Here is a 72,089-nt window from a genome sequence, read left to right as displayed (position 1 = left end):
CTAGATACCGTATGATTTTGTAGTATCAGTGCCTGATCATCCTCACAGCAAAGAATTTCTTACTCATGTCAGTCTGGTTATAAGTTTTAATTACTAAGTACATAAAAGCTTTGGATGGAAGCAGGCATTCTTAAAACTCTACAAATGAGCACTTGTTAACGATTTAGCAGCTATCTGAACAGAAGATGATCTCCATGGTATCATGTGGTGGCTTATTACCATGGGAGCACATTCTGGAAAGCAGTGATGTCTTCTTCCCAGGAGCATCACACACAATCTGTGTGCTGTGGGCTGAGCAGAGCCAGTGAAGGGTGGCTGATGGGGAGCCAACAACTTAACCATGTGTTGTCACATGATGCCCAAACCACATCTCCTGCGGTGTGTCGCAGTGAGCGATCAAAGTGTCTGCCACTGGTAGCAAGCAAGTTTTCCCTGCTACCTTCCCCCTAGCTGCAGCTGCAGTGTGCCACAGTGCACCTCAAACAGCAGGACCACAGCTGCCCAATTCCTGATGTCCATGAACCTGTCAACAGTATTGGAGGCATTGTCTTGGTCAGTCCCTCCACAATGCTCAGACTCCACCAGATTGAGACTGAGACCTGTTTTAAAGGGGAAATACTCTGAATTCTGCTAATCTGACCTTGCATAATGTCAAGGAAAGGAAAAGAGCCTTTATAGAAAGTAGTTGCGCCAAATTTATTTCCAAACCCAGTATTTTAGTGGAAGGGGAGAGAAATTTTCAGCTTTTTAACAAGGGCCAATTGCAATAGGAAAAGGGGTAATGAGTTTAAATTTAAAAAGGGTGAATTTATAATCTGTATTAGGGAAAATTCTTGACTGTGAGGTGGTGAGGCACTGGAACAGATTTCCTATAGAAGTTGTGGATGCCTCATGTCTGAAAAGCGTTCAAGACCAGGTCAGACAGGTTTTGGAGGAACCTGGTCAAGTGGAAGATGCTCCTGCCCATGGCACACATTTGAAACTAAATCTCCCTTACCACCCAAACTCGTCTATAAATCTGTGATTCTATTTTTTGGTGCTGCTGTATACAGGTCCAGTAGAAAATGCTTGTCATTGTGTTCAGTTGCTGTTTTGCTGAAAATTACATCAATTTTACAAAAGTTCTAGCTTCCTTAAAGCCAACAGAAACCTCTGGCATGATAATAGAAGAGTCTGTAGCAACCAAAATCAGGACATGAAAGGTAAATGTCATGGTTGAGTGCAGGGTGCCCTGAGTGACTGAAGCTTTGGAGGAAAAGAGAAGTAGTCCTTCATGCTTGGGCTGTCCAAGCCAACGAGATGATGCTGGTGTTTGCTGTTGATGGCTGTGCAGAGTTGTTGTAGCTACTGTTGGGGGATGTGATGGGGGTCATGCAGCACAACGCAAGTGCAGAGAGGATGCTCAGACGTGAGCTGCGTTGTGGTCCAACCCCAGTAACTAACAGGAGCAGGAAGAAAAACATCTCATTTCCCTCCCTGGAGCAATGCATTTAAACATTAAAAGGAAACTTCTGCAGTATCATGTGAACCTGAATCCTTGAGTGAGGAGACCCTGCCTCTGCATCTTGCTTCTCTGGGGTTTGAGCCACAGGCCAGCTGCAGCGAGGCGTATGTGGCCAAAGTCCGGCTAGCTGATGGGTAAAGGCCGACACCTCAGCTGCATGGAATGCCAGCCCCCCTTGGCGTCTTGGCCTCCGGCTGGGCTGGATCACGGACCGGACTCGCAACGCTGGCGGGATGAGAGGAAGGAGTCGGACACTTGCTGGGGGGTGAAGGTCGGTTTATTGATGTCTTGGGGGCACCAACCAAAGGAAGGCACCAACCAGCAAATGGCCAGGAGCAGCGGGAGAGGCAGGGTTTTAAAGACAGTGGGTGGATAAGGGAGGGATTCACAGAGAACCAATGGGAAAAGGTACTGGGAGGAACTTAACATAACTGACACACAAAGGTATCCAATAAATACAAAGTAAAGGAGGGGCCCCGGGACCACAGCCAACCACAACCCCAGAGAGAAGAAGGTTCTCGAAAACTAGGAGGAGTGGGGGGTGATTGACTGGGCCCAGGGAGGAGAAAAGGTTTGCTTATAAGGAGAAATAAGGGAGGGGAAATTACATAACTTACTTGACTGACAAAGCAAGGGGCAGGGGTAACCATAGAAACGTAACTGTCAAAAGGGCTGTGGCGGGAAAACTGGGGAGGGCAGAACCATTTTACATAGAGAAAGGGGGAAACAATGCATAAAATGGGGGAGCAAAACAAGAAACTTAAGAACACAACAGCCAGCACCAGCCTATGACATGGGAGGGGAGGCTCAAGTCACAGTTTGAGACACATAGTTTCTGAGGTTTGTCTCTGAATATGAATAACCATATTCAGTGTTCCATCCCTTGATACAAAATGGATCAGGAACAGATCTTAAACCCTTGCTGTTCACACACCCTTTCACTCAGTGACCCAGCAAGCCGCTCTGGGAGGGGCACCCTATCCTCTAAAATGCTATGGAGCAAGTCCATACCTGTCCTATAGCTGGGAAAAAGGTTCCTTGGTGCTCAGATTGTGTGCTCTGTTCATCTGTGGTGACGAATCCTGGTCCAGTCACACTGCTGTGATTACAGTGAACCTGATGGATGGGGCAGCCCGGACATACTGGAGAGATCACAGTTAGTGCAGGTGTTAGGGGTTGGGATTTTTCTTTCCTTTTCTTCCCTTGTTACTTGTGGAATCTTTTCCCACTGAGTTGCTAAAAAACACTGATGACTGGGTGCGGCAGGGAGGGGGAACTCCTCTGGTTTTTGGGAGTTTTCTCTCAGGGGGTGGGCGTGGGACAGAGATACGGACACCATGAGAATAGAGGCAGGTAAAAGATGAGAGCTGGGCAGCTGGGGACTTTCGCTCTTTGGCATCGGAGAAGGATGGCCAGGCTGTTGCTTACTACGCAGAGAATTCAGTGGCACCGCTGGGGCTCAGCCCTGAGGGACCCATCACCACCAGCTCGTGTGCCCCGGGAATCCCAAACTTTGCCTCTCCCTGCCCTGCTCAGAGCCAGGCCGCTGCTGCCCTGGCCCCACTCTTTCTTCGGCTCTACTCTGGTTTCCTCCCTGCTGTAGCCAGCACCATGGAATTTCTGATACATTTCATCCACCACCCCCGGATTTTTGCTCATTCCTGCTGGCTGTGATGGTAATTGCACCAAAGGGGAAAGTGCCAGGGATTGAGAAGGGTTTATTAGGTCCCTGGTTCTGTTTGTTGTTAATGCCATAATTATTGTTTGCCTAGCCTTGTTATACATACTAGTGAAGAACTGTTATCCCTATTGTCATATCTTTGCTTGAGAACCCCTTCATTTCAAAATTATAATAATTCAGAGGGAGAGGGGTTTACATTCTCCATTCCAGGGGCGGCTCCTGCCTTCCTTAGCAGATGCCTGTCTTTCAAACCAAGACAGCAGGTTGCTGCAGTTGTTCTCCTGGGATGCTGGTGGGAAAAGGCCAATGTCTTGCAGTGGACAGGGACGTTGAGCCAATTGCTTCAAGGGGACAAAATCTAGGATCAACACTGGGGCCGCCAGCCCCTACAGCATCTCTCTGCTCTGGTTCCCAAGCCACCTCTGTTCCCCATCTCCCTCCTGGTCCAACTTCAGATCAGAGACAGTAGCAGTGACCCTCTCTCATTCCAAAATATGAAGTGGGGATCCCGAGCACCTCAGGCTCATGCCAAGACTCCCAGTTGTCTGGCATGGTTGTCTGGCATGGATGTTCCATGCTGGGAAGCTGTCGGCCTCCAGGGAGCCCCCTTACCGCCTGCTGGCCTGGCACTTTTATCATGCACAGTAAGAGGAGACATAATCAATTCCCCAGTTGGCACTTTGCACTGAATACACACTTTTTCAGTCTGATAGTAGGACTAAATTAGTTATTTAGCAATGAGACCCTAATTTAAAGTGAGCAACTGCCCTGACAAGGATCATTGTTCAAGTCTGTCCCCTCTTTGCTTTCAGATGAGAGGCCCACCAATCCATGGAACGGGATAAATAGACAATTAGAAAATAGATATATTTTGTTAGTTCTACAAAGCTCCCTGGTGCTGTCAGGCTCACAATAAAGGGGGCTCTGGTAAATTGGTGGGCAATGAAAGCCAGCTGTACAGTCATCACTCCTACAGACACAAAGCCATATGTGGCCATTTACAGAACATCCCTGAAAATAGATGGAGCCAATAAGACCGGGGGGAACTAAAAATACTTGACAAAGTTGGCTACTCTTCATTTAACAAGAATAAAATATCTAATGGTGTGTAATAGAAGCCATCCATCATTCTTGAGTAAAGAACAGGTTTAATACTCTACTTTTAACTATTAATGCAAGCTTTTATTAATCGGTAATAAGTCAGCAATTAGTATCTACTGTGTGCAGCACGGTGATGTTGTGCAAGGGCTCACAAAAGACATGGGCCCACCAACACAGCTGCAAAGATATCCAGGCTCAAACACGGCAGGGGTGGGAGACACAAACATGATAAAGGAAGAGGCCCAAAGGTGAGAAACTGCCTCTTCAAATATAATGAGATATCTGCAAGCACTTCCTAGTGAATATTCCATTTAGGCTTGCAAGCAAGATGACATCTCCTCTTCTTACTTCTTTACTTTTACTCTTTCTAGGCAAGGACACTGCTCAGTCCTCACAGCTATTCTGAGAAATTACTTCTTCACATAAGCAATCAGCCAACCAAATACCAAGTTTCATCAAAATAAACTCAAATGATTTTGCCTTATGTTACCACTGCTATAAAACAGGCCAAAGCTGCTACAATGCTTGGAAACTGGTATTTAATAACAATGGAGCCATGGCCCCCTTATGAGATAAAAAACATGCATCAGCAAGTCAAATAGTACTGGTTGTGCCCATGAGCGCTCAGACTCCACCCTGTAATGTTGGGGTCTTTCCTGCACTTAGAGATGGCATATGCTGCAAAGTAACTGTCTACTCTCTTGCCTATTTTTAGTTGCTTCCACAGGACAAGAATTGTAATTTTTTTTGCAGAATAGCAAATGTCACATCCTATGAGTACACTGTTGTACAAAATGTGATATAGTAACCGGAGAAAAGTGACCTTCCATAATGGAAGTGTCCTATAGAACTAATAGAAAATTATAACCAATAGCTTTCACCAGATAATTATATCCCTCTTCTAGAATAGTTTTAAAAGCCAAGGACATCTCTATCCGTAACACTGTGCACTTCAGGCTTGTTAGGTGTGTGTCTTTTTTTCCCTCTCTTTCTATTCCTTTACAGCCAAATTAATTTAATCTCTGCCAAAAAAAAAAAAAAAAAAAAATCGCATTGGTATTGTCAGGGATTCAGACACAAGGCTTAACCTTTTGACCATGATTGACCAGCTCCTCCTTTCTGCATGCACCCCAAGCTTAGAAGATTCCAGTCTTCCAAACCTAGCTTAATTGATCCTAAATCTATAATGGTTTCTTTTCATGGGGGTTGCTGACTGAGCAACTGTAGTGGTTTTGTTTCACTAATTTAAGATTTCTTTAATTCTGAGATTTCCTAACCAATGTACTGATGAGTGTGGTGGGTTTCAGTGCTGGCTAATCACCCCTGTACTCACTTCCTGCTGTGAGACAGGATTAGGAGAAGGCAAAGCAGGCTCAAAACTTTAAAAGGGTATAAAGAAAATTTTATTATCAGTAACTAAAAGGGAAAAAGTAGTAAGAATCAAAACAAACCCCTCAGACCACTTCTCCTGCCCTCACAACCTTTTCTTTCCTACTGATAATGTAAAGAAACAAAACCTTAAATTTCCAGTTAGTTTACCACTTCTAAAATAGTTTTTCTTCAGTTTACTTGGGGAGATAAGTTCCTCTTGTTAAGGTTATGGAGACTTTTCCACAAGAGGAAAAAACCAGTTCTCTTATGGCTCTCTCACAGCTAGCAGCCACCCACAGGAAAATCTGCTATTGTGAAGGCCCCTCTATTTTCCACAAGCCTTCTCACAGCTTGGATTATGTTGACTTATGGAGTACTGAAGATGAGCTGTTCAAAAGCAAAAGTTCTCATTATCTCAAAAATCATCTTCATCCCTGAGAACAGAGATCTTCTTCTTCTTCTCCTGGGGTACAGGACTACTCTTTTTTTCTGTTCGAACTTCTTGTGAAAATTACAGCTACTTTAACATCTGTTTGCTTTAGTATGGAGACTTTTACTTGATATCTATATCTTGAACACTTTCATCTCCCCATAGTTTCATGCGTTGTAGGGAAAAAGAATCTTTTCTCCATAGTTTACAAGAGGATTTCAGCCCCAAGATCAAGGCATCTCCTCATTCCCTCCCATCTGGGACTTCTTTCTTACTGACCCCGAGGTCTCCATGTTGTTTCTTTATATGCTTGCATCTTGTTCCTTTCTTTCACTCGAGGGAGGATTTAAGTACTGAAAGAGTTAACATCTTGCTTGGGCGCTTCACATGGTCAGACTGGTTTCATTGGGTGGTCTTTGTGCTCAATCCCAGCCGCAGGGCCGCTCTGCAGGGGCTGCAGGGCCCTCCGGCCTCAGCCGCGCTGCGGGGAGGGCACCTGACGGCGGCGACATCTTCACAGCCGCGGCCAGCCCTGCTCCGGCCAGGGCTCCGCAGCCTCCCCCCATTCCTGCCCGGCAGCTGCCGGGGCCGGCCCGGCCACAACGGGGCCGATGAGGCCTGGGGAGGGCGAAGGGGCCCGGCCCGGCCACAACGGGGCCGATGGGGCCTGGGGAGGGCGAAGGGGCCCGGCCCACGGCAGGACCGCCCGGCCCGCGGCCTGACCGAGACGGGGGCCGAGGCTTGTTACCTCTTTGCCCGCTGAAAAGAGAAAGTTCCCGGGGTTTTTCGTCTTTAACGTGTTTTTCACAGAGGCATGATCAGTTTCTCAGTGGTTCGACAGACTGTCAGTTACCCAAAAAGCTTTTGCCTCACTTCCCCGAATTCTTCCCATGTTAAACTATGACCGTAACAAATACAGAATTTTTTATATATGCCTACAGCCACACATGAATGCAAATTTGATATGTCCTCTACCAGTGTAGGGTGCTATCCTGAAATGAAGCCTCTTTGGTAAGGGCTTTTTAGTTTGCTTTTGAAGGATTTGAGCAGCTGCATGTGGTAATGGTAGTAGCTGAAGTGCACACCTCCTGATGCATAGTTATCTGTGTCAGAACAGAATAATAATTTCGTTTCTGAGAACCTACAGAATACTTCCTGGAAAAAAACCCATGGCTTAGGACATATCCACTGTTCAGTAACAATATAGCTAACTGAAACAGAAAACAAGCTTCAATTTCAATGAGCTCATTCATAGCATTGGGAAGAAATGGGCATTCTTGCTGTGGCAAGCTCAGCCAGAGGATAGAAACCATTTTACACCTACACCTCCCTGAAAATGTTAGAACAGTCTCTAAATAAGGGCTAGAATAATAATACACAACTCAGCTCAGCAATCCCAGTTTTCCAACATAAATATCTTTGTGCCCAGGAATACCAGACATGGAGGAGCATGGGTTCTGTCCCAGATTTTAATGTTTTTCATGATTGTTAGTAATACTTTGAGAGGGAAAAAACACTGATTTCATAGAGCTACCAAATATTGCTCACATATACTTTTTGTCAGCTACCTACGTCTGCCTCAGGGCCTTTCCATTGCCTTAGAAATCTCTCATGCTTACTTCTCTGGCAGAAAAAAGCGAAAGTTTCTATGAATGGATCTTCCCATAAACATTTAGGACAGGATCTCAGAATGCTGGGGGTCGGAAGGGACTCTGGAGATCATCCACTCCACTTACTTGCTCAAGCAGGGCCACCAGGACTGGGCCAAATTGGGTTTCAGACATCTCCAAAGATGGAAACTCCACTGGGATGATGCTCAGTCACCTTCACAAAGAAGGGTTTGCTGATATTCACAAGGAATGTCCTGTGCCTATATCAGTGCCTGTGGTCTCTGCTCTTGTTTCTGGGCACATCTGAAGAGAGCCTGGCTTCCTCAGCATCATTCCTTCCATCCTCCTGAGCCTGCTATTCTCCAGCCTGAATAGTCCCAGCTCTCTCAGCCTGTCCACCTAGAAGAAATGCTTCAATCCCTTCATCGCCTTTGTGGTTGTGGGAGCCCACAATACTGAACACAGTACTCCAGATGTGTCTTGCCAGCAGTGAGTATAAAGGAAGGCCCACCTCCCTCAGCCTTCTGGAGACACTCTTGCCCAGGATGCCATTGCCTTCTTTGCTGATTCATAGTCAACTTTGTGTTCACCAGGACACCTAATGTTATTTGTACCATCTGCATTCCAGCTGGGTTGTGGGGTCATCCCTCCCCATGGGCAGTACTTGGCTTTTTACTTTTTTGAACTTTGCACAGTTCTTCTCTGGCTTACTGGATCTAGTCAGAGCAAAAAAACCCCAAAAACTTCCTAAGAGAAGGATTTAATAACTGGAGTTGCATTTATATTAGTCAGCTAAACAGAGATGGTCTTACCAGAGGTGTGACACTATGAGGATGGAACAAGAAGTCTCAATTAGCACATTTAGAAAAGCACACACTGAACGTGTCTGGACAGCAGTTCAGTGCAGCCCCTTGCTGGGCTCATTGTGATATATGGTCTGTGTGTATGTGCCCTGTCTTCCATTGGTGGCAAACAATAGCTGTAATGAGAAGCATTTTTCAATCCTAAGACACCCAGAAGGGTTCCAGGTCTTTGTCTTTCCCAACCATTGACATGTCCGGAGAGGTGGGTATCCCAAACAAACCTTATCTTATCCCCCTATCAATCAATAGATAGGAGCTCAGATCCTCTCTGCCCTGCACAGACCTCCAAGAACAAAAAAGACCATTGCAAACCATTTTCATGGACACAAACAGCAACAACATCTCTCACACCCTGGAGGCAGTGTAAGTCAACTGGTCAGGAGTAGAGAGAGCATGTAAAGATGCTTGTTTTCCTGTGTTAAATGCTGAAAACCTCAGGGAAAATGCAAATCCTTCATAACTTCAAAAGGGGCAAGAGCTTGGCTGAGTCCCTTCAGCAGAGGGCTTGATGCTGATGTTGGAGGAGTTGCATCCAAAGTGATATTCAGAGCTCTGGTTGCAGAAAATAGAACACAGTGCTTGCAATCCATGGGGACAGGTTTGGCACATTGCTGTTAAATGGAGTCCTACTAATTATTTACAAGGTGTATCCTTAAAGATCCTTTCTATGAGTATCATAAAATGTTTTAATACATAAAAATCACCAAAGAGGATGTATTTGCAAGGGATTTTTTTTGTTTACATTTGATAGGACAAATAAAGAGTAATTGCTTTTCAGGATGAGCTTGTGCTCATTTGTATGATTATGACTTTTTGATTAACCTTTTTCTTCCTTTCTGTTCTGTACATAGTAAGCAGGATCATCTCCTCTTGTAACTTCATCATTTTAATAAACCTTGCCATGCCAGCAGCAACCCAGAGACCATTGTGACCTGCCCATGACCACCTGAGCCCTACTTGTTTTTATAAATTTACCTTACACAATCCTTGAAAACAAGTTTAATCAAATCCGTTCGATACACCAAAAACTCAATGGACACTCTTGTTACATCTTGGTGGAGGAAGTGAGTGTATGTGTGTTTGTGTGTATGTGTGTTTGTGTGTGTGCGTGTGTGCGTGCTAATGTCCTGGGGTGACTTTATGATGCTTGTATCCCTTTTGTCTGTTTAGCCTAGAAATAAGTTCTGCACCTTTAAGAGGGGGAGAGAAGAAGCACAGTTTGTTTTCAGAAACTGCACTCGCTCCCCGCATCATTCTCCTAGACTATATTGTCTGTAGACAGACAGCAGAGAGAGTTCTCCTTTGTTGTTTAGTTAGGGTTTAGCTAGCTAAAGAAGTGAAGGTTCCCAGACTATAGTTTTTCTTTTTCTTAGAACTGTTCAAACCTGCTCTAGACTGAGGACTCAGAAGAGCACTGAGAGCTCACACCTCTTTCACACCTACAGCCTAGCCTTAGCCACGGCATTTTTCCAACACCAAAAAGAGTGATAACAGACTGAGTGAGCCAAGCTGCAGCCCACAAAGAAGATTTTTTGAGTTTGTCATCCCTTCAGAGTGGCAAGAAGATTTATCATTTAATATTTTTCATTTTTTGTGCTAGTTAAATAAACAGGTTGCGGATATTTTTGCCTGTTAAAGAAACAGGTTTTTTCCACTTTTCTGCAAAGAAATCTTCTGCCAAATCTTTTTTCCCCCAAACCTCTTTTTGGGGGAGGAGACACTTTGATTTGCTTTCTAAAGAGACCCCAATTCAGAATTTTTCTCCAAAATTTGCCCTAAACCAAGGCACTTGTAAAAGTTCCCTGCTTTGTCTTTTTAAGAAGAAATTAGCTTTTTCTCTATGACCTCTGCTAAGTGAAGAAGATTAACTTCTCTCAAAAAAAAGCAAAACAGTAAGAGCAGCCATACAAGTCTCTTCAGTCCATCTGACTGTGATCATCCCAGTATGGAATGTCCATAGAGGAGTATAGTAAGATAGCTATTACTTTACTAAGGTTTTAATTAAATAATCTCCCACTGTAAATGTAAATAATTAATGATTTACAGTTTGTGAGTGTCAGCGTCTCATTTATGGCAAGATTTCCAACTCAGAAACATGAAAGAGGGGCATAAGTACCATACCACTCCTTCAGTTTATAAAGTAGTTGCAAAAAAAATCACAGGAAAAAAGATGAAAAAGGAAGAGTTGACTGTACAGTTTATAAACCGGTCAAAATTGCAAAGCCACGGCATATTGATAAAAGCTACACAAAGAGTGACACACAGCTCGAAAGCAAGCCAAGTGACTGAGACACCATCCCCAGCAGGTTGTGATATGCTGGCACCTGTCACAGCGGCACCTCCAAGAGGGGGAACTGCTGCCCACTGCACCCTCATCAAAGCCATCTCCAGAGTTGACATAGGCCACAAGGCTGCAGAGTGGGCTTCCTTTAAATGTTATGGTGATATTACTTTTTTTTCATCACCCCCCGTAATTACATTGAAATGACCTCTCCCCTTCTGCTAATGCAAGATCTCCTTTCTAAGGGAGATCTCTGGAAGTCAAGATATGTGTTTTGCTTCAGGTTGAACAAAACATCTGCCCTGACCCTGAAAACAAAGTCAAGGAGAATGATTTGTGGTGATGACTCTTGGCTGGATTCTGATGGGGAAAGGAGATCAGCAAACCAAGCACCCAGACCAGGTGTACGGAGAAGCTCATTACATGGGCAGGACAGGCGTTGTCCCTAAGAGGGCACAGGGAAAACCCCTGCCGAGGAGTGAGTGCTTCACACCAGAGGAATATAGAGACATGTACAGCCTTTTATCACAGCTTGCCATGTTGCTTGGTCACTTCCCCTCCCACTGAAGGCCCAGCAATGAGCATGCAGGGAATGCTCACCATTCCCTGACTCATCAAAACCAAGGTAATCAAAGGTAAACCAAGGTCAATCAAAGAATCACAGGATGGTTTGTGTTGAAAGGAACATTAAAGATCATTTTATTCCAATGTTCCCCTCAGGGGCAGGGACAACTTCTATTAAACCAGCTTGCTCCTAGCTCCACGCAACCTGGTCTTTACCACTTCCAGGGATGGGTTATCCATGAGCCTGAGCCCTGGTCCCAAAGCCTTATGGAAACTCAGCTGGTTGCAGCCTATGCCATTAATGTAGTTGGGTGGCTGTGGACTCACAGTATTAGGAAACAAGGATTTTGGGGTTTGGAGTACAGAAATCAGCCACTCTCCACCTTAAGTGCATTTGTAGTTCTCTTCTCCAGACTTAAAATTCACACATCCATAAAGCCCTTGCAACTTGGATGAGTGGCTTTGTGATCAGGTTGGCCCAAAGCACGGTCACTGCCAGAGGGGCTGCTGGCCCCTTTGCAGTGCTCTGCTTCAGGGTCAGTTACCTCTGCAGCTTCTCCCTAGTCTCAGGTACTTTCCCCACCAAGGTTGTCCCCAGCACAAGGCATTTCCTTGCAAGCTGGTGCCAGCCAAGGGAGAGAGAGCAGAGGATCGTGCATGAACAGAAAAGCAGGAGCTTTCTCTCAGCTGCAGCACACTGACTTCTTCTCCTGTCTTTCCCAAAACACTTGCCAGACTCTGAGGGAGGAGAAAGCCCCCAACACCCCCTTCTATACCAGGAGCTCCCAGGAGGGCACAGGAGGAATGTCCCTACTACTGCCCCTGGGTCTAGCATCCTACTCTGGATCTGTGCCTCACTGCTGCCCTTTGGGGTTCTGCATCAGACATTGTTCATCTGACTCCTGTGCTGCAGTAGGCTGGCATTCCCCAGCATCCTGTCAGGTCCCCTCTTAGTGCAATGTCCTTTCCTTTCTAACCACACACAGCCAAAATCACCTGTCATAGAACTATTTCTGTAAAACTGAGTATGTAGTGGTGCTATGGCTGAGCAGCTGAGGGAAGGCTCTCAGCCATGAATGAGAAGTGGGACACAATTTGGGGATAATTATGATTAAATTTATTGCAGCAAAGTATCTAAGTATTGCTGATATCTACATAAAACTATCTAAAAAAAGTATGTAAATAACAACTCATAAGAATTGTAACTCATCTATTGCAATGGATTACAGTATCGTTGAGTCAGTCTCTCCTATTGAGTCACAAGCCTTGGCGAGACCCCCTCTTTGAGCTTTCCCGAGAAGTCTAGGTCTACTTAGTCTCAGATCTGGTCACAGTCTGTCTCTGAAGGATTATGATACAAGCAGGTTCAACTAGAAACATACAGGTTTACAGTTGGCCTTTCAGAATTCACATGTCACAAGTTGGTTTTTGCCTTTTTTTTTCCTGTAAATGTGTACTGAACAGGATTTTATCTAAGCAGCCCAGATCTCATTGTTAAAACTCTCTTTTATCCCACAAGTTAAACAAAATAGAAAAACTATTACTATGCAATTAATTAAAAATGGATGAGTTCCTAGAGGCTGAGCTTTTAATTAATAGAAAACCTGTATTATCCTGATCATTTGCATGAGGAGGCTGTAAAGTATTGTTGCACAGTGATATAGAAAGAGTTTAGAAAATTTGAGTGCAGATCACTGTTATGGTTTTGGCCTGGTAAAGCCAGAGCCCTCATGAGTACACCTTCTCCCCGGTGTCTGCTGTGAGATGTGACCAGGAATAAGCAAAGCAGGCTCCAACTTAAACATAAAGAAAAGTTTATTAACTAAGCTACACACAAACAATTACTAAACTACACACAAAAGAAGAAAGAAAGAAAGAAAAAAAAAAAAAACCAAAAAAAACCCACGAGGAAAATGAAAACCTCACAAAAAACCACTCTCCCCCTCCTCCCCCCTAAATTCCCAATACAATACATCCTCCAAAATCACCAGTTCTGGGTCCAACACCACCCTTTAGATTGCTCAAACTTTCAGTTCCTCAAGAGGAGAGGGAGTCCTTCCATGTGTCGTGGTGGCCTCTTCCGTCCTTGTTCCGGTGCTCTCACCACCCAACAGGGATCAGGGCTGCTTCCAGGGTTGTCTTTTTAAGGATGCTTTGTCCAGTTCCAGAAAAGCACAGTATCTCACCTTCTCACCTTTGGGACATCCGTCCCCCCCATATTTTATATACCCCCTGGGGCCGAGGGGTACCCACACTGAATCTTCTTTGGCACTGGGACATTTCTCCCCCTGGACTCACTCTCTGTATCACACGGAAACATGGCTCTGTCCATGGCTACACAAAAGAGTCCAGCATAAAATGCCACTCCATCTTCTCCATTCTTTCAACATCTCTCACTCTCTCTCTCTCTGGTCCAGACCTCCATCACTGGTTCATTTCCTTCGTCCTCCTCCACTGTTATCACTTGTCTAGGAAGGATTAATGTTCTGTAGGGTTTTCATTGTCCAAAGGGGGTTAAAAACTCCTCCAGGCGGCTGGACTCCTGGCTGCACCCCCCCCCCCCCCCCCCCGCCATCTCCTCAGCTGGGCTGCCTGGTGCCAGCACATATTTACTGAATTTCAAGGTCACGACACAGGCTGCGCTCTCTCTCTCTCTCTCTGTCTGTCTCCAAGGCGGGGGGGGGAAGGCTGTCCGATGTCTCTTGGGGCTCCTCCACCCTTCCATCCTCCAGGGCCTCCTCACTCCCATGTCTGTCCAGGCCCAGGCCTACCGCATGGCTGCCCCTCTCAGCCCAGCAGCAGCAGCTGGACGGGGGAGAGCTCCGACCTCGGTCCCTCGAAGTCCCAAGAGAGCCTTCCAGAGCTGAAGCTCTGCTTTTAACCCCTGGGTGTTCTCGGAGGTGTGTCCTAAAACCCACTGGCTACCCCAGGTGCCAATATCAAAATCCAAGCACCCATTGGTTTGACCACAGCATCCCAGAATTCCCACTTCTTCCTGGTCAAACCACCACAATCACCATGTTTCAAAATGAAGATGTTGCTACCAACAGCAGGAAGGCACTTTACTGTTTCCCATTTGGGATCTCTGCTTTATCCTAGCTAAATTTCTCTTTGCCAGCACTCGAGGTCAGTACATCAGCAACTCAGTTACATTTTCCCAGCTGGCTTGTGAAGCCAGGTGGGAGCAAGACTAAATATTTTCCTGTGCTTCCTCCTTTCTCAGATATCTATGGGTTTTCAAGACAACGGGGTCTAATGGGGAATTTCAAATTGCAAACAAAAACTGGATTTTCACCATTGTTAGCACCATTTTATAAGGTAAATCTGAATAATTTATCTTCTTGGGAAAATGTTTATTGCTTTTTCGTCTTAGGGCCAAATTTACTGAATTATGTCAGTTTCAGAGCTTGCTTCCTATACTGCTCGTCAGCCTCATGAAAACCCCTTAAAACTTCCCTGGTGTTTCCTGAGCACCATGAGTGTACTGTCTGATGCTGATGGGGACCTTCTCTGAGTTCAAACATGGGGAATCCTTTCTCTGGCCAGACCTTTATGGGGACATCCAGTAACTGCACTCCAGGAGAAGGCCTGGTTGAGATCAAGAGAAGTTCCAGTTCTGGAGGTCCCAAACCTGCTACTGGTATCTCAGCTTGTGAATACCACTGGCATTCATAAAATCATAGAATCACAGGAACAGTTTGAGCTGAAGGAATATTAAAGGCTACTTTGTCCAAATCCTCTGAAATTAACACCTCCTCTTCCACATATATGAGTAAGCTGCCTCCTGATGTGGGATAGACAGGTGTTCACACATGACTTTATGAGCATGGTGGTACATATCACAAAGCTTTAGAATATGGTCTTGCTCATTGCAGGGGGGTTGGACTAGATGGCCATTAAAGGTCCCTTCTTACCTGAATTTTTTTAATTCTATGAATATTGCTTGGCATCAGCAATGTGACAGGGGAATTGTCTCCTGTAGGATTTCTTAGGGTATTTGGTTTTCTTTATAGAGTTTTTATGACTCATAGTTCTTCCTTGGGATTGTGATGTATTCTGAAGGTTTAAGCCTCATCTTGCTGTTGAAGCCAACAGTTTGTCCAAGACAGATTTTTCTCCTTTTACCAGTAGATAAAAGGGAGAATTTTGTCCTAGAAAGGATAGTGATTAACTGACTTTTTTTGTACTCTCTTCAAGAAAAGTGGCAATCACTTCAGAAAACTCAAGCCTGGATGAGGAAAGTGGACAGGAAGGAGGGACTGAGAAAACTGTAATCCATGAGAAGCAGCCAAGGATCTAGAGAGATTTTGGGATGTAATGAGCCCTTGAGGAAGGCAGGGTAAGAGCATCCTTCATGGGAAGGCTTTGAGTGGGAGACAAAGGATCTAAGAGCTGTCATGAACTGAGAAGGTACAAGAGTTCTGGAAGAAAAAAAGAACTGGTGAAATCGGCAGGGAGGAGATAGAGATAAGAGCAAGGCTGTGAGGCAGGTTCAGTGGAAGGAAAATTTGCCATTGTAAAAGAGTAGTACTGAGAGTGCAGAAAGACCACAGTCTGCATCTCTCAGTTTGTGATCAATTATGATAGTGAACACCCCAAGAGCTAATGCCAAGGATAGGGCTTGGCAGCTGTGTGTCTTGGATGGACTTTGGAAGATGAGCTAAGACTTTGTGACAGTTTTCTGTGAAGGCCTTGGACTTGGACAGCTGCCAGCTCCCAGGAAGTAAGAGCTACCCCTGGTTCTACCCAGCCCAAAACAAATCAGAATGTTGTTGATGCAACATATAAACTCAATTTATTTTTGAGGAGATGTTGGGTAAGGGGTTGTTTTCTTGTGATGATGACTCAAGGCAGTAGGAAGGGCTAAAGAAGAACTGCTCATTATGATTATAGCTTCTCTGCTGCAGAAACACAATGAATTCTGCCCATTACTCCCAGTAGAAAATTTTCCCCCTTCCCTTTCCTTCCTTGAAGAGAAGATCCTTAAATTATTGCCATCTCAAGATTCAAACACAGTTTATTTTCACAACACTTGATTAGGCATATTATTTCCACCTTTTATATTTAACATTTAAGTTTAATCATGAAGTTGTTAACCATCAAAAACTATTAAATGAATATAGTACATTCAAAAAAATTAGTATTTCAAAATGAGCACTTAAAAAGAAAATTTGTGCATAGAAACAATGGAGAATTACAATTAAGAGCTCTAGGGACTGGAAGGTGATTTGTCCAGCCATTACACAGTCATTTCAATTTAAATTAAAATTGCAACTATTTCCTAGTCTACTAAAAATATGCGGTGTCACATTAAGAGTTTTAATGGACCTTTCTCTAGGGAATGTAGCAAAGCTAGTTAGTAGCACATAAATAACTAAGTATTGGAAACTGAATAAATTCTTTGCCAAAACACTACTATGATAAAACCAAAAAGGGGCAGTAGATGAGTATATTTTCTCTAGTGAAGTGCAGCACCCATATTAAACCAAAGAAACAGCTCACAAGGTGTCCAAGTCTACAGGGTTTAATCAGAGTTGACTGATAAAAATAAATAAAAGTCTGCCAGATATATTTTTCTAACCTCACAGGTGCCCGTGTGAATAATGCTGCATACTTTGTTAACAAAATACAACAGTGCTATCAAAATGTACAGCTATCCCTCATTCACCTAGAATATGCAAAATAAGCCACTGTGGTCTATCCAATATCCCTGATATAGGGAAAGTTGGCTTACTTTTTATGTTTTCCGATTTTAGCTTAGTGATTGAGCTTTAAGTTTTAACCACTGCAAAACATGTTTTCAGAAATAGAGGTTTTTACTGAGTTGCTTTATTCAAGTCTATTTTAAGATTTGAGTGATCAAAATGTACTTATTCACTAAGCCAAAGAAAGCCTTCAGGTGAGCCTGGATGACTTTTACAATTCAGAGGGTAAACACTTCGGATCTGGGAGCACCAGCTGCTGTGCCAGGTGTCCTAGACAGTTTTCATAGAGATCAGGACAATGTGTTTTGCCTGTTTCACTCACCACCTCTGTACCTGGATTCCAGAGAAACACTAAGAACTTGCAGCTCACCCATTCTGACTCCCAGTGCTGCAGGTAGGATGTCAGGGGATGCTGCAGGATGCTGTGGGGGAAATACTGTCCCTTCACCTGATGCTCTGAGCAGTGCAGCTACCTTCATGCCTACAGGGAAGAATTTCCTTCCTGCTCCTGTGCTCAGAAATGAAAAGGAGCACATCCTGTAAGTGCCTTCATACCTCTCAGGCCCAGCTAGAGACTTGTCAGTGGGGTGTTTCTTCTTGCACCATCATTAGCAGATCAGTGTGCTGTGCAGTTCCACACAATGCCTGCACCTGCAGAAGGGTGGGATGTGCCATGTGGGATGGATGGCAACTGTCAGATGTGAATGTAAAGATGTGTTCTGAGGTCATGGGAAACATCTCCAAAACATCCAGCAGACTTTAGGAACAGAAGAGTTTAATGCAAAACTTTTTTGAAGCCTGTTTGCTATTATAGCTCTCAAATACCCGGAACTTAAAGCTTTAGGGACCAGCAGCTACTACCAAATACATTATAATGAAACAACTAAAATTTTGTTATCCATCTCTCCCAACAAAAAATTGGCTGCATTTAGACATTGGAAGAACTTTCCATGTGGCATTCCCAGTTGTTTTTTCAACTGGCTGTTTTCATAAATTTCATATATAGTATTGTAATTCCCTTAGTTAGTATATTGACTTTAAACAAAAGGCAAGCCATCAGACTAATAGCCTCAACCCTGACCAAGCCTGGATAGCATAGTCTGTGTGGTTTTCCTTTGCATTGCATCTACACCAAAACTCACTCTATGAGCTCAATAATTACCTTGACTTCAATATGCAAATATATTTTGATTCTCCCCTTTCAGAATTTAATTCTTTGTCTACTCAGATTACGCAGATGTTTCTATCTTTAAGTGAACCAACTGCAATTTCTCATTTGAGTTCCTGTGACCCTTGGACCTGAGCTATCTACCCATCTACTCTTCTGAAAAGCCATCCTGTTAGACAAGATCTGAGGGAAAGAGACAAAAAAGCAACAAGAGTGACAATCTCTATGAAATATCTTCCTTGTTATAATTTTAAAGCATAATTTTAAAGTTTTTAAAAAGGATCTGCATGTCAAGCTTTGAATGGAAAAAAAATTTACAAATGTGAACTGGTGAGCTGTAGGGGTAAAACAGGAAGGGTTCCCTGTTGTCTGCTCCTCAAAATAAAATCAACATATCACAGTTTAAGATATCAAAATTACTCCAGTCCTGCTTCAAGAACTGGTTTTCTTAGTAATCTGTTACAAAAGGGCAAAAAGCACTTCATACTGCAATAGATAGTAAACGCGATTGGCAGAAGGACAGAGGTTACTCCATGAATTACTGAGATAAGGGAGTAAAAAAGATTAAAGATCATCTGCTGAAGAGGGTAGAACTTCTGGTAGGCTCTTCAATAATTGGTCTGGGACTACACTTTCTAAGTATATTTATTAATGGCCTAGACACAAACTGTAGGAGGCACTACACAAATTTGCATAGCAAGTAAGAGATCACAGAATTACACAACCATTAAGGCTGGAAAAGACCTCTAAGATCAAATACATAAAAGGGTTAATGCAGCACCACAACTAACCCATGTCCCCAGGTGCCATATCCGCACACCTTTGAAACACTTGCAGGGATGGCGACTTCACGACTGTCCTGGACAGCCTGTGCCAAGGCTTGACTTGTTACAGTGAAGGACAAGGGTGTTGGCCAACCAAATATCTCCCAGTGCTGCAGCCCCCTCACTGGCCAGGACCTGAAGGGGCATGGGATTCAAACCAGTGAGAACACCCAGAGTGGGTCTTTCAAATGTCTCATATAAAGGAGGCTAGGGAAATAAAGCTCTCAGTGCCATATGAATCTCTGGGGTGAGTGGCCTCTGTCTCCTGCCCCTCCCCCACCCCTGTGTGACCTAACACCACTTCAATGAAAAAAATTTCTCTAATACCTGTCCAAAACTCCCCTGTTGCCACTTGAGGCCATTTCCTCTGATCCTGCAGTTAGTTGACTGGGAGAAGAGTCCAATCCCCATCTTGCTATAACCTTCTGTCTGGGAGTTGTAGAAAACAAAAAGGTCAAACCCCTTTTTCTCCAGGGGAGAAAAACCCCTCCAGCTCCCTCAGCTGCTCCTATTAGATTTCTACTCCAGACTTCTCCCCAGCTCCATTGCCCTTTTCTGAACACAATCCCGCAGATCTATAGAACATTCCAAGTTGGAAGGAACCCACTAGAATGATCAAAGTCCAACTCCTAGCCCTGCACAGGACAGTCCCAAGAATCACACCATGTGCCTGAGTGTTGTCCAAATGCGTCTTGAACGCTGTCAAGCTTGGTGCTATGACTGCTTTCCTGGAGAGCCTGTAACTGAATCATCTGCAAACTTATTTTCCATCCCTTTGAGTCCTGCATCCAAGATGTTTATGAAGATGTTGAAGAGAAATGGGCCAGGATGGAACCCTGCCGAACCACATTAGTGGCCTGTTGCCAGCCTGATGTCGCACCAGTCACACTGTGACCCACAAGCCAGCTGCTCACCCATTGCATGGTGTGCTTATCCAGCTGTGGACTGAGTTGTCTAGAAGGACCCTGTGAGAGGCAATATAATGCCATCTGATTATCAGAGGGAGATGCCTCTACCCAAATTAAGGTGCAAACAACACCCGTCAATAGTATGGATTTTATTTAACAATAAATGTGAGGTAGAGAGAGATTAAAAAAAATAGAAAGGAGAGCAGGGAGGAGAGAAAGAGACAGGTGAAGTAGAAAGATAGCCACTATCCCTGTGGATCCAGACAACATCCCTCTTCACCCTGGGCTTCTTAGTGGTAGGGGTCCTGAGGTTGCTCAAAACTCACCTTTTATACATTTTAGCAACAAAGAAATTAATGCTCATTGACTACACATTTCTCGTATTCTATTGGTTAAATGATTCTTTCTCTTCTAATGCTACTTAGTCCCATGTTCAGTCTTTCTCTTCTTTTATTTCAGTGGGTTTCTTGCTTTAATCAGTGGTCTATGGTATTCCCCTGCAAGACCTGTCAGAGCTCATTTTCACCCTAGCTGCTGACTGCACTTTCCTTGTGGATACAGTCTCCTAAAGATTTGTTTGCCTTTTCTCAGGCCTGAGATAAATGGACGATAGTATCACCTTTCTGTTATCTCAAGTTCCCATTAGGTGGCTTAACTCACAGTCCAAATTCCAGGAATCCAGGAGGCATATTTGGGGTGGGGTGGAAAGGGGAAGGGGGAATGGTGGGGAGGGAAATGGGGGAGTGGGTTTTGGTGGTGACTGATGAGCAGTTGCACAGTTTGCTACAGTAGAGTCTTCAGCAATTTTAGTGTTTGAGGAAATTGTGATCTTTAAGTCTCTTTACACAGTATCAAAAGCTTTACAGAAATCCAAAAAGATTATTTTCTACTGGCTTCCCTTGATCATCTAGGCGGGTTACCTTGTCAAGGAAAGGAATCTGATCTGATAAGCAGTACTTAACTGTCATTAATCCATGCTGGCTGTGACCTATGCCTATGAAGTCCTTCGGATGTTTTTTCAATAACTCTCAGAATAATCTCCATAAGCTTATCAGGCACTGCAGGGTCATCCTTCTTGTGCTTAATGACAGTTTCCACTCACCTGGGGCCTCTCCAGACATCCAAGACTGTTCAAATATCGAGAGAAGCCTCACAATTACATCAGCTAGCTCTTTGAGTAGTCTCAGATGAATCCCATCAGGCTCCATAGATTTATAGGGATGCAGCTGGTGCAGCAGATCCCTACAACTTCAGGATTAACTGTGAGTTTATCATTCTCAAACCATGGTCATTCAGCTCAGGTCACTGGGACTCCCTTAGCCCATGCTGAAGAGAGGTAAGAAAAACAATACATATCCCTGTCTTGTCAAGTCCTCTATTTGTGAGTCGACCACCCTCATTCTGGAATAGGCCAGTGTGACTTCTGCACTGTTTTTTCCCAATGTATTTTAAAATCCTCTTTTTATGGCCACCCACAGTTCTGGCAAGTTTTGTCTCCAGTTACGCTTTGGCTGCAAACATTTTCTTCCTGCAGAGCACCATCTCTGTGGTCCTGCCATGTCACCCAGCCTTCTCTGGCTGAGCACACACCTTCCTTTTCTGCTTTACCTCCAAAAGAAGATCCCTGTTCAGCCAAGCCAGCCTCCTGTCGCACCTGTTTGACTTTCAGCATTTTGGAATTGCTGCTTCCCGTGCCCGTAGGTGATACCTAAAAAGTGACCCACACTAATGGACCCCAGCACCTTCAGAAGAATTTTCCCAGGGATCTTGATCACTATTTCCCTGAGCAGCCTAAAGTCCGCTCTACTCATGTCCAAGGGTGAAAATTTTCTGACACTTTTCCTCCTAGCAAAAGAGATTTTAATCTAAATCACTTTGTGGCTGCTGTAGCAAGATAGCCACCAATCATGTAATTCATACAACCCTCTCAATTAACAAGCAACCAGTCAAGGAGGGCACCTTTCCTAGTCAGCCCTCCTAGTACTTGTACATGAAGTTGGCATCCAGGTGTTTTAGTAATCTTAGACTCTAAAGAAGGGATTTAACCTGGGAGAGAGTTACATCACCATTTGTACTTCTAATTGGTGTTTTTTGTCAATTTTACAAATTCCTAACACCTATAAAAGGTACTCACCCCTGTGGGGCTGGTTTTTTGTGGACATTTTTCCATAACTGCCTCTGAAGGCCTTCAAATGAAGCTCCACTCTTATACTGCCTTCTTTCTAAAATTATTTCAAGTTCCATTTCCAGATTGGGAAAAAGGCAACAGTGCGGACTGGGAGATCTCTAGTAGACTCCCACAGAGACATCTGCATCCTTTCACTGCCCCTTGATTCCTACCCAGAGGCTCTCAGCTGTGACCTCCCTACATTCTAACCCTTCTGTTACATACAGTGCCTCCCTCTGCCTCATCTGCCCTGCCTATTCTTCCTGAAGAGTCTGTAACTGTTCAATAGAGCACTTCAATCACAGGACTCATCCTGGTAAAGTTTCACTTACGGTAGTGATGTCAAATCACTGGGACTGGGCCAAGGATCCATGCTCCTCTCGTTTGGCCTTCATGCTGTGTGTGTTGGAGCAGAAACTCTTCAGCTCTGGTCTGTGGTAGCCAACACCTCCCACCAGCCCTCAGTTCCTCAAGTGTGTCACCCCACTGCCTCTCACGATCTGGTTTTGTCCCTTCCCCCTTCCAAACTAGTTTAAAGCTCTATTGATGAATCCTCCTAGTTCATATGCTAGAAACTCTCTTCCGTCTGAGAGGTGCATCCCATCGGGTGTCAGCAGATCAGGTGTTGTATAGACCATCCCATGGTCCAAAACCCAGAGTTACTCTAATGACTAATGACTACTCAGCCCCAAAGCGCAGCGTTGATCTGATGGATCTGCCTGTTCCTTTGAATATTGTTTCTTTGAATACTATCACTTGGTACTGAAAGGACCATGGAAAACATTATCTGTCGTCCGGATCCTTCAACAAATCATCCCTAGGTCCTGAAATTCCTTTTACCCTCAGACTTCTCTTTGTTGTCTCATCACTGCTGACTTGAAGAACCAGTAACAGATAATCAGAGAGCCCTTAGAAGGGAATCATGAGAACTATTCTTCTCCTCTTAACAATTCAGGGTGTGACGCAGAAGTAGATTGTGTTGCCCTAGTTGGTCCCACTCCATCCCAGAAGTACCTTCATACACTTCATCCATTGACTGTCTTTCTGGTTCCAGGCCTTCCTACCTGTTCTAAAAACTGCCAGTCCTACTGGTCATCATTGTGTTTTTAGGAGGAAGAGCTTTTCTTCTAGAACTGGCAGAGACCAGCTTCCAGCTCTCCTGTTTAACAGGCCATTGACTAGATAAATGACAGTGTTCTGAATCCATCTGGCTCTTTACTAAAACAGAAGTTCAGGACTTAGGCTGTAGCACCTCTGAGAATTCACCAAGTTCTCATTCTCTTGAATACTGTGTATTCACTTCCCTTCGTTGTTTCTTCATCTGGTGATGCAGCACATTGACAACACCTGAAAAAGGAATCATTGAGCCTCACAGAGAGACATCCAGCACTCCTGATAACCTGAGACTTGGAGAGCTGTATGTAGCACCAGTGGGTCTGGCTGTCAGGAGGCCTCTAACATAGCTGGTGAAGTGACTTCAGCAGCTTCAGGGCCATGTCAAAACCAGAGCAGCTCTGTGACATGCCAGAACTATACCTGAGAGAGGATACACCACTATTAAGACTGGTGCTGAAAGAATCTCTTTGTGTCCTTCACCAACTATTTGGTCTGTTATCTGCCTCTATTGGCTGCTCACAGAGAGCTGAAGAGCAGCCCTTCCTGCTCATCCTGTCTGTAGAAACTGATATGGCACGTTCCCATTTGCTCACTCCTGTTCTCCTCGTTCTGGACCATTTGCACTACCTAGAACCATTTCAATCTCTCTTGCTGCTTCTGGCACTGTCCCCTCTTTGCTGGTTGGCTGCCAAGGGCTTCCAGGTCTGGATGGGGATGGTGGCTGCTGTTTGAGTAGCCCGGAGATCAGGTACCCCCCTGTACAGATGGATCTAACTCTCACTCTTAGACCGATCTCAGTTGCCACTGATGCTGCCTCATCAACAGACAAGTATCTTTCTTGTCATGATGGACCCAAAACTGAAGATGATTGGATAGGAACAGAAAGGAGAAACAGAGAACATGTACACCAGAAAGAGCATGAATATCCACAGCACAAAGTACTAGAAGCAGTAGTTTTGGTAGAAAAAGAACAAAGACTTTGCATGAAATCCATACAGGAACTTACAAGAATAGGGACTATCTGCTTTTAAAAGAAGATGAGCCAAGATCACCTCAACACCAGGATGATGAAATGGAGAGTCAAGATATGGCCCCAAAGTTTGGTGAATTCAGTCTTACAAATCATGCATTGGTAAGGTGTAATGACTCATATACTTGGACAAATGGTAGCATCATCAAGAGATAAGACTTAAGCATAGCGGTAATGTCAAGACAACGTTCATGTACAATTGTCTTGATTTCATCACAGCTGACAACTCAGACCCACACAGCCACTTGCTAACTTCCTCTCAGTGAGATGGGGTAGAGAAATGGAAGGGTAAAAGTTAAAACCCTCGGTTTTAGATCAAGACAGTTTAATAGGCAAAGAAAAAGTACACAAGCAAAGTGAATCAGGGAATTAAATCCCCACTTTCCATGGGTAGGAATGTGCTCAGACAAACCCATGACAACAGGACTCCTTCATGCCTAACCAGAACTCAAGAATACAAATGCTGTCCCTCCCTTCTTTCTTGTCTGTGTTGGTTTTGCATGGCCTCAGCGTGGGGGCCATAGAGAAAGCTTCTGTGAAAAGCTGCTAGAAGCTTCCACAATGTCTGGCAGAAACAATCCCTGATGGCTCTGAGGATGGATACGCTACTGGCCAAGGCTGGGCCAGTTAGAGATGATGGTAATGCTTCTGTGATAAGATATTTAAGAAGAAATCGTAAACAAAGGTGGTGGTGCAGTTTTATTCCAGCTATAGAAGAGGAGGTGAGAACCTGAGAGAGAAACAACATGGAGACACTAAGGTCAATGCAGAAGGAAGGGGAGGAGGTGCTTCAGGTGCTGGAGCTGACATTCCTTTGTAGGCTGTGGAGATGACCATGGTGAAGCAGCTGTGCACCCGCAGCCCATGGGGATCCACAGGGGATGCAGAGATCCACCTGCAGCCCTTGGAGGAGGTGCCCACGCCAGAGTGGGCAGGTGCCCAGAGGAGGCTGTGATGCAGTGGGAGACCTGGTGGAGAGAATGGACCCTTGCTTTCAAACTGGTGCAGCCTGTCCTTGGAGGACTACACCTCATGGAAGAGTGCCCCCCCACCACCACAGCTGTTTTGAGAGGACTGCTGCTTGTGAGATGGGAACCACACTGGAGAAGTTCTCAGATAACTGCCTCCCATGGGAAGGGAGACCATGGTCTCCCGATGGAATGACTTCTCTCCCTAAACCAAGCAGAACAAAACTTTGTGTGATGAGCTGGCCCCCACCCCCTGTTGGTTGGAAGGAAGGAAGTGTTAGGGGGAAAATGGTATTTTTAAGGGCTTATTTTATTTCTCATTTTCCTGCTCTGGTTTTGTTAGTAATAAGTTCGCTTGATATTTCTAAATTCAGCATGTTTTGCCCTCGGAGTGTTTTTTCCTGGTCCTTATCTCAAGTCATGAACCATGGATGCCTGGCGTTTGGCCAGTGCCAAACCACAACACCCCTGCAGGGTTAAATGCTGATGATGACACCCTATGGTTGGAGATATCCCTTGGGTCAGTTGGGTTTGGCTATCCTGGCTGTGCTCCCTCCCAAATCCTTGTGACCCCTGGACTGCTCACTATCAGAGCATGAGAAGCTGAAAAGCCCTTGACTTAGGTTAAGCACTATCCAACAGCTAAAGTGTCTGTGTATTACCAGTGTTATCCTCCTCCTAAAACCAAAACATGCCATTGTACCAGCTCCTGGGAAGAATTAAACTCAATCCCAGCCCAAACCAGAACAATAATGAATGTAAATTGAGTTTAGATTCCAAAACAAATTCCAAGGGACTGACATTAGTACACATCCCTAAGAATAGCAAGGCAAGCATACTTTTAAGATCCATGATATTATACCACCTGGCTGAGTAAATGCAGGCAAGCAAGACAAACCTTCTGGCCCTGTGTTTGTCTGTGCAAAGGCTTCTGTGAGCTTGACACATAACCCATGCTTCTGCTTATCTACATAGCTCGTTTATCTCTTAATCTTTGTTTTTATCTTCAACAGGAGGAATTTTTTTTGTGGGAATCCTTAAAATCAGAGGGTTTTGGGAAAGCTGCAGAAGACAGGCCTCAGAGACAGCAAAACTGCGATTAGAGCTAAGCAATAGCCATAAGATTTGTCAGCAGAAAAATTATATAAGAAGTAGAAACAAGATCAAATAGAATAATGGTCTGTGTATTAATGCTTGGCTAGAATAACTCCCTAAGCTACAGAAAAGTATATTTAACAAGATATTAGGAAGTTATAAGCTTGATAATGGAGTTCTGTGCATTATATTTTAAGACATAAACAAGTATGTTCAAAATAAGCAAGCATTGTTTTAACAAAAGGTGTGCGTGCTTGTAGTAGTTGGATAGAACTAATGTCAATATGGTTTTGATTTGTGTGATTAGTCAAAAAACTTTTAAAGTAAGTTGTAACATTGAGTTCTTTGTCTGCTGCCGGGGACATGAGCTGCTGGTATTGTCATAAACCCGTAATGATACTGATGCTGGAAAATATAGCAGCTTGAGACGCCCTCCCTAGCAGTACTGTCCTGTTTGTGATTTGTACATAGACCCCCTGCCAGCAATACTGAGATCAGGTGGAAATAGATTTCCAGCAATGTTAGTAAAAAAAAAATAATTAGTGATATAGTAGCAGAAGTTTGGTTTTAAAAAAAAGGCATACATGATTCCTCTTTCTTGCCTGTTTTCTAATTCCTATCACCAAATATTATGCATTCGCAGCAAGGAATATTAGTAAAAAGAGTCAGGACAGTAGCCTATGAAGAAGAACCTTATTTCACATATCAAAGCTTGTAAGACAATGTGAATCAAATCAGCGATCTTTAGCTTAAAAAGAAGGAACAAGGCATCCTAATTACCTCTTGTCTGTTCACAACATCAGATTTGTCACCATGGGGAGAAGACAGTTACACACAGAGAATATGCTTTTGAGCAGTGGCAGCTGGGGTATTACAGGATACTTCTGTAGTCATTCCTGAATTTAAAACTCAAGGAATGCAAAGGCAAGTAAATGTTTCAATTCTTCAGCCCTTGCACTTTATGACTGCGACTGGCAATTCAAACACGTCATGCTATTCATTAGCGAAACTGCTATCGATATGCCTCCTTCTCACAGCCCTTCCATCTTCTATCCTCTCTTCATTTCAATCAAATTCCAGGCAGAAGCCAAATTCTTCAGGAGCAGTTTGTATTGAAAAAAGAAAGCAAGGAAGATCAGAGATCACATGATACTGCAGCACTCCAGATACACATCAGCTAGAACCCTCAGCTGCTCCACTGACAGTTTTAGCTGATTTCCAACTGATATCTGATATTTAGCAGATTCAAATTTCAGCATGCAGAAACCAAACAGAAGTCTCATGTTAGAGCTGGGAATACCGAAAGTATTTGAGTGCTGATGTGAATCTTTAAGTACCAATTTATTAGAAAAATAGGCTAGCTCTGCTTTTACAAACACAAATCTTTAGTTCATATGGCAGTCACTCATACATAAGAGATCTCCTGCACTGGCAGGGGGAATGGCATCACCATTCATACTTCAGTACTAGCAGTTAATGAATATCAAGAGCATAGTTCCCTACTACACCACAGGCATAGACAAGGGTACCCCAGAACCTATTCTGGACCCTGACACACTGACTCTGTATGGGTCCTCTGCTCACCGTCTGGTTCAGTGTGCTGCTCACTGCAAGCATGCAGCACTTGCACACTGGCCCATGGGCACACTCCAGGCTTCTGTGTTCCCCTCAAAACCAGCACTCACCCTCTGCCCATGTGACACCCCTGCCCAGACCTGCAGCCTCCCACTTTCTTGCCGGTTCAGTTTCTTGTTTTCTGGGGAATACATGTACAGACCTGGGTTGGGGAGGGCATAGCCAGCACCAGGCTGAGATCTCTGTGCATTGCCCCATCAGCTGGCACCATTGCACCAGCACTCAACACCCCAGACCCTCAAGATTCCAGCCTCACTAAGTGCAAAGTTCTGTTTTGATGGAGTTTCCCTAGAGCCCCTGCACTTGCTGTGATTGACAGGGTTGTTTTGTTGTCTTTCTGTCACAGACTAGACATAAAATGTGTCAAGTTGAAGGGAATCATAACCATCAAGTCCTACTCCTCTTGCAGGACTGCCTGTCAGATTTGCATCCCTCAATTTTAATTTCTGACTTTCCCTTTCCTGACTTTTCCTTAGTATCCCATTTGACAAGGTCCTTGATTAGATAACCTTTCCAAAGTAAACATGATGATGATCCACACCTTCTTATCAATTAATGTGACCAGCCACCCCTGGCTCTCATTACTACCTCTCTTACCATCTCTCTGGTGGTTTTGTGTCATTGTTCATGTTGTCCCACTTTTCCTACTAGTCCCTTCTTCATCTCAAATGTTCTTGACCAGAAACACTTCGAGGAGCAGCAGTTCTTTCTTTGCTCTCCGCCCTTCCCAGCATTTCTTTTTCTTGAAATTCACTAAAAATGTTCCTGTTCCTTTACCTGTCTATAAAGCAGCAACTGGACAAGCTGGCATTGGAAACAAAATTGATGGATATTTCTATCTTGATACAGACAAAATAACCCTCCAGTTCCTGAGGTAATGGTCACAGAGAACAAGCAGGCAGCTTTCATTAGCAACCAGATCTCATGTCTGTCAATGAGATTCTTCCAGCAATGCTCAGCTCTCTCACCCACCCAGCCCTTAGGTGGATGTGCCTCAGGATTTAGCTAAGAGGCAATAACGTGGGGTTTATATGCAGCAAATGGCAGTTACCTCCTGTTTAAGAAAAAGCTTCAGCACACTGTCAATTTGTCTACTAAATGTCATCACATAGAGAAAAGCTTCGGCATGTGTCTTCCCACTGCTGCTGCTTGGGATTGGCCTGGTGTGGTTTCTGCTGTAGCACAACTAAAGGCAGAATTAAACACTCCACACAACACCCAGCAAAAGCATAGGGAGACATGCATCTGTTTTTAAGATATGATAGCAACCCCCTAGCCAACTCTTAGATGTTCTTGCTTTGTTCTGCATATTTCTAGTTTTGTTTCTGGTGCTTAATTTCTCTTAAATGTGTCACTCAATTCCTTGTAGACGGTTGGCTGACAAATGCCTTCTCCATTCAAAACAGTTCAAAGGTAGTGGTGTTCTTCAGAGATCCTCCTATCATCAAGTTAACACAAGAGCATCAGAAAGTGCACAGGCTTGTTAAGCATCACTGAGGCTTCATAACAAGATAGTGCGATGCTTTATATGGGATCAGTTTAAATCCTAGCACTCTTGACTTCACATTTACTGAAGCCCGTCCTATCGTCCTATTTTGTACAACACTGAGCATATAGTGTAACTCTGGGAACCACAGCTGTGACTTAGTTAATGATCTCAATAAATCCTACTTAAGCAGAGACAGGAAGAGAATTATGCAAATGACTATTACTGTGCACCATGCACTTGATAACTGAAGACATCCCATTATAAGCTTCAGCACATAAAACGAGTACTTTTTAAATCCAGATATGTGAAAAGTGTGTAAGCAAAGGAACAGCTTACAGAATTTTGCTTCTGAAAAGTTGCAGTTGCAGAACATTTATTATAAACCTAATAGTAAAGGAAGCATACAAAAGGAGTATGTACAAGGAGGGATGGTTAAAAACCCAAGACGACAGATTTTTCACATATAGCTGTGACTGTAAGAAAGAATTACTTGTCTGTAAAGACCTTTCTAAAACATCATGATAAAAGACTCTGCCACTCACACTTGGCAGCTAGATAAGATGTCTTCTATCAGCCTCTTGTAGACCCAGGCATCACCTTTAAGCCGTTGTCGCCGGATACCTATGGCTTCAGGCTTAGTGAGCTGACATACCTCTAACTCAAACTCCATAGTTACTTTACCAAAATCTGACCGTGTTTGACATTTCAGGGTATAACTGCAAAACAGAAGAAAAAACAGAATAATTGTAGACCCATTTCATTTTTGTTTTGCAATGCTATTTTAAATCAGTAGAAGCACTTTAAATAAAATACCCCATTGCTGTTCAGAATATTGTGAAACAGTCCACAATTTAGTCACCTGAGAGCTTTGTAAATCCTGGAGTTTCAGGGCACCATATTTATTATTATGCCCTAGGACCAATGGAGCATCAATGCCCCACACTGCCACAAGAACCCCTGCTAGCCAACGGCCCCTCTCCTCAGAGCTGGAGCAATGGAAAGTTCCCATGTTTTTCCTAGACAAGAACACTCTGTTGGCTGCAGCTCAGCTGGTGTGAAAATAGGAAAAACTGAATGCAGAGTTTGAACTATTACAATGGTGGCAGGTGCTGCTGTGCAATCCAGCGTCCTTCCATATTATGAGTTTGGAAATGCATCAGAGGATTCATGTATACCCTGATGTTCTACCAATATCAAACACTGAAATACTCAACAACTTGAGGAAATACATATTGAAAAGCGGGCACAATGGTTATTTCATGCATTGGGAACTCAGGAAATAGTCTTCCAGTTTGATCAAAAGTAAGAACCAATCTAAGCAATCAGTAGCTTAGTGTAGCTAGTAAACAGTACAAATTCAAATAATCCACAAAAAGCTGCGTGGCTTCCGCACACATTTTAAAATGTACTGACCTCTAGCCTAAAGGCTAATGTCTTTTAATTGCCCAGACTGAGAGTTAAAAGGTATATACACTATTTTCCAAAATTGTCCCATTTGTTCATTGACTGTACCTAAACCAACTTTTGGTATTTAAAATTTCCCATGAGATGGCTGATGTGATTTTTTTCCTAAGCATTACCCTGCTGCTATTGGTTTATACCTGTTGGTAAAAGAACTTTGCTAGAAGACACTTAACATAGTTTTGCACTGTTTGGACATGTTTTATTGCACATATATTTAGTGCTTTGTACACTTTCTATAAAGATTATTTTACAATAGGGTCAAGAAACTAAGTTTAAATACTTTGTTTTTTAAGGACTGGACTAGCAACCATTTAGACAAATATAAGTTGAACTAATCATATGTTACACTTACCCCTTCTGAACATATTCCACATGCTTCTTTGAAAGAACAATGATTATTTCATTCAACAATTCGTCTGGATTCAGCAGATGAGTGGTGGTAATGTTACAGTGTGCCTAAAAGTAACATTAAGAGTAACATTGGCTTGTTGAAACAAGGAATAAAAATATGAAAATCTCTCTCCTAAAACTGAAGACATTGCAAAAAATTTTCATTAAGGAAATTTCAGATCAGCTAACTATGGTGACAAACGCTTCAACATCCCAAAACTAGCACCCTGCTGTATAGTGCAGAGCTGGGAAATGGCCAAAAGCTGAGACACAGTTCTTCTGATAACAAGGAGCAGGCAATGCACCAGGCAATTTTTCATGTATAAAGAAAAGAGGTTACAACATGTCCTACTGAAGTCACAGAAGTGGTCGAGAGAAAATGAGACTAAAAAAAAGCTTGAAAAATTAACATAGGATGAGGATGCAAAGTCAGTTGAAGAGTGCTTCTTGTGGTCTTTATTTGGATTTGAATGTACACACCCCTCTGACATAACTGCTGTAACACTGTATTGTAGCCCAGCATCTCTCAACACGCCTCAGGAATTTTGCATAGACTATGGACAAGAGAAACTGAGGCAGGAGACTAAAGGCATTTAGAGAAAGAATACAGCTTCCAGTTGCTCAGCTTCCTGGATTATTTGCACAGTCTAGACTCCTGTCTGATTGGCAGGTCAGGTTTGTAGCCCAATATCTTGTCCTGAATGTTCATGATTGACAGATAGTTCTCAGTGTGTAGTAGGTATCCCAGCAGCCAGTCAGTTGAAGGGACACATCATTTGCTTCGACACAACTCCTCATACCTTGATAAACAACCTGCCTTCTTTCAGGGTAATTATGTTTTTCAAACATGTTGCCTAAAGATTCAAGTACAAATTTTTTCTTGTATAGCTTCTGAAGTATTAAGTTGCATTTGAACAATGTATACAGAATCACTAGGGTTGGAAGGGACCTCTGTAGATCATGCAATCCAAGCCCCTTGTCAGATCCCCTGAAGCAGGTTTCACAGGAATGTATCCAGGTGGGCTTAGAATGTCTCCAGAGAGGGAGATTCCATGACCACCCTGGGCAGCTTGTTTCAGTGCACTGCCACCCTCAATGAAAGAAACTCTTCCTCATTTTGAGGTTAAATATGAGGTTTTTTTATGCCCCTCAATTCAGTACAGCCTGTTAACTGACTCTTGTTATTCACCCCTCTGTCACAACTGGCCATCAACCTGTGCACGCTTTGTGCCTTTTCACCAGCAGAAGGAGAAAAGGCTTTTAGTGAGCAATGTCTACACAAATAACATGATTAAAAACTAGCCAGTAGTTCTCCTTTCAAACCATGCTGCTTCCTTCACCTTTGGTTTAGATGGGCTATAAGCAGCAAGGGCCAAACTCCTCCCTGGATCTGCTGCCTCAACCCCAGACGAACTGAACGTGGTAACTGGGGCACTGTCGTGTTATCAGCAATACTGTACCTGCACTTTACTGTAGAAGTCAGGCAAGACAGGTCACAGAAGCTTTCACAAAACCGTTTCTGAAGCTACTGGATGTTTTCAATCATAATTATTGTAAGATAACAATTAATACATAACTAATAAAATTACTTAATATTATAATAATACTTGCTTTATGTAAGACCTTTGCAGCAACCATACCTTAAGTTTCCTTGGACAGTCTCTAGTGCATCGTTTCTTCTTGCTTGGTGTAAGCATCGTGATCACTTTATCTAGGCCTCTTTCAAGACTTCCAAATATTTTTGCTTTTCTCTTCTTTTGGCTGCTATCCACATGTGCAAGGTTGAGATCTAATTCCACTGACTGACACCTGTTACATGAACAAATTAATCTGTTATTTTTCCCTCAGTCTTAAAAACCTATTATTTCAAAGATGTCACTAAAACATTACCACACATGACAACACAAAGAAAATGAAATCAAGTGCAATGTAATATAGGAGTTTCTGTTTGAAAGTCTGTTGAAGTTTAAACCCAGAGATCTATCTAGAAATTGCAGTTCTTTGGAGACCTGGAATAAGAAGGCACCTACATTGTAGAAAATAGATTATATTGAGTTACATAGTATTAAAATTTTTCTCGACCTTCATTATTTTCTGTGATTGTAAATATAGGTTTTAGAAAGGTTTTTACTGAAAGAGTAGGAACAGCAGCTTGCTGTTGTAACAGGGCTTCCCAGGCAGCACATGGATTAAGGTAGTCCTGCTCCAAATCAGGAATGTACACAAACAACAGGACACTTACCTTCTTTCAGGAAGAATCTCATCCGCTGTCAATTCATCTGCATTTGTTGGGGTAGCAGGTTTCTTAATTGGGGTGACTGCAGTGAACTGACTCTCTGAAAGAAAATGTCCAAGCCAAAACAGATATGTCTTTGTGTAAAAGGATTTTCTCTTCTTCACTGACAATTTCTCATTATTAATAATTCTAACAGTTCTAACAGTTCTCTATAATTCTGTAGTTCTAACAGCAGACCTTCTTTTCTATCTCAGGTCTATATTTTGGGAATTATAAAATATGTTCTTAACACTACCTCTACTCTTCAAATTAAAACTATCACTGATTTCCCCAGGGCTCTACAAGTCAAACCTTAGGAGTAACCATTGCAGTTCAGTATTAGAAATTTGAGGACTAGAATTGCTTTCTTGCTCTGCTGCAGGTCCATGAATAAATATGGAGCAATCTGCTGCACTGACTAGTTGTGTTCTTCAGTAATCCTTCTGCCTTATACGAGGGGTGTAAGTTTATATAGTCATAATATACAATAGCATATTATGTAGTATAAAAATAATATAAAAACAGTATAAAATACATTGTTTAATATACAGTGTACATGCCACACAATGATCTAAAAAGTCAGTGTCTGCAGAGCGTGGTTTTAAAGGCGCAGGAGAAAACACTAAGTGAAACAGTCAGCAAATAAGTTGTCACAATTAAACCCAACTTCAATGTTCAAATTTTCAGCTCTCTACAGAATTGCACCCAGCTCCAGACAAACAACCTCAACATTTCCAGTGGATTCTTCCACTTTTCTATTTCCTGAATCAAAGATCTTTCAATGCAGCAAAGAATTAGCTTTCTTTGTTTAATCCTCAGAAATGTCACTAAATAAATGAGCTAGAAGTGTTTTTACATTTCCCATTTTGGGTAGTATCTCTTTGATTTTTAGACATACATTTCAAGTTATGTACAATCTTAAGACAAACTCATAAACTAGTTTTTGTATTGCTATTCTTTATGAATGATCTCATTAAACAGCAGTATATTCAAAATCCCTTATTCCTCAAATCCTGCAAAAACTTACTGTTCCTGAACAATGCTTGTTAGCACTTGAAATGAAAGAGTCTCCTATTGCAAGGAGCCTTTGGCATTTGAAGGACAGAGTTAGCATTTACAGAATCAATACCAAAACTTTAATGATAATCATTGAACTAAATGGTAATGAACATATGGGATATGTACATAACTAGATAGGCTGATGACAGAAAATTCTGGTAACTCAGAAAAGCTGACAGAATTTATACAGATTTCTGTGGTCAATTGCATAGCTGCAAGACCTACATGTTGTTAACAGAAACATTTTCACCGCTATACTGGATGGCCCCTATGAAAATACTGATATGCAACCATAAGAAATCCAAAACCTATATTCCTCTTAGAACCAGCAATTAAAGCAGTATGCTTTAATTTTTAAAAGTATGCTTTTATTTTCATTCAAGGTAATCACAAAGGAAAAACAGTGTTGAGGAAACTGCAATCTCAATTTTCATGGAAAAGTGGAACTAGGAGCAAGACTTAACATCACAATGCTTGGCTCCTTGTTTGGGTATACCAAAAGGGGCTCACAGATAATTGTGAGAAGCAATACAAGTAACATTCTCTGATGGATGGTTAAAACTAATGCAGCACCCTACCAGATGTACTGGTAGGGTGCTGCATTAGTTTTAGAAGAAACTGAGTGGTACATAGGGAAAAAAAAATTTAAGTGCTCCAGAATAGATGTATTGGGTGAAGAAATATTGTGCCTATATTTGAGTTTCAGTAATTCCCAAGCAACATATATGTTCTAAGCTTTCATTAGTTACATTCTACATACCTTTGAAAGCAGCTGCCTTAAGGGGAACCGCTTGTACCTGTGTCTCAATCTGACTCTTTGCAAGAGGAGTCTTAGGAGTAGGAAGCACAAAGGGTATTTCATTTCTTAAAGCTGACACTGTCTCAACATTCTCTTTGTTTTTATGCTTCTTTGATGGCACTTTTCTTGTCACTGGAGTTGACAGTGTGAATTCTGTATCCTCCAGTTGGGCATCAGGCCTCGAATGCTACAAGAGATGTAACAAACAGAAAAAAAACCATTCTTGCTGTATTCTGATCACATTCAGGAACATTACAGACATGAAAATTCTGAAGCAGGGTAAAAATATCATACAATGATTGACTATAGAGCAATAGTTAAAAACTCCTCAGTACTTCTGATTCCCTCTACAACTCGCTCATAAGGTTTGCAAGTAATTTGCTGCTTTTTTACCAGCTCTTCTAAATTCTTTACCTCGCACATTTAAGGCTACTCCTCACCAGCTCATCTAAGCACAGCTAGGAACTTCCCTTTGGCTTAATTGTAAAATTTTAATTGCTTGATTTGATTTTCTTCTCCAATATAGAGAGGCTGCACTTCTTCAGAGACTTGTCCAGCTCTAGCCTAGGTCTGAGACCTTGTTTGTTGCACCTTATTTTTTTCCTGTTGGTTTTAAAATCCTCATTTACTCATTTTCTAGATGATCAAAGCTCAAGTTTTAGTCAAATTACCTATAGCTAGAAGAAGGCACAATGTATGTTAGATATATATTTAAAACACTTCTTTCCTCCATTTGTAACTCCACTAGACTAGATTCTACCAAACATTTACATATCCAGTAATTTTTATGTATAATGAAAACAACTTTTGGATTAAGAACACCATATCAAACACCTGCTGCATTCCATGAGTATTTATATCAAATTTTTCTAATGGAGATTCTTCAAACAGTGAAGCTGTATGTGTAAATTCCATGAATACAAATGCCCATAGCACTTCACTGCACTCTGGCAGATCTTCACAGTTTTTTCAGACTGGAAAGAAATATTCAGTTGAGCTTCGACTGCACACTTAAAAGTAAGATTTCATCAGAAAAGACTGCCATTATAGTCTAAATATAATTCATTTCTAAGTTCCTAATAATGAAAGTTCCCATGATGGTGACCTAGGTTTTGTATGACTTTAATGTTGTTGTAGATTTGTCATTTGTATCAAAAGCAGATGTGAAACTCTTCTCAAAGCACCATTGCCAAATCACCTTTCTTGATGTGTCATGAAGAGAAGCAACTCACAAAAATAGCTGCGTTTGAATTCAAGGCTTGGACCAAAACCTCCTTTTACCAAAAGTCCTAGTAATAATTTGGAAAGAATCCAAGAGAAGAATGAAGTAACATTTAAAAGGGGCAGGATAAAGGTAAACACATACATCCAAAACATATGACTGCTGAATCCACAACACTAATTGGAACTAGCATTTGGAGCCCTTCATCTGATGGCTAGCTCTGCTCTTCCCAAAAATTGTCAGTTATTAAAACAAGGGATTTGTAACTTCAGCCAAGGTTGCAAACCTTCATGGTTCACATCACATACAAGCAGGTATATATCAAAGCATCCTTAGTCTCTAAGACCTTTTTGCTACTTACAGGAAACTCTTCCCAAGGACTTACTTCATACCATTACAGCAAAACTCTACAGAGTCATTTTAAATTGTCAGTCTTTGGCTGAAATGGACACCATTATAAAAAGCTGGAATGGATGACATTTTAGTAACTTATGTTCTGTTGGTAGGTAACTTTCTGTTGTCCCATGATAAAGGATATCACAATGAGCAGATCTCTCATTACTACTGGAATAGAGAGCTGTCTGATAAGCTCTAGAGCTTGTATGATACTTTACACAAAAGCCCTTACCAGAGGGTTGCTAACTACAAGAAGCTGATACTGTAGTTGAAATCACATTCCGTTAAGCATGAATGCATGATTAGGATATCTCAGCTGCTGTGTTCCAGATGTAATCCATGGCACAGTGACTATTTTGCAATATGCTTCTATATCAAACATCTTGAAGTTGAGCAGCATTATGTACGAGCTTGTGCCACCAAATTCAGAAATGGCTAAGTAAAACTTCTGTTTGCCTTGTTGTCTTTGCATTAGAGTGGGTCCAGCTAGAGAGCTTTGCTGTGGTAGATAGGGAAAGGCTCTGCGGAAGATCACGCGATGTCACGGAAAGGCAGGACCCTTTGTTCCTCTAAGATAAGAGATTACCCTAGGAATGTGGCCCCACTAACAGTAGTGCTAGTAACTTTCCATTCCTTACCCAGTACTTTTCCATTCCTCACTAACCATAGATAAGGAGGACAAACCCCCTTTTGACGTAGAGAACCCCTAAGACTATAAAACCCCACGAGAAGAAGTAATAAAGGCCTTTTGACCGTCCATCATATTGGTGTCTGCGTGTGTCATTGGCCCGAGCGACCCTGGAGAGAGTGGGTCGCCGTGCTGTTCCTCAGAACCAGGTCGCCTGCCTTGATCCAGAAGGCAACACTTTGCTAGCTGGGTGTTCCAGCAAATTAAGTTGATATTCACCCAGAAGCTACACACAGGCAAGTTAAATGTGTTCTGAGCACTGCAGGAAGACTAACAGATTGCTGTACTGTGTAGGCATGAATTTCACCATCATCTGGGAAGGCATAATGCATATGTTAATTAGTAGCATTTGCCAATTTGGACATCATTAGAGATGAAGTAGCTTAACAGTTGAGAAAAACTGAACTTAGTGAACCTCTGCCTTAATCATCAAGAGTGTAGAAGGCTAAGCCACCACCATGATCACAGAAATCACATTATGTATAATCAGGAACACTTACGATTCATTATCTATTATGCAGCTCTAGTAGTCCTAGAATTCTCATACCAAAAAAGCTGTATGGGTGAACTGAAATGATTCACACACAACTGAATCAGATACATAAGGTATTTATTCTGAGTGCTTACCTCTAACACAGAAAGCAGCACACTCAGACCATTTCACAAGGGGAAACAGCTTATACAAGTCTCAAGGGGAAACAGCTTATACAAGTCTGCAACTCCACTGAATGTTTGGAATTTGTCAAACAGACTAATATCGCTGATGTCACATATATTTGCATATTATATACAACATTACAAGGGGTTTAGAAACTCGAGCCATGTTCTGAAAGGCCCTATCAGTGCCAAACTATAGGAATAGAAATTTCCCTAAGATAAACAAAACTACTTCAGAATCTCAATCATCAGAAAAACAGCAGCAACACATTTCCTTTACTCAAAGTAAACAGCTTCCTCTCTAGGATTATGTTCTCAAGTGAAACAGATGAGAAAGAGATGACTCTCTCTGATTTAATCACCAGTTCCCATAGTGCTTTTGTCATCTCAGAGAATACTCCCCAGGAGACATATCATGAGGTATCAAAAGATTTTCCCTACCAAATGCAGCCCTCAAGGTAGCAAAAAAGAGACAGAGTGCAGTTACTCATCACAGAACAAGATCTGGAATTATCCAGGCCACAAAAGAGGGGATTTGAGCCCATTAACAAGGAGGGATTCTGTGCAACACCTGATGCATCAAATCCTCATAGATGGCTATTCCAGTGAAGTCAATCCAGAGAAGCAGCCTAGCATGCTAAATCATGTTAATGAGACCGCTGAACTCTTTAATGCCCAAGACTTTGCCTGTGTGCTTCACAGAATATTCTGAGTTAGAAGGGACCCTCAAAGATCATCAAATCCAACTCTTAAGTGAATGGGCGGTACAAAATCAAAATCCCTGTGCTGTTATTACCACCATGCTCTAACCAGTTGAGCTAAACTCAGGCTCATGCTCTCTTCCTGACGTTTAGAGCACCAGAATGTCTCTCCAGCAGAGCTTTGCCAATGCAGAGCAGGATTTTAAGCAAGATGCTGTCCTGCTGAACTCAAATTTACCTCAAGGACTGTCGACATCATGGTGCTGGCATGCTCTGGTAGACATGGAAACCTTAAACGAACACGCTTGCCACGAGCCTTCTTGGATAGAAGCAAGAGGTATGTTGCTGACATGTGGTCGTATTTCCACTGTGGGGTCAGGGAGAAAGAAAGAAAAAGTATTTTAATCTCCTGTTTGGAAACATTGCAAGTACAAGTCAAGCACAGCCTTTGAGTATTTCTATATCTCTACAAGTTTTTCTACCTGACATGCAACCCTAATAAACACATAACTGTAATTTCAGACTTCAAGTGATTTGCATTACGTGCCTGAAATCAAGAAAAAGGCACTATATTGGTTGTTTGCAAGTTAGTTTGTAGTTCATGCAGTAGCATGGAAATGCTGGAGTGAAGATCTACTGAATTGAATGCAAAGCTAGTAATTCAGTTTACTTCAGCAAGAGTATAAATTTTTTGAAAGTAACTCCTGCTCATTCTTTCATAACCGCCAACTTTTTGCATGATTTTCAGCAACTCTGTGTGCGTGAGGAACACAGACACCACTCTTGATGGGTTTGCAGCATAATGTAGTTAGTTTGAATAAGTTATAAGGGATTAGAAGTCTTCCAGAAAAGAACTATGTAAACATCATAAACTTATTCGGAAGGACTTTCCCCTCTGTAAAGAGGTTATTCTGATTATTTGCTATAACTAAAGAACAAAAAGTATCAACTCCACAAGTCTGTTGTAAGTATCACACACATTTAAAAAGTCTGTTTCTGCTACAGTTATGTGGAAAACCCAAGTATTTTCAGAAACCCAAAACTATTGTCACTGCTAAGAAGTACAAAGAAGCAGAAAATTCTGTTTTAATGAAGAATTTTCAGATTCAGGTAAAAGCTGGAGTACACATCCTGTTTTAAGTCTTTTCAACAGCCTGCAATGTTAGTGCTAACATTTGCACAGTTCTTCCAGAAGTATTCAGTTCAACTTTTGTAATTTGTCACCAAAAATGATTAAACATACTCACTGTTTTTAGCAATCTGTGAATAGCAACTCCAAAAGCTCCGTATTTTTTAGACTGCTTGGGTGTTGTTGATATTTCTACTTTTTTTTCTTTTCCTACTCTTTATTGAACAATTTCAAAGCAAAGAGTTAACCCAGCAAATGGCATCTGTTGTTCAACTATAAATTTCTACAAGTCTATTCTGACTTTCAGAGATTCAGAAGGATTTTACCATTTTGGTAGGACATAGCAAAGAGTAAGATTTAGGGAACATGAAGATCACAATTAAAAGAGAAAAAAAAATGAATAAATTGGATCTTCCAGAGTAGCGGCTTGTAGTTATAAGCTACAGCCAGATTCCAGAGTTCTGCAGGGCCTCCTTAAATCTGAAATGTATGTAAAATATCATACTTTAGAATATATGAGTACTGATCTGATAACACAGTATATTTATTTACTCTATTACTGTATTTAATTACTGTAAATCACTGACAAACTTCTTACCTCGTTTATTAATTGCAATATAGACTCCCTGCTCTGCTGATGAAACACAGAAAGCTCTGTTACACAGTCCTCATCAAGATGTCCCAGCTGCAACAACACAATGGATATTGAAATGTGAGGTTTTCAATTTACCCCCTAATCCATATCTGACAGTGACACTGTTGTGAAACCCACTGGCCTGAGTCAACAGTCAATGATGATTTTAGACCTTGTATTTCAAATGTTTAGTATCACAGCTAAACACTGTAGGAAACACACTGAAAAAATCATACAACTTCAACAACTTCACAGCCTTGATCCTCATAGGTGAGAGCTTATAAATTCAAATAAGCCACCCAAAAGCCAGGAAGATTTTTACTAGAATGGAAGGTATGCTTTCATCTGCCTATAAATATCCAAAGCCATGAGCCATGCCCATCTTTACCAGAGCCAGGTTGCACTGATGGTGTGAGCACAAAGTGTCTTTATTTGGGGTAACAGTGGCATCTAGTGGCATTGGCTGTCAACATGCAGGAACTTGGAATGTTCTGCTGACAGCCAGATTATTTTGGTTCTTTTCCTCTTTTCCATACTGCGTTCATCTCTCACATAATTAAAACAAGTGACAGAGAGACAGGATGAATATTCTTTCAATGAAATTTTAAATTTTCCAATTTAAAATTGGAAAATTTAAAATTTCCTTTATTTTCATTGGAATTTTTGAAAATTCCAATTTTCATTGAGGACTACATACAAGATAAACTATAACCACATCTAGCATGACCTTCTGAGTATTTGTGTTTTACACATTAAAGAAAGTACTCATCAAGCAGCCTAGGGAAGGAGCTGGTCATTCATATGTGGAAGGACTTCACTCAGTTATTCTGCATATTCAGCTAAAGAATATAAGGAAAACACATTTGAAATTTCTCCTCAAGAGAAATCAAGACCAAGTAAAAATATTTTGACAGCTAAAAGAATCAGAAAAGAACCACAACCATCTCAAAGCTCAGTTTGTAACAATTTCATATACCATGCACTATGAGGATGGTAGTAAGCCAGCAAATATTACATGAAATGCTTTAGTATCTATCTGACCAAAGTACTTACTGGGTATTTACTTTGCCACTGAACAGCATCAGAAAAACCTTGCATGAGCCAAGGATGACTTAACAAGTGTTGGACTGTAATTCGCTTCTTTGGGTCGACCTGGTGTGCCATAAAAATCAAAGTGATACTTAAATTGTGGAGAAAAAGTGAAGAAACAATTTATCTTCCACTCAGAATGTTAGGGTGATTAGGGACAAAACCAGAAACGAGTACTTTTTCAGAGCTTCACAAAAGGAAGCTAACCCTCAAAGATCTTAGCTGTGAAGAGCAGTTATGGGAACCTCCCAGGGGATATGCAGCATTGGCTTTATTCCTTAGGTGTAGTCCAAACGTGTGTTTGGGCTACAAAACAACTCTCGTTTTTATAGCACACAATGAAAAACCAAATGCATGCTGTTTGAAGACTCTGTTAAATCATGTAAACTTTGCTAATTATTTTTGAAATCAAACATTTTTCCCAAAGATGTTTTTGCCGAAGGCAATCGTAATATTTTCTTTAAAAATTGTAAGAATTAAACTTTTTATTTAAACACAGAATATTTTTAAATATGTCATTGATGTAATGTTTTGAACCAATTACATAGTACTTTATACATCTATTGAACAGAAACAATAACCTTTACCTGCAGCATTTGGTCAAGGAGGAGTGTACTGCTAGGAGAGAGCCACTTTGGAGTACTGTATTTTCCTCTCTGCAAAAAAATAAGAGGATTTAGAACTAACACTGAACCTCAAAAGGAACTACTAAATTACTTGGACAATAGTGACATCTGTACTTTGTAAAAAATAGAACAGCAGGAAGATGTGAACTTTGTTTAAAGAATGACTTGCATAAATGTCATGGCAGTACTAAAACCCAGCAGCATTAGTAAGGAAAATGCTTGAATCACCAGCTGCAGTTTTTGTCCACTCTGCTTGTGTGACACTTCCATTTCCACTCACTTTTGCAGTTAACCTGCTCCTTTCTCCATTGCCTTGGTTCATGCTATCAACTTCATACTGAAGTTCTAGAAGTGCAAACATCCTGGATTATGAATGACTGATATCAGCACTTTGCAATGTGAAGATTCCCTGAAATCACTACTTTTCAGACACTAAAATTACACCATCCTCGGTATTAGGATATTCTTTTTTGAATAGGTTACATCTAATGCTAAACTTTCAATCTCATATAGCAGACAGGAGAAAGGTTACAGATCTAGCAAGTGAGATTTTTTTCAAGATAATAAGTTACAGTTGTTTTTCTTTAATTTTTGATTAGAAGAAAATTGAAAAAACAACTCCCAGAAGTGAGGCATAACAGTAGCTAGAAACCAAACCAAATTCACCACGAAGAATCACTTATTTCTGAATGAAAACCGAGATAAAAAGAAAATCAATACAAAGTCATTATCAAGTAACATAACTATCATTTTGAAATGGCATTTTTCTTTCTATGGACAAATGCCTTAATAACAAAACAGTTGGTACCATATGCAGCCACATTTCTAAGTACAGTATGTATTGACAGATTAACAACTTTCAGTTACATCTTTACAGACACTACTATTAAGTTATTTAGTAATAGTTTTGTAGGCTGCCTTATAACATAGCTTTACTATGAAACTAAGTAACACAGTTAATCTGCATTTTGGCTTTAGTATAACAGTACAGAACACCAACATAACAAAGAGCAATTCTCATATGTTGTACTGTGGGCAATACTGGATAGTAAATAGGTTATGACATCTGCCAAGCACATAAGGTCATACCAGAAGTAATTCCTTTTTTACAGTAGTTATGCCACAGCTTATTTTTTCAGTCAAAAAGTCAAGCCACTGATTTAAAAATGAAGAGTACATTCCAGGAAATAAACGCTGCATGTAAGGCATATGATTTTATTTAAATTCAAGCAGCAGATTTGACTTGGAGCAACAGGTTTGAGATGAGATTACAATAAATTTCAGGATTTAAAATGTGTGAAACTAATTCCGTAATAGTGGGTGTCCTCATTTGAAACAATTTTCAATTCACAACCACATAAAATGAAAACAATTTCAGAGTGGAAATAGCAAGTATGCATCTTAACATGATTAGTTTTTGACTGCTCCCAGACCAACCTTTGAAACCTCATTTGCTGTTTCAGCTCACTTCAGCTCATTCCACTGCCAGACACTGTGTTGCTCCAAACAACTCAGTTCATAGTTCCTGTCCAGTCTTGACTATGGTAACTACACAGAATAATTTTTGATACTCTTAATTAAGATCTCCATTTCACATCTGAGTTCTCAGCTCAGTGAATGCCTTAAGCAGTTGGATCATTTACCAGGCTCTGCATTGTGGTGTAATGAGCACCAAAAAGGGTTTTGTCATCCTATGACAGCATGCTTATACGGGGACATGTTCTCAATGTGCTCTGACCTTTAGGGTAGACAACACAGTTCACATCACAAGCAGAGAGGGAAAAGCAGCTCAACAACCCTGTTACTTAATGGCAATTTCACTGAGAAACTAAAGTGCTTGCTAGCATTATTTGGACAAGACTCCTAATCACATGGTTTAGTTCAGGTAGTCTTGCAAAGAGCAGGGAGTTGGACTTAATGATCCTTTTTGCTCTCTTCCAACTCAAGATATTCTATTACTATATGAGTTGGGAAGTCATGTAAAATACTGGCATCCCATCTGAACACTAGCACCTTTACACAATCCCTTTGTATTAGATAGTGTTTGCTTTTTTTTCCTTTTTTTTTTTATTTTTTAACATTCTCTTCGATAACTCAAACTAAGCTTCCTTGTCAAGGTACTTCCTTCTGTCAAGGTACTCAAGTGTACTCCAATTCCAGATTAAAAATCCACTCTCTGTTGAAATAATCAGGTGCTTCATAGAGCTCAGACTGTTATGCATCCTGAAAACATTTCCTGTGCAAACCAGCATCAGTTGCCCCCTGCCAAAGTAGTCCTTGAATACTCTCAAGAAGGGTTTTTTGTCTTTTTAAAGACATATCAGACTCTTGGTGAGAGGAGAATGAAGTAGAGGAATACAAAGCCATTACTCCACACTGCTCTTCATCATCCAACTGAGACCAAGCTTCATTAACACAGATTTTTATGCCAGCTCAGAAGTGGCTGGCAGAGATGCATATGTGATGAGGAACAACAGCTGTTTAGCCACATCAAGAGGAGTTTAGAGGGAAAGAATCAATGTCTTAATCGTACCACTTACTATTTATTGAACTCCTTTTGGAAGAGGAAAGTATAATAGCAGATGCAGAATCCCGCTTTTCCTACACATGAGAGTGGCTGACATTCAAGAAGAGTATTTTTCAGTAATTTTTAGGGAGAAGACGGATAAACACTTAGATATAAAAGTCCAGCTCACTAGCAAGAAAATGCATTTCCTGAAACTCACTTTTCTACTGTATCATTGGACCAAGCTAGAGTAATGTACAGGCTGAGGGAAAACAGAAACAAATCCACAAAATACTGATCAAAAGAGAAGCAAAATATAACAAAATTCAGCAGATAAGCTTTATTTGCTCAAATCAGAAAGTAAAAATTTCCCATAATGCTTAGTGATTCCTGTTCCTCATGTATTCTAGTGTCATCCACACATACCATGATCTTCCTGTAGACAGCCATGACATTATCATCATCAAAGGGGAGAAAGCCACACAGCAGAGCATACAGCAGTACTCCCATACTCCAAATATCTGCCTGAAAAATAAAAGTGAGAGTTCACAAACCTCATCTGCTTAAAATGGCTTAGAGACTGATCACATTGTCTCCTTTTGGCAAAACCCACACGAAACCTGTGGAAAGTAGGTTCCTTAACTCTGGACAGAACTCGTGGAAGCACACAATTTTCAATTCACTGAACTAGAGCACTAGTAAAACCACTACCCTTTTTCTTAGGTCACCAAATTGCTGCATTACCTTCAACATACAAGGAATCTGACAAAAAGGAAATCAAACTCATCTGAAGGGATTTTGTACTCAAAAGTGCTTGTGATTATGACAGCTGTCAGTACAGTAACAATTGGCTTTAAAGTCACACTGTTTCTTTTCTGTATAGACATGACAAAGTCTACATGCCTCATACTTCAACTCTCACTTCAGTCATAAAGATCAAGGAGGTTTGAGAAGCACCAACTTTGTGAAAAACTAAAAGAAAGCAAGACTTAGAGGTCAGGGACAGTAATGCAAAGGAGGTAAAGGAAAAAAGACTGACTCCATCCAACAGCACAGACAGTAAGAAAGTTTGAGGAGATGATTGAAATTGCAGCATTTTGAATGGATTGACAAGGGCACGTAGCAGACCCTAATGTTCTAGACATGGAATCAAAGCTGAATAAATGCTACAGTTTTTGTTGTCTTTAATTTTACTACACTGCACAGTAAAAAGAGCAAGTTTTCATAGAAGATTTCAAAGGCAAAGTACACAAGATACTGAGACCGCACAGAATTTGCAACAAGACTTGGAAAATTAACAGAACAAATTGCTGTTTGGAATAATGTGGTAGAAGACAGTTATTTTTTGTAGAGCAACACCTGGGAACAGTGAAGGATTAGTCAGAGATGAAGAAGCCAGGTGCATAACCTTTGGTCAGGAGCTATTCCAGGCTGTGAGTGCTCTCAGTCACACAGCTTTTGAGGGCCACTGAGGCAACATGCCAGTGAAGAAAGACACCAGGGGAGTTGATCTGAATCTCACCAGCTTTAAATACATGGTGCGCATGGAAAAAACCACCCTAACCTACAATTTTATCACCTACCTCTGAGCCAATGTATGCTTTGCCCTGAATCAGCTCTGGTGCTGCATAGGCTGGGCTTCCACAGCAGGTGTTCAGATGGTAATCAAGGCCACCCTAGAATAAGACAAAACTGATGACAAAGAAGCATTGCTATAGCGCAAATGGTGTCTTCTAGCAACAACATATTAAAGGCCTCAGAAGCTTCATTTTCTAATGCTCTCTATATATAGTCACCTAACATTTTGCTTTGGTATAATTAATATATGGCTTAACCAGGCAAAAACTGTCCAAGACCAGAAGATTCCTATAAATGTTCAGACCCCAAGCTGCTCCTTCATATGTTCTCCCAGCAGCCTTTCTGCAGCTCCTCCTGTGACAGGGATACCTCCCTTTGTGACCAGAAAGAAAACAGATGAATTTGGGAATTAGCAATCCAGGACCTACTGGGCAGGAGGCTGGTTGGATATTTATATCAATATTTAAGGCAATAACTTCATGAAGAGCCACTAAAATGCTTCCTTATTAAAAACATATTATTTCTTAGCCTGGGCTTTGTTTTAAGCAGATCAGAGTGAGATGACATCTTGTGTCACCAAGATTGTGGTCCAATACTCCTGATTTCCTGCAAGGTGCTTTAACTTAACTCAGCTAAAGCAATCTGTGGACTTTGGATATGTAAGATCTTATTTCCATTAAATTCCTTCTTCCCAGCGCCCATCTCATATGTGAAGATGACAAACAGAACAACAACACAGAAACGAACTTTAAACTTGATAAACAACTCAGTACCACCACGTAGATCCAGAGGCTTTGTAAAGGTAAGGAGAATCTATTTGATTTGATCCACAATCTCCACACACAGACAAATCCTATGAAAATGACATCTGCTATTGAAACTTATTGGGGGCAAATGGACACCAACATAAGCTTTACAGTGCAGGCCTTTGTGGGAGTAGATACTCTACACACAAAGCAATATGTGCCTTATATTGGGATGAAAGACGAAGTGCAGGAGGAGAAAAACTGATATTCTCTGCACAAAAACTGTTTCACACTGGTAAGCCCCTACCAAGCAATTAGCAGTGGGACAACTACACCAAATTCAGGGCAAGGCTCTGCACTGCACCCTGAAGGCATGCCGGCAATTTTTACGTGCAAGCTGTAGCTAATTAAGCTCTGCTATGATAGCAACTGACACCCTTACCTTTGGTTTTGCACAAAGTCCAAAGTCTATCAGCTTCAGGTTATGTTCCTCGTCAATCAGCAAATTTTCCTAGTAAAAGAGAAAGTGGTAATGAATTCTTATATAATGCCAGGTATCCAAGAAACCACATTTTGGTTCACCTTATTTCTTCTTGCCATTACCAGCCCTAATTTACCTGAAGCTCTCCTCTGGAGATTTTGGTCTGTTACTAATGAATATATCCTATATTACAGACATGGAATACAAGCTCCTACCTGCTCAGAGAGGCCTAGGGGGCTGCTACACAGAAAGCAAAAACTGCGAGGCAGCAGCCTGCCCTGGCAGAAAATGAAGCCAGTGATATCACAGATAGTGTGAAAAGAAGCAGAGCTGGCAAAATGGGGAAAGCCTCTTGCCCTCTGTTCACCACACTGAGAACAGCACATTCAGTTTCTGCCCACCATCTAGCACAGGAAAGACAGCAAACCGAGGTCAACTCTGTGGATGGAAACCAGCCTGTCCAAGGTCCTGGAGCACTTTTTCCATGAGGACACTGAGGGAGTGATGGTTTTTCAGCCTGTAGGTGACAAAGCTTCAGTGGAGACCACTTGGCAGCCTTTTCATTCCTACAAAGGGGGCATAAAGACAGCACCAGCCCCTCCAGAGAAGCAGAAGGTGGGATGATGGCAGTCAACAAGCTTCAGGAGACATTCAGACTGGTACTAAAATAACTTTTTTCTCATAAAAAAGGAAGTGAAGAGCCTAACAGGTTTCCCAGCAAATTATGGTGCCTCATCCTAGGTAAAGGTCCAAGATGTGCCTGGATGAAGAAGTTTGGTCTGACACTATTTTAAACAGGAGATAAAAGCAGAAGCCACTAGAAGTCAATTCCCAACCAAGTTATCTCACAATCCTATGAATCCATCAGGTCTGCAGCTACAATCCAAATCTTTCCAAGAGGGACACACAAGGCTTTGCTTGGAGAGAAGCTCTTTGGAGATGAGGATTTCCTGAGCTGTCAAGTAAAACGCTTGTACCCAAAGAATTTGCTTTTCTCAGTTATCAGTGTCTCTGAACATGCAAACTTCTAACCCCTTCTAGGAGAAATAGTCTCAAGGCTTCCATTCCCTAAGCCCATGCTCAAATCTTGTGGTCACAGCAAAGCCACAGGATCAGTCTTGTGGCACATCCGTCCTCTGTCCTTACTTGTTTACAGTATGGGAGAAACATTTTCCTTTGAATGTCAGAACAGAACAGTTTGCACAATAGAGAGGAACCATAACAACTCTCCCTGGGTACATGCTGGAATAAAGGGGATAGCAAAAATGCCTAACCAACAGTCAAAATCAAATTTGTGTCTGCTCTACTCTCAACTGGAGTGCACTATTCTGTTCCTCTTCCAGAGGAAGATCCTTCCTCAGATACAGCTACATCCAGCTCAGTTGAGGAACAAAGCAATAAGTAGAAATAATGCTTTTCAGCAAATGTTAACTAAACAGCTCTAAGCACAGGAGAACAGAGAAGACAACACCAGCTCCACTCAGAGAAATAAAAGTGGGTGTTATTATTTGTGCAAATTTGACTACTGTTCAGACTTACTGGTTTGAGATCTCTGTGGGCATATCCCTGACTATGCACATAAGCAATTGCTGAAACAATCTGACGAAAAAATATGCGAGCTTCCTCCTCAGAAAGGTGGTCCTTAGAAATTATGTAATCAAACAGCTCTCCTCCAGGACAGTACTGCATGAAAGCAAAGGAAAAAAAATACATTTGGGATATAGTCATGAAATGTAAACATGAACAAGGGCACTGGACAGCAGGAAGGCACTCTTCTCTTTCTCTCCTTCTGCTTAATCCCAGCAGCACCCAGGCCAGTGTGCAACAGATCCAACAAGACCAAGAACCCAACTCTTGCCTGATGATTCCTACAGCCATACCACACAACCAGCACAGGTGACAGAAACTGCCTAAGACATGACAATTCGGTGGCACTTCTCAGGTCCCACATATCCTGCTGGCGCTGTTTTTTGGAGTGTGAGGTGGGAATTAAAGTCAGGTTTTTTACTGCAAACAGTGAAGAGTGGCTTTTACAATGAGACCGAACACATTAGCAGCTTAATTTTTAAACTACAACACCTTGGACACACTCATCATTGAGATGATTATCTAAGAATTGTTTCATTTGGACTCTACTACCATCTACTGCTACAACTAAACCCAGAGATTGTTGCCATAGCAGAAACACCATTCCTTACCTCTAAAACCATGAATATTTTCTTGGGTGTCTCAATCACATGATACAACCGGCAAATGTGCTGGTGGCTCAAGTCCTTCATGGCATCGATTTCTAATTTAACACGAGGCAAGTCATCCTAAAAGATCACAACAGCAAGGTATGAAATTGCTAAGTAGTTTGATAGCCTGTACCTCAAAGTAAGCCTGCATATCAGAACTGCTCAAACTTAAACTAGCACCAGGTCTGTCACTGCTCACCTGCCCTCCTCACACACTGGTCAGTAAAACCCAAGGGGGCAGTTATACAATGCTACTAGTCTCATCAGCACTCCATTTGACTTACAGTGGTTTATTTAGTTACTTAATATTTAAAGCTGTAACCGCCTCAGTTTTACAGCCTGGGAATATTGCCCTCTCCATATGAGGGCACAGGATTTGTGGTGCTAGTAGAATCCTTTCAAGTTTACAGCATCTACCACTATCCCACAGTGACAGGTTGCACGCGTGCTCCTGAGAGGTCCACAGGAACAGCACATTACCACCTCTGAAGTATCTTTTGCATTACCTGTAAAGCAAGCTTGTCCATGATTTTTATTGCAACTTTTTCACCAGTGAGACGATGTCGCGCAAGTTTTACTTTTGCAAACCCACCTGGAATTTGAAACAGAAATGTATAAAGCTCTGCATGGTGACCAGCTTTCTCACCCTGATCTCAGTCGCCCTGAAGCAAATATGATACATAGCATCATTGCTAGAGGAAGAAGCAATTGCTGCCACTACTTTCCAGTTACACTTCCACAATTGTGACCCGCAAAATACACCGAGAAACATGACCCACAGACTCTGAAGTAGCAGTTACTCTCTCAGACAAACATCGAGGTGAGTGGACACATGACACACACTTGCTAGCATTCACAGACTGAGCCCACCTGTGCCGACTGTTCCGTGTAATTCATAGTACTTGAGAATTTCCTCATAGTCATCTCCGGCCATTCTGCGACCCGCAGGACGCGGGCAGCTCTCCTCAGCACCTGCAAGGGGAGACCGCAGATTGCGCTCATGCTTTCGGGCACAGGAACCGACTCACCAGCAGCCCCGGGGAGGGCTGAGCGGCTGCTGTTCCCACAGACCTGTCACGGCTCCCCGGCGACCCGAGTCGCAGCGGCCAGAAGACCCTCGCGTCCCACCCCGTTTCTTGGGGCGCTGCCGGCAGGAGCCGTCCCGAGAGTTCCTCCGTGCCGAGGCAGCGAGCCCACAGTGGAGCAGCCTGGAGAGTCCGTTACCGTTCAAATGTCCCGCTTCCGGCCGCCGGGATCGAAAAGCCAATCTCCGCGCGCCGCCAAACCGGAACGGGCGTGGAAGGCACGGTATACCGGGTAGGAGGGAGACTGGCAGTGGGGGCTGCCGGCGTGGGAAGGTGTGAGTTGCCGGCCGGCCGGCTGCTAACGGGCGCAGCCTCAGCCGAGAGCAATCCCTACGGAGACAGAAAACAACATCTGCTTCTCGCAAGAAAGCGCGTACCCAGGAGCAGCGGTCGGGACTGGAGCGGGGTCCGCGCGGCAGGGGCTGGCGCCAGGCACAAGATGGCGGCCGAGGCCGTTGCTCCGAGGAGGGGGCATCTCCCGCCGCTCCCCGCGGACTTTTCCATCAAAGCCCCGGCCGGCCGTGGCTGCCGTTCCCAGCACCGCTCCTGGGTATCTTGGGGCTGGCCTGTCCGAGGCACGGTGTCTCTCCGGGCCGGAGCAGCGCGGGGCAGGTGGGAGTCTCCGTTGTGAGGTATATGTTTACATGACTGTTAATAGACAATATGTTCATTAATGCAGTATTGCAGCTTTGCTCTGTGCACGCGAAGAAACACAAGAAGTATGGCAAATGTGAGGGGATATGGGCAGCAAACATGGGGGAAAATATGGTTGCAAAATCATCAACTTTTGCCAAAATGTCCACAGCAGAACTGGACTGTGTGGCTCCCTCAGGATGCTGCACAGGCTCAGGGCCTGCCATACCTCCAGAGATTAGCGTGGCCTTGGCAGCTAGGTGCTAGTCCTCTGTCCCATCCTTGTGCTACCATGCAGAGCTACCGAACAGTCTGTGCAGAGCCTGGAATGCTCTCTTGAAGCGGGATGGCTGTTGCCAGCAAAGAGCCCACTGCTTGCTGAGGGCATAGGCTTCCATCTGCCAAGGCAAGGCTTGGACTGGGATGTTTGGCTGTGCAGGGAAAATGCCTGTGCCTCTCAGAGGGCAGGATTAGAGAGTCCCTTTTCTGTAGAAGTACATGATCTTGTACTCTTGGGATAGCTTTTTGTCACTTGGGACAGGCCCTAGACACTGCAGATTTCTTCTAGGGACAGATCTTAGTTGATGTAGTCTTTCCACTCTTCCTTCTCCTTGGCAAAGGCTCTATCCTTGGACTTTGGCACTAACAGGACTGAAACCCTACCAGTCCCTGCCCACTGCGTGCTGTGGGCATGGGCTTCTAACAAGTGAGGTGAAGGACTGGGTGAGCAGCAGGGGCTGTGCAGTGCAGCTGCCTGGCTCTCTGCCCCTGCATCTCTCACCTGCCTACTGAAGGCCAGAGAAGCTGTTTTTGCTGCCTCTTCTTCCTCAGAAGCAAGAGATGCCTGGTGCTCCCCTTCCTCAGGAGCTCTGGCCAAAGCTGGCTCAGAGGCTGTGGCACCCACTGGGGCAAGAAGTGCTCAGGTCACTAGCTGCCTCTCCTGCTACCTCTGTGACCATACTGCTGAGACAGCTAGGCCTCCTCTGGGTAGCAGTGTGAGGGTCCTCATTGTTCACTGGGCCCAAGGAGTTGTCCCAGGTGCTGTAGCTGACATCATCTTCTGGTTTAGACAGACCTTGGTCTTTTTTGTCTTGCGACATGAGACAGAAATGAGACAGTTTTTTTTTTCATTGTCATCTCCCCTTTGAGAGAGCTCTTGGTTGTTGCTGCCTTCCCCTTGGGACAGGTCTTGGTCTTTCTCCCGTTCCGGTTGGGACATTGTATTTCCCATGGGAGACCTCTTTGTCATTATCATTTTCCTACTAGGACATGCCTTTGTCAAAATGATCTTCATCTTGGGACATGTCTTCGTTGTCTTCTTGGTGGGTAAATTTTTTGTCATTGTCCTCTTCCCTTTTGGAGAGTTCTTTGTCTCTCCTGTATTTGCCTTGGGACATCTCTGTCATTCCCATCTTCCTCTTGGGACATGTCTTTGTCATTGTTGTATTCCCATTATGACAGCTCTTTATCACTGTATTTTTCTCACTGTGCCAACTCTTCATCTCCTGCGTTCACCTTGAGACAGATCTTTCTCATTGTTGTCTTGCCTTTCAGCCAGTTCTTGGTCTCTTGTCTTCATTTTGGGACAGCTCTTTGTCCTTAATGTCTTCCCTTGGCAGAGCTTTTGCTATCCATCATCTTCCCATTCTTTCTCTTCCTCAGATAAGGTGGCATGATTGGAAAATTTGGTTCCAGAAGCTCTAGCACCCTCTGATGACTCATGATTTTTTCAAAATCCTGGAAAATTTGTCTGGCTTTCTTGAGCAGGGGCAGTCTATGCTTTGCATAGGCTGGGCTTCTCATCTTCACTTCCTGTGAAGGCTCTGTCTTGGACACAGAGCTCAGATCCTTTGCAGTCTTGTGGTGCACCAGCAGAGACCTGCTGCTGAGGTTGCATTAAATGATGCTGCTCTGTCCAGTGCCGTGTCCATGCATCTCTGCCCAGGGAAGCTGGTGTAGCCATGCTGTGTGCCCAGTCTCAGCATTCTGCTGTGTCTCTGGCTCCACATGTAGTTCATGTGAGGGATGTCATGCATAGGGGTCTGGTTCTTGTCCTTTGTACCTGCAACACAGGCTTCGTGGTGGTGTGGTGCAGCCCTCAAGCTCTGAACATCTGTGGCTGTACCCTGCTCACTGTGGATGTCCTGAGCAGTGGGAACAAGTGGTAGGTGGCTGTTACTGCTGTGGTGATGGCCATTCTCTTGCCCCTGGCAGAAGCAGTCAGCTTCTGGCTACTGCTGTCAGAGGAGGCAGCTTGCAGGTACATTGGCCCTTTGTGTGTGCAGGACTGCTGCCGCCTGTATTGCTGGCAGATGGGCTGGCTCTTCCTGGTACAGACAGGGCAGTACCAGGCTGTTAATCTGAGAATGATTAAGTGAGAAATGTTGGAAACGAGGGAAAAAAGGGCAGGAAACATGAAGTGACACTGTCCTTCAGCTGCTTGACCTGGAGCCAATCAACTCTTGCCACCTAGTCCCAGACACCCCTGCATCCATCACCCAGCTCCACATCACCAGTGCCCATAACTAGACCTGGACCTGACCAGTTCCAGTCACCCAGCCCTAGATCCCTGCAAGGATTGAGAGACACTGACCATGCTATGCAAGCAAAGACAGTTTATTACATTAGTCACCAGTATTTATGGTTCTCTAAGTTTCATACAAAATTTTCCATTCAGACCCCTTTGCCCCTGTTCCCTCAGTAAAACAGTCTTTTTGGTTATCAAGTCCCTGTTACATTCTTTTGCGCTAGCAATGTCCTTATTACATATTCTCTTGTCAGACTGATCAGAGTGACCAGACATGATGTCTTCACCTTTGTTCTTGTCTTGAGTTTATCTTTCCCACGACTTCCACTGTACCGGGGCCAAGAGGTTGGTGGTGCTACCCAGCTCATCTTCTGTGCCTGTCTAATCTTCCACAATCATTATTTGCTTTATGGAATTATTAATCAATCTCTGAATACATTGAATCAAGCATGGCAAGCATATAACTATAATTTACATCATCCTTAACCCAAACATTCAAATTCTTGACCTTAATTCCAGTTATCCCCTAGTTTCTAAAAAGGCTGTTACACCATTCAGTTCTGTCTTCTGTTTCTAATTTGGCTACATTATCTTGTAAAGCTTTATTACTTGCATTAATAGATTGTGAATTATTAGAAAGATTCATACAACAGATTCCATCAAAATCTTTACATCCATGTCCATGTGCTAAAAGCAAAAAATCAATGGCAGCTTGACGCAGTGCCAGATTTTCCCCAGCCGGGTCCTGGCATCCAAGCCAAGAGTGGGCTGTTCCCAGAAAGCAGCGCAGTCTAGGATACAGCTGTATGGCTTAACCTCTATGGCATTGATGATTCAGTGTCGAAGGCAGGGGGAAGAATGAGAGAGAGGTTTTTTTAATAGGTTCCAAAGAGGCTTATTCTAGCAACGATCCAGGGACAAAAGACCATGAGCCCTGGTTTGCAGGGACTTCTATACAGGGGAGGACCCAGGGGAGGGTACAAATTTTCAACCAATAGAGGAAGGATCAGGGAGGAGCAGCAGGCGAGGTTTAACACTCAAACCAATAGGGTAACACAGGGGTAGTGGAACAGTTTAAACAAACCAATAGGGCTTTGAATATTAGGTGTTTTCCAAGGGGATTTCCAGAGCTGGGGGCAGATACAAGGAGAGATTGACAACTGAGTAAGAGGAGAGACAGGGAACATTCCAAAACAAGGGGCAAGCCTTAGGGCAAGATTGACAACTAGGTGAGAGGGTGCAACTCAGACTAAACCAGCAATGCATGGGGAAAGGAACAAACCATTGGGGATAAAAACAAACCACTACAGCATCTCGATTTTGCAGTGTAGCATGTCTGATTGAATTAACATCAGTTAACAATCCTGTTAAAGCAAGTGAAGTAGCATTAGATTGGTGTGCTAACCGGCAGCCTAGTCTGTTTAACAATCCCAGTGGCTTTCTGGACACTACTGGAACAAAGAAGGAGGCAGCCCAACACCATGTTAGAGACCAGAAGTCACTCTGACAAAAGTCAGAGGTTATTATTGCAGTCAGGGATAAACACATGAATACTGGGTTTCCCTCTCTGTGGAAATCTATGATGTGAAATCATGGATGTGTTGGGTACTAACAGCGAGAGTCATCCTAGACTGCAGGGGCCTCCCTTAATATGTGACAGAATAGCAGCCCAAGCTCTGTCTCTGCAAGTAAAAACCGCTGTTACTGGTAATGATAATGGAGCATTAGTAGAGCGAGAGATGTTGGTGGAAGTGTAATTACACCTGTCAGTTTCATTTCTGAATAGGGCTTGGCTAATCCCCCCCTGAGCCTGGGGATGGGAGTGCCAATGGTTGCCATGGCAATGGGCTCTGGCTGCAGGCCTGAGCTGGTGTCCATGGCAACCACCCCAGGCATGGGGTCTCCATGGAGCTGCCAAGGGACTGACCATAGCAACAGGGGGGCTGGTGATAGTTTCCATGGAAACTGCCCATAGCAACAGGGGGCTGCCTGGTGTTGCTGTTGCTGCATGGCAGCAGGTGATGGTTGTCATGGAAACTGACCATAGGAACAGGGTTAGTTGTGATGGTTGCTGTGGAAACTGATCATAGCAACAGGGTCCTAGTGATAGTGGGGTTCTGGGAAAATGTTAAAGATAGATTCTGAAAATGTTAGGCTTTGTGTTTTGCCAGATCATTGCACCTGAGTAAGCAGTATATGATAAATTATATAATTGTTAGACATGATGATTGTTTAGTAATTAAATATAATTATTTAATGTATAATAATATATTATTATATATTACAGTATATAGTATAATCTTATGATTATACTAATATGTTATATATTAGTATAATCATAAGAAGAATCATGAGAAACTATGTTAGAAATTTAAAGGAGGGCCACGAGGAGCCATGCTTGGCTGAAATCTTTGTGTACAATAGAATAATATAAGTTTAATAATTAACATGAAAGTTATATAACGATAGAATATAAAAACATGTTCATCCTGAATGCATGTCAGACTCAGATTTGGGTTGTTACTCCTGACACCCAGAGCTCTTCAATAAAGCACCCACATATAATCATTTTTGTGATTATGTTTCTGAACGCTAACACTAGTGATGTTTGCCTGCTAAGGATCAGATTGGTCACAGGCCCTCAGAGAGGTTCCATGGGGACTTTCCAAGAGTCTCCAGGCTGTTCCAGAGCTGGAATGTCACAGACAGAGACAGGGGCTCAATGGACACCTCCCAGGGCTTTCTGGGATGGTAAAGAGCCCTGTGCTCAGAGGCAGTCACAGCCATTCCATGGAGACATCCCAGGGGACCTTGTGCTACAAAGGCACCGATCTGTCACAGGCACTCACGGGGGCTCCACGGTGACATCCCAGGAGTTCCCAGGCTGCCAAAGACCTGGGATGTCCCAGACACTCACAGGGGTTCCTGTCATGGGCACAGTGGGAGCTTCAGGCAAAAGCTTTATCTCTTTATTGGAGACACTCCTTCTGAGACATGAGATGGAGAAATGACATCCAACAGCCACCATGGATCTTCAAACCCCTGCAGGGTCCCACCACTTCTAAAATTCCTTCTAAGAGAGGAGACTGGGAGTGGCTGGATCCAATCCCAGCCCCAGAATTTATCAAACGTTTATGTGTAAAAGATTGGACAGGTGCAATTGAACTTTAACCCAATTTGTCCCACAAGATTAATGATGGAATACCAGATAGATTTATATAAATACAGCTCTGGCTGATTCTGATCATGATTAGAAGAAAGAACTTAACCACAGTCATTTACTCCACAGTTCAGGAGCTATAACAATTATTAGAATACAGTGCTCTAGGCAGCAATTTTGAAGTCAGCAGGGCCCTGCTGGAGTTGTTGGAGCCCATTGCAGGCAGAGCCTCCTGCTGCAGCATGAACTGCCTTTCCTGTGCCATGAGCAGGGCAGGTCCTGCTGCAGGAAAGCCCCAGGCCAGCCCCAGCACAGGGAAGGCCTCGGGCACAAGGGCAGAGTGCCGTGCTGGGAGCTGTGCCAGGGAGAGCCTGAGGCACCAAAGGCACCTTGGCAGCAGCAGCTGCTTGCAGGCCATGGCCAGAAGCCTCCCTTGGCAGCCCGGCCTGGTGGCCACCACTGCAGAGCTGCTGCCTCAGGGCTCATTCCTGGCTGGGCTCTGCCCCAGCCCACAGAGTGTGACCCCAGCCCTGTCTCTGTCACGACTGCTGTGCCTGAGCCCTGCCAAGCCTGAAGGTCACCTGTGCCACCCTGGCGCTGCCAGCCCTGGGGCAGGGGGGAGGAAAGGCAGAGAAGGGGCTGGGTTTGGCTGTTGGATGCGGGGTCCAGCAGAGACAAGGACAAGTCAAGGGAATGAATGGAGTCCACGGAGCAGCCCCTTCTCCCCATGCTGTCCTCGAATGGTTTGAATGGGAAGAGCTCTGCAGTGCTCGTGCAAACTTCACCATGAGCAGGGACATCTTTCACCAGATCAGGTTGTTCAGAGCTCTGCTCCAGCTGGACTTGAATGTTTCTAGGGATGGGGCAATGAGCATCTCCCTGGGAACCTGTCCTGTTGTACCACCATGATAATCATCAGAAATTTCTTCCTTCTCTCTTTGTATCTGCATGTCCCTTCCTTTAGTTTAACCCCTCCCCCCCGTCCTATTGTGACAGGCCGTACTAAAACCTTTGCCCCCTGTTGTATTTCCAATGGGCCAGGTTTCCATGGCAACTGCCTGGACAGGTGTACTGGTTGAGGGCAAATTTTGGAGAGAACCCCCAAAGGGGTTCCTCTAGGAAAGCGGATTCAGTTGGCTTCTCACCCCAACCAGTCCGGGAGAAAACACCTCCTTAGAGAAAAGTGGAAAACATCTGTTTATTAAACAATAAACCCTAAACAATATTAACCAATAATACCCCTTGCTGCTCCAATAGAGATGACAAACTGAGAACGTCCCTCCCTGGGTTGCAGCTGAGCTCTTTCAGGCTCTGCTCAGTCCCTCAGTGCTGGAACTGTCGCAGGCCCAGGCCCGGCCTAGTGGGCCTCAGGTGTGAGCTGCCAGTGCTGCCCTGGGTGTTCAGTCCAGAGCAGGTTAAACAGGGCCAAAGAAAAGGGAAAAGGGAAAAAACCACAGTCCAGGGAACTTCTTTGCCTCAGCTAGCTAAACTAACTAAAGCAAAGGAGAGCTCTGTCCCCTGTGTGTCCATCCACAGACATCACAGTCCAGGAGCAGGAACGCGGAGGAGTGAGTGCAGTGTCTGAAAGCAAACTGTGCTTCTTCCCTTCCCCCTTCACTCTCTGGAACAAGGCTTAAATGTGCAAAACTTATTATTCAGCATGGACAGAACAAGGCGACTGGGGATAAAAGCATCATATAGTCAACCCAGGACACCGTTGTTGGAAGACTGATCTTGGACTAATACAGACACAGCTATGGGAACAGTTTGCACATAAAAACCCTGAAGGGTAGACCTTACAATATTAATGCAACTCTACACGTTGGTTTCCTGTGCTTAAGACTTTATTTTCATGAATATGTAAATTTCATTAAGAGCTATTCGGACCCCAGCGTCTGGGGGATGGGGAGGGGAGGAGAGAAGAGCATCACGTGTAAGGCTGCCAGCTGCCCTGCAGTTTGCACGGAGATGAGATGAGGTCACTGAGTATTTACACAGGAAGAAAAAAATAGAGGAAATATTAGATCAGCAGGTGATTAAAGGACACAAAGAAAATCAGGATAACAGACTGGAACCATTGTGCATGTGTCAATATCAAACTGCACCTTCATAGAAAAAGCCAAAATATTTATCCTGAATGGAACCCTACTGGAGTAAGGGTTACATTAAATAGTAACCCTGTTCTTTTCAAAGGAGGTTTTAAAACAATAACTTCATGCAAATCACAAAAGTGTCTCCTCCCTTGTGTGGTCGAGCTATTACTGTAAAGCTGCTCTCCTCTATTGAAGATTAAAATTGCTTTTATCTTTGCCTAGATCTCATCTGCAATATATTTAACACAACCAGACATTGAAAGTGACTCACTAACAATTAGGCTTCTGCTTTTGAACACAGAACTCTTTGAATGTGTATGCAGTAGGAATGTTTTGGGGTTGTTCTTTCTTGCAAGATGAAATTTTTTAAAAGATATGTTTCTCTAAAAGATAAGGCAAGAAAATCATTCTGTGGCAAAAAAAAAGATGTTTGAATTTCAACTGTACAGAGGGATAATAATGTTCACTACAGAATGTCAAAAGCAGCATCACTGAAAAATTAAATTGGAACAGTGAATTGTATGCAACCTAATTATATTAACAAAGTTACAAAAATCCAGAAGCTTAACAACTGTTCCATATCTGAGCTATGGTAAACAGAGCCTCAGCAATCTCTGCCTGAGCCATTCAAGCACCAGGCAAAATTCAAAGCTACTTCAATTATTTATAGGCTAAAAGTACCAAAAAAGTACAAAATCCAGAGCCATTTTCCCATTCTTCCCAACGTGGTTAAATATACAGTAAAACAACCAAACCTGCTGTCCTGGTTTAGGACAAATTAGGGGAAATCTCCAAAAGGGAGCCCCCCAAAACAAAACAAACCTCCAACCACCCCTCCCCCAATACCGGGTTCGGGAAGGAATTTCTCGGAGGAGCAAAGTGGAAAACAAACCTATTTATTTACAAGTAACAAAAGAACACTCCCCAACACAAGAAAAGAAAAGAAAACAAAAAACAGACTGTGTTGAGAGGGCGCCACTCTTCTTTGCAAGCTTCGGGTGTCCTGGAGCTCTCAGGTCAGGTCCGGAGCCGGTCCAGTATCTTCAGGGGAGGGTAAGAAAGAGGGAACAAGAGAAAAGAAAAAAAACAGCGCAAAAAGCAGAAAGCAAGCAAGCAAAGCGGCTAGCCAAGCCAAGCAGCAAAAGCCAAAAGCCAAAGAGGCCTGGTCAAACCCTCCCTCCTCTCTTCCCCGCCCCGCCGCAGCAAGACGGCTGGGGGGGGGGGGAAGAGAGAAAAGGCACAGCTGCCAGACACAACACACGATATTGGGATAAAGGCTGTCAACCCACGACACTCCACCCCTTATCCCATATCGTGAATATACAATAAAAACTTCCATTTCACTTACTCACACCTTTGACACTTACGCATTCCTCTCCTCTTACTTGCTCAGACCTTTGACACTTACAGTTTCCTTCTGTCTCACATTCAACAAACAATGACATTCATATATGAGTCTCATCCCACAATCAGATCCCCCTGAGGCACACACCGTGTTGTTCCATCTTTCTGCATTATCCACCATGTATAACCTGGTCCTTGAGCAAAGACAATCCCACGGATGGGTTTGTCTGTACTCGAGGCAGGGTTGATCCATACTGTCTTTCCCAACAAACCTCTGACATGGGCCACTGGGGCTTTATCCCCATCTACTATATTAAGGAGCTCACACTGAGCAGGACCCGCTCGGTTGGTGGAACCTCGAGTGTTAACTAACCAGGTAGCCTTTGCCAAATGCTGCTCCCAGTTTTTTAAAGACCCCCCACCCAATGCTTTTAAGGTGTTTTTTAACAATCCATTATACCTTTCCACTTTCCCTGCAGCTGGTGCATGATAGGGGATATGGTATATCCACTCGATGCCATGTTCCCTAGCCCAAGTATTAATAAGATTGTTTTTAAAATGAGTTCCATTATCCGACTCAATTCTCTCGGGAGTACCGTGCCTCCAAAGGACCTGCTTTTCAAGGCCCAAGATAGTGTTACGGGCTGTGGCATGACACAGGGTAGGTTTCCAACCATCCCGTGGTGGCTTCTACCATGGTTAGTACGTAGCGCTTGCCCTGGCGGGTTTGAGGCAGTGTGATGTAATCAATCTGCCAGGCCTCCCCGTATTTGTACTTAGACCACCGCCCTCCATACCAGAGGGGCTTCACCCGCTTGGCCTGCTTAATGGCAGCGCACGTCTCACAGTCACGAATAACCTGAGAGATACTGTCCATGGTTAGATCCACCCCTCGGTCTCGTGCCCACTTATAGGTGGCATCTCTGCCCTGGTGGCCTGAGGCATCATGGGCCCATCGTGCTAAGAATAACTCTCCCTTATGCTCCCAGTCGAGATCTATCTTCAACTCCCCTATCTTTGCAGCCTGATGGACTTGCTGGTTGTTTTGCTGCTCTTCATTAGCTCTACTTCTGGGGACATGGGCATCTACATGGCGAATCTTCACAGGTAACTTCTCTAACCGAGTAGCGATATCTTTACACTCTTTCGCAGCCCAAATTGGTTTTCCTCTTCGCTGCCAGAGGGATGGAGAAAAACGCGTTAGCAATATCGATGGTCGCGTACCACTTTGCTGCCTTGGACTCCAGTTCGTACTGCAGTTCCAGTATGTCCGGTACAGCCGCACTCAGTGGTGGAGTCACTTCATTCAAGGCACGATAGTCCACAGTCAGTCTCCATTCTCCGTCAGATTTTCGCACAGGCCAGATAGGGCTGTTAAAGGGTGAGTGGGTTTTACTGACCACCCCTTGGCTCTCCAGCTCTCGGATCATTTTGTGGATGGGGATCACGGCATCTCGATTCGTCCGGTACTGCCTGCGGTGCACTGTTGAGGTGGCAATTGGCACTCGCTGCTCCTCTACCTTCAAGAGTCCTACTGCAGATGGGTTCTCTGATAGTCCAGACAAGGTATTCAATTGTTTAATACCCTCTATCTCCACTGCAGCTATTCCAAAAGCCCACCTGAATCCCTTAGGATCTTTGTAGTAGCCATTCCGGAGGAAGTCTATGCCCAAAATACATGGAGCCTCTGGACCAGTCACAATTACTATTCTGGTTAGTGCCCCCCGCTTACAAAAGCTACTTATTAGGGACAACACCAGAGCTATTTTTGAGTAAGGAAATAACCCCAGGGACCATAAGGGTAGCAAAACTTCAAAAACCCATAGAGACCAGAAATACCAGCAAACTTCCACTCCAAATGACATTATGAATCACCAATATGCCCACAAAATAACCAAAACCAAAATATTATTGTTATAGGTTTTTTTTCCACTTTTTTTTTTTTTTTGGCCTCGTTTCCCGGCCAACGCACCAAAAATATACTGTCCTGGTTTAGGACAAATTAGGGGAAATCTCCAAAAGGGAGCCCCCCAAAACAAAACAAACCTCCAACCACCCCTCCCCCAATACCGGGTTCGGGAAGGAATTTCTCGGAGGAGCAAAGTGGAAAACAAACCTATTTATTTACAAGTAACAAAAGAACACTCCCCAACACAAGAAAAGAAAAGAAAACAAAAAACAGACTGTGTTGAGAGGGCGCCACTCTTCTTTGCAAGCTTCGGGTGTCCTGGAGCTCTCAGGTCAGGTCCGGAGCCGGTCCAGTATCTTCAGGGGAGGGTAAGAAAGAGGGAACAAGAGAAAAGAAAAAAAACAGCGCAAAAAGCAGAAAGCAAGCAAGCAAAGCGGCTAGCCAAGCCAAGCAGCAAAAGCCAAAAGCCAAAGAGGCCTGGTCAGACCCTCCCCCCTCTCTTCCCCGCCCCGCCGCAGCAAGACGGCTGGGGGGGGGGGGGGAAGAGAGAAAAGGCACAGCTGCCAGACACAACACACGATATTGGGATAAAGGCTGTCAACCCACGACACCTGCTTATCCCCTTTCTCTGATTCTTTGCTTCTCATGATCAAAACTCTCTCTGCTTGGACCCAGAGCCCTGTGCTGATGCAGCCACAGACACTTAGGATAAAGCAGCACCACAGGCAGCTACCCTGGGACTCAGAGCAGCAGGAAGGGAAGAGCCAGCCTGACCCATCCTGACCAGGACAGCCTTTCTCTCTCAAGCCAGAGCTGCTGTAAGGATTATCTGTATGGTTTACCCAGCCATATGAGGAAAAACTGCAGCACAGAGGTGGTCCTGAATATCTTCCAAAAATGCTCAAAACTTCATTGTGTTGAGATTAAAGACTTGCTCGCAAAATTTTTTTTCTAAATCTTCCATGGGGAAAAAAAACACCATCTTCTTCTAACCTTGTGGTACACTCAGCTAAGTAAGAATTACAAGATTATGTGTTGCAGTATTTCAGCTCCCCAGCTTCCTGAGGAAAATTCCAAAACATGCCAATATTTGGGAAATGTGGGAGCAGTGGGGACCAGAACCTCCTGTCCTGGGTTCAGGTGCCACTGAGCTTGCAAGGCAGTTCCCTGCTACACTCACAGCTTGGAGAGAAGATTCTCCAGTTCTCCCAAGGGAGATGAGTTCCCTAATTAACCCAGTTTACCCATCCCCAGGAATCTAGATGATGACAGAAATCCAGAAATTATTACTCAGGGCTTCTCTACTGAATTATTACAATTGCTCTAGAAGAATTATTTTTTTGTTACTGAGGATACAGATTTGATTCCTTTGCAATTTTTTTTTAACATCAGGGAAAAATATAAGGCCCATGACTAATAAAATAGCATTAAGACTCATGATATTCTCTTTCCTTTGGTACTTTATCTATAGTCATAGTCCAGCTGAGCATCTAGTTACCTTTTCAACTGTTTATTGAACAAACGTCTTTTTTTTTTTACTGATTTATATACATAAAATTCTCTGTTCTGTTTCTTTGCTCCTCTGGTTTTCCCACTTCCTATCAGTCTAACCTATACATTGTTTTTTTGAGCTGAAATCTCTTGGGAAAGAAAAGAGCTTGTCTTTCACAAATATATTTTGCTATCTAATAAACAGTTTAATTCATTTTCTGTGGCTTTTGGTAAATAAAGTCCCCACCTAAAAATTACACTGTTCCTAATTTTACCACTGACAGATTTTTACAACTTGCAAAAGCAAGTTTAATATTGATTAAATAGAGTGTGTTCAAGTATAGATAAGATGCAATAACTACAACTGGCTGACTGATTAGGTGGAAAAAATAGGGAAGGCAGAGGCTGGCTCACTTAGAATATTTTTATTTAGAGTACTTTCAATACTGTATAAGCACCTAACCTTTCACAGAAATTTGAAATCAGAAAATAGAAAACAACCCCCTACTCAACACAAATTCAGCCCAGATTTCTAATAATCACAACAGATAGTTAAAAAAAAAATGTCTCAAGTTTATGTACAGAACAATTGTTCTTTGTAACTAAGTTTCCAACATCCTATCCACAAAAAATTGTCAATTCCATCATCCTTTTGTGATGACAGCGTTCAGGTTACCTATAATTTATATAACTCAGAAACAATCATAATACTTCTTTCCAGGCATCATTTATTCCTTACCATGCATTACTTTCCCCCCTACCCTGGGAACAGGATGACAAGGACAATAGACATCTAATGAAATAACTGTTGCTGCAATGCAATGGCATAACTGAGATTAAAATACACAGTTCCCAGCTGACTCTCACACATGAGAACAAACAAACACACTGGACTGACGACTGGTTTAGGACAGCCATCCCCACTCAAGGCTCTGAGGAATATCATGGGATAGTTTTTATACCACACTCAAGACTGTTGCGACTCCGTGAGTAGAAATTGTGGATTTTGCAAACTTAGAAAAGACTCATTCTATGCAGAAAAAACACAGAATTTATAATGCACTTCAGCAGTAAGCACACATACTTAAGCAGGAAGGAAGCTCTCCCATGTAATGAGAAAAATATGCCTACCACAAAATTTTCCTATTAATAAATATAGATTTTAAAAAATGAAAATCCAGCTTAGGCAAATATTTGTGGTGTTTCCAGACTCAATAGTCTTATATACTCACATTGTTCCAGAGACATTTTAGTCATTGTTTGGAAACATTTCTGAGCAAATTTGGAAAGTGATGAATAGGATGAGCATCTTCATGGCCAAAAGGAAAATGCCAGTCTTTTCCCGACACTGTTTCAAGTGATCTCAAGATTTGTCTAGTCACTGCAGGAAAGTAATATCTTTTGACTTCTGCATGCCCCTCATGAAATCACTGTGCTACATACAAGAGGTGTTTTTTCTGGTGAGCATTTTCAGTGTCGAATCACAGATACAGCCAGACAATTGCAGCACTTTGAAAGCACATTTTTCCAATCTCTTAAAATATGCATTAATTAGTGATTATTAGTACAATTAATTTGATAATTACAGTACATTGCAGACTATTATCATTTTAGATGATGGTTAGTAGCAACATCGCATTGTTTTATTCTCTTTAATTACTCTTCTTACTGTTTCTTAACTGGATGGTGCCCTTAGACACTGCATTGAATACGGGGGAAAGCATAAACTGTTGTTACTCCAGAAGCAACCCTCAGAGGCACCAGCACTCAGAAAACCCTTACGTTCCTCCTGCAAAAGCCTGCTGGCAGCACAGAAGCTGCCTGGGGCACCAAAAATAAAAGCCAATTGGTTTGGACTGGGGTAGACAAGGGAAAAGGATGTGTTTATTCCTCCTGTAAGTCTCTCTGGGTATTTGCTTGTAAGCGCCTCTGTGATTCCCTCCTGCTGAGCAGAATTAGTTCATGTGTTACCTGGCTGTGCAGATTCCAGGAAGAAACTTGGCTCCTTCATCCCTCCTGCAAAGCTGGGCTAGGCACAAGACATACCAGCCTCAAATTAACTAGTTGTTGATTGTTGTTGTTTTTAATTTATTATTATTGTTGTTGTTGTTGCACTTATTTCTTTATTCTTTATTATTATTAACAAGAGCTTCCCTTTTCCAGAGGGACTCCTGGCAGTGCGAACTTTTGAGTCACGAGTGATATTTGTAGAGATCCTGGTATAACAATTCAGCAGTCAGTCACACCTGGGAGTTCTCAGGTAAGGAACAGCACAGTGGCATCAGACACAGGAGGGCAGCCACAGGCACAGACTGCACATCCTCTTCCACTGCCTCAAGTCTGGGCTACATTCCTTTAATATAAGTTTTCTTCACAGAGTTCACAGATGACATCTAAAATTCACATTTCACAACTGAAACAAATTTCTAGGTGGTTTCCTGAATTGCTTAAAAGAAATTACATAGATAACTATGAAATATCCAGCAGTCCAGAAAAGAAAAGCAACGGCATCCCAAAATTAGACTTGCTTCTATCCCACTGCATCAGTAAAAGTGAATAGCACACAAATCAATTTGCAGCTTTACTGTTCTAGGTTTCCATACATTTCTCTGTATGGTAAAAAAAACTTATCACAAACCTTTTTTCTTTTTTAAAAAAAATTTGGCTATATGGGAGTTTAATAAGTAATGTAAAATGGGCAGGCAGGTGACCTTGAGTCAAGTTCCCCTGAAAGAAGTTGTAACAGTGGTATATAGGACAAAAAATTGTTCTCAGTCTATGAGAAGGTAAGAATAATTTACAAGAATATTGGGCATTTGGAGCCACTGTGAATGGAACCAACTGTGATTGATCCAGGAGGATTCAGCTAACCCAGTAGCTTATTAGCAATAACAAGAATTCATAGAAATATAAAAAAAGTATCATTACTATAAGCAAATGACCTGTGGAAGCCGAAAGATTAATCAGTAAGACTGTTTCCCAAATAAAAGTCAGTGATCTTTATGTGGGTTCTTTCTCATCTTTCTGCCCATTTGAGTTCCTGATAAATTAAAATTGTTACCACAAAAATATGTCTCATACCTGCAGTGTCCATAATTGTCCCAGAGCTCTCCAGAATTCCAGAATTTCATGGTCTTTCAAAGTCCCTGAAGGAAAAAGAAAAAAAAGGGGAAAAAAAATGTTAAAAAAAATCTAAAACTGGACTGGTGCAATTCTGAGAAGATTATGACAGAAGGGCTCAGGGTACACCACACAGTCTCTGATGGGAGCAGGTTGAAGAGGTGCTTTTCTGTGTGATTTCATCCTCATTTCAGAAGGCAAGGACAATCAGCAATGTCTTTAAGAAGCTGTAAGACAGCACAGCAACATCCCAAGCCATGTCAAGTATTTTCCATACCATCAAACGGAATAAACATAGGGCCAGCTTCAATCCAAAATCCACTGTGTTGTAGCTGTGTCACTGACCATTTGGACAGCATTTTCAGAACAGCAAGACCTCCTGCTTGATCTTCTCTATCAGTGATATGGAGGCAGATACGGATCCAAGATCCAGACCAAATACAACAACTGGGCTAACAGCAGCCAAGGGTTCTGTTTCAGAGCACTATGTGAGATTTCCTGGCTTTTAACCAAGACCATTTTAGTCAATGGAGTTAGAGTAAATCAGTGTTTTCTATCTGGTTCCCAGTTCTCCCTAACAGATTTTATTTGTGCTTGCAGTATTGATGATACACCACTCACTTGTACCATGACTGCCCAATGGTGGTCACTTAAATGACTGTTAGATCTCACATAAGATGATTACTTCTCTCTGAGTGGGGCATTGACATTTCCTTTTTAAAGACTCTCACCCTTAGGGGAGTTTCTGTCACCAGTGCTATTAACAGTGATCTGGATCTAAATACTGTGCTGTATTACCTGCATCCAGATGGCATAAAAATGGAAATTCCGGTAAGATTAAGACTTGACCTTTGGATGAAAATCATTCTTTCTCTGGTTACTGCCTGAGGTACCCTGAGGTGTTTCTCTTCAAGCATAAAATCAAAATGGTGACTTATGATTAACATGAGAGAAAAAGAGCTGGCCCACAACTTTATGACAGGGGAAGTCAATTTCTGTGCCATTATTCCAATAAATCACAATGTTACTACCTACCCATCCTTTCATGGTTAACATAGGTGGGTGTTATTCCTGCACTCCTGTTTCATCTTCCTCTCTCTAACTTTTTATTTTACATATAAATAAATAAATAAAATATGTCTGTGTGTATATATGTGTGATTAACAGATATTTCGTATGGCACATCCTATATATTCTAGAGTTCTAAAATGCATATGCTGTGGTAAAGACAATCCCTTTTCAGTGAAATATTTTATTTTTGATTTCTGCTACATATTTAGAACAATTTGCTAGGAAGATAAAACTCATCCTTCTTTGAAACAACAGCAGAAAGCATATGTGCCACTTCATTACTACTTCAATACTCTTTTGGGGGGTAACCAACAGCAGAAGTATTAGAGCATTTTTCTGCACAGGGTGGAACTGGCAAGGACCTCTTATGAATGCAGGTATGCCTTTATTGGAATCCCCAGTCTTGCTGTCTCAGGCTGTGCTTTAATTTCCCTGTTGGGTTGAGTTGCGGGTTGAGTTGCAAGTGAATTTGGCTTGAAGGAAAGACTAAGAGAATGTAAATATGAATAAGGTTGTATTCTTTTAGTAAGTGGAGCCATCTGTTGCCACATCTAGAAAAATACTGTCTGTATGGAAGTTACTGTTGATGGTGCTACAAAGCAGTTTCATCCACTTTTTTGGTGACACACAATGTTATAAGTTTAATATATTTGTTGTCTGGATTGAATTTGTAGAGGGGATAGGATTTTTTTTTTGAGGGAAGAGGGGAATCCTCACATGTTGCTGCACATCAGGAGCTTCTTCCTACAGAAATTTTTACAAGTCTTTTCATAGGCTCCAGCAGCTGCACTTGTCCAAATTAGGGTACAAAATTTTATGCCATTACAGGAGAAACTTCTACCAAGTGTACTCAATAACAGTTTGCCTTACAAGAAGCCAAAAAGGCCAGACTTATGCTGATGTTGCCACTGCTGCTGATCTGTCAAAGTTATGAATATGCCATTAGTCACATCTGCAGGCACCATCTGAGACTTGGTATTGCACCACCATATGAGAGGAGTCAAAAAATGTCTGAAGGTATTGTTTGAGATAAGTCTTCTAACAATTTCAATGCATTTTTTGTGAGAGGTTTGTTTTTTTTTTAAATTTATCCATATAAAAATAACAAAGAATCTGCCAAAAATCTGAAAGCTTGTTCTAATAACAAAATATTTATTTTGGCCTAGTTGGATAAAATGTGCAGGCTTTAATATTTTATTCATCATAGACCTGAAATCAAAGATCTTCTAACTAAAGAAATGTAACATATTTTTTCATTATTGCAAATACCTTGCACAAGAAACAGTATAAAGTCTTAATAACAATGACTGTATGATTAAATCACTTTCTTGTTCTTTTTCAGCCATTACAAGTCTCCATTTAGCAAAGGAAATTCAAATATCTAAAAATATGGCCTGTTATAACTGAACTAATTACACAGTTCATGCTTGATGTTTTCGATCCATGTTCATTTAGGTTCAAGCCAATTAGAATTCTGTTAATTTTCTTGAACATCATCTTCTATTTGATATCACCAGGACCATATAACTGTGATTATCTAGTGGTAAAAACAATTTTTTGATTATTCATCGCAGATAAGAGAAACAAATTCAAATGTAAGTTGTTTTCTGACACTCCTTCATTTATTTTATTGAAGAGAAGCATGTGAAGTCAATTAAATGTATTTAGGCCATTTATCTGGTTAATGTGATTTTCAAAGACCATTTGGTGTATGTGATAATATATAATCAATATAGCCTGCAAGAGCCAGTTGAAGCTCTGTACAACACAACTGAGGAGGTCACAGGGATATGCAAGTGTTGGTTTGATTTAGTTTAGCTTTTAATGATGTACATCAGTACATCAGCACACCTACCTTGATGCCAATTCACCAGAAAATGTTGTTTTCAGACCCCTGAAAATAACATCAATGCCTTGTGTTAGATTCAGCAGTAACTGTGTTACTGTTGAACTGTGTTCAAACTGCAACAGTTTGGAAAAAAAAAATGGAGAGTATTTCTAGTCCCCCCTCTCAGAACAGGGGACAATGGCATTAAGACAGCTTATGAAAACTCTTTGAATCTTGTGCAAAGAGTTAATAACAAATCTGTAATTTACTATCAAGCTTAAGAGTACATTATCTACTAAGTGATTCTAATAAAAGCTAGTCAATTCTTCCCATTAGGGCTGCCATTTTAAAAGGGGCTACTCATCTGACCCATTTAAACACATCAGTCTTGTTCCTTTCCTCTTCTTTATTTTCATGGCACCATTTTAGAGCTCCCTCACTGCTCAAAAAATCTGGTGCCTTTTGTGAAGCCAAATTTTTGGTGGAACAGAAATTTGTCAGAAATTAAGGACCTGCCAGGTTACAAATCTGGACAACACATTCTGCTGGACCATATTAAATAAAGACATTTGCAAAAAAGGTGGAGGAGACTAATGTAGTGTCAAGCTCATTAATGTTGGACTAGCACTGAAGATGGATATTGTCATGTTCAACCTTGTATTAGCAGCATCCATTATTCAATGAATTATTAAATTAATAGACAGATGGTAACAATGAGTGTATGTCCTCATTTAATTAATTGACGAGAAGGAACCGAACTTATGATCACCTTATGTCTATAGATTTAATAATTTATAGAATAATAATTTATTGATTCCCCACTATTTCTACAGGAGATAGAATTCTATTTCAATAACCTTCCATTCTTGTCAGAAGCTGTTATTATCAGGCTCTCTGGTGGCTGCACATGAACCAATTGCAAGATGGACTAATTCTTCTGCAGATTCATTCTAAATACTGGGACTGGAAGGCATTAAAAAAAGAAAAATCCCACCAAAAAACCCTCTGTACTAAAATAGCCTTACAGCAGCACGGTCACAAAATTGACCTCTAAAAAAATGAATGGATAAAGGGAGTAAACGGTGTTATGTTTCATTACTTTGAACAGAACTCATTTGGCTCTTGTTGATTATTGAGCTTTCTAATTGAATAAAGTGCAGATTTTTAAAAAATATATTTTTGATAGGCATTATCACAAGTGGAATAAAAACTTTTCTAATTCAAAATATTCTTTTTATATTTGATCCTCTGAGTTACATCACAATATACTTTGAAATGGCATCAAATATGCAAAATGGGAAATACTCATTGCAATTATTCATATATAATAGCCATTTTCCTGCTTCTGAATTCCATTATTCAAGTTATGATAGGTTCTCTGAAGACAAACGACTCCTCTCCTGTCTTTCACTTTACAGAACAGTCTGAAAAGCTAGCTAAAATTTACAATATTTTTTATTTAATTCTACATTTTGCCAGTACTATTTTTGGCAGTTATTTTTGGCGCAATCTTAAGTGATAAGATTTTGCTGGTTGCTAGTTTCAGACTACTTCTATGAATCTGTAAGGACAAAACAAGTTGGAAGATTGTATGAAAAATTTGCTTTTCTGTCCACATATACAGTCCCTCCAGAAATAATA

General features: G+C 42.4%; 1 protein-coding gene across 2 annotated transcripts; it reads right to left on the bottom strand.

The window, feature by feature from the left end:
• Positions 1-29,877: 29,877 nt before the first annotated feature.
• Positions 29,878-51,405, bottom strand: MELK (maternal embryonic leucine zipper kinase). Of its 2 annotated transcripts, XM_059492369.1 has the most exons (17): positions 51,259-51,405; positions 51,058-51,159; positions 50,694-50,779; positions 50,149-50,265; positions 49,490-49,633; positions 47,912-47,980; positions 46,729-46,821; positions 45,572-45,670; positions 42,601-42,669; positions 41,978-42,076; positions 40,889-40,975; positions 39,400-39,528; positions 35,459-35,684; positions 33,607-33,700; positions 33,005-33,173; positions 31,327-31,430; positions 29,878-30,226 (listed from the first exon to the last, which is right to left on the bottom strand). In XM_059492369.1, the coding sequence occupies exons 2-17, from the start codon at positions 51,119-51,121 to the stop codon at positions 30,049-30,051; spliced, it is 1,827 nt and encodes a 608-aa protein (XP_059348352.1). In that variant the 5' UTR covers positions 51,122-51,159; positions 51,259-51,405; the 3' UTR covers positions 29,878-30,048. The 2 variants fall into 2 exon arrangements, with proteins under 2 accessions (XP_059348352.1, XP_059348353.1); XM_059492370.1 differs by lacking the exon at positions 49,490-49,633.
• Between the last annotated feature and the right edge of the window lie 20,684 nt (positions 51,406-72,089).

The sequence above is a fragment of the Ammospiza nelsoni genome, chromosome Z, assembly GCF_027579445.1.
Source record: "Ammospiza nelsoni isolate bAmmNel1 chromosome Z, bAmmNel1.pri, whole genome shotgun sequence".
Classification (NCBI taxonomy): Eukaryota; Metazoa; Chordata; class Aves; order Passeriformes; family Passerellidae; genus Ammospiza; species Ammospiza nelsoni.
This window is presented reverse-complemented; position numbering and strand designations above follow the sequence as displayed.

Bases quoted from the DNA above. Each gene is read 5' to 3' on its own strand.
- MELK (XM_059492369.1), bottom strand. From the start codon at position 51,121: ATGGCCGGAGATGACTATGAGGAAATTCTCAAGTACTATGAATTACAC. The intron at 50,780-51,057 runs GTGGGCTCAGTC...TTCAAATTCCAG, and splicing joins ACACGGAACAGTCGGCACAG to GTGGGTTTGCAAAAGTAAAA. The intron at 42,670-45,571 runs GTATGTGTGGAT...ATTTTTTTGCAG, and splicing joins CTGTCTACAGGAAGATCATG to AGAGGAAAATACAGTACTCC.